Source organism: Dioscorea cayenensis, chromosome 5 (genome assembly GCF_009730915.1).
Source record: "Dioscorea cayenensis subsp. rotundata cultivar TDr96_F1 chromosome 5, TDr96_F1_v2_PseudoChromosome.rev07_lg8_w22 25.fasta, whole genome shotgun sequence".
Lineage (NCBI taxonomy): Eukaryota > Viridiplantae > Streptophyta > Magnoliopsida > Dioscoreales > Dioscoreaceae > Dioscorea > Dioscorea cayenensis.
Window position 1 is genome coordinate 3,523,794 of NC_052475.1, and position 72,089 is coordinate 3,595,882.

The window sequence follows — 72,089 nt, forward strand, 5'->3', positions numbered from 1 at the left end:
GTTGGTGGTTTAGTGACCGGTTGTTGGGGGCCGGAGGGTGACCGGACCACTAATGAACCGCCGGTGTGTCATCGGAGGCTAGCGGTAGGCCTTCAGACTGCCGGTGGAACGGTGGCCAGTAAGTGAAGACCGACCGAACCATTGGTGGACCGCCGGCGTGTCACCGGAGCAGGAACAAAATCAGGACTTATTGATAGGGGGGCTGAGGGTAATAGATTATGATCAAGGGGTATAATGGTCATTACAGGTATTTGAAAGTTCATTGTTGCAGTTGAAGGGAAAGTTTGAATGGCTGTGATCTTATCCATTAAAGGGGTTTAGTGTAAGTTCGAGGCAAATGGAGAGAGCTCGGATTATGTTTGTGAAGAACGGTTAGGATTTGAAAATCAAAGAGAGTGCATAAGTTCGAGGCAGAAGAGAAAGTCTAGCATTGGGGGTTGGATTATGATTGTGTGGCCCAGATCTGATTAATCAAAGAGGTGCGTTTAAGTTCGAGGCAAGATTGACAAGTGGTTTGATGCACCGGGTTGCTGCACGTGGCTAGCTTAGTCACCTAGTTAGTTTCATTTTTGATTACCAAAGTTTCAGTCTATTTTAATTTAGTCATGTTTTTAGTTCAATGTTTTTCATGTTTTTTTCAGTTTTTTTCTTTTGAAGTCTTCTCTCTTGTATGAATTTTCAAGACTTGTAAAAGAGTTTTCTCAGTTGGAGTTGAATAGAAAACTTGTTCCTTTTGATGTCTAATTGCTCCCAGTAGACCCCATTTGGTTCCAAAATCAGCATCTTTGGAGGCTGTCCCGGTGGACCAGGTGGTCGGTGGCTAAATAAAAAGAGAGGTTTTTACTGATGTAGTGGAATATTTTTTTATATCATAATAAATATATTAGGCTATAATTTTATATTTTTAAAAATAAGTACTCATCGATCAATATGACATAATTTTTCGGAAAATGTTAAATTATGATATATTGTAAGAAATATCTCATAATTTTTGAGTCTATCCAAACAAAGCCCTTAATAATATAATTTTCTATAATAATAATAATAATAATGATAATAATAATAATAGTATGAATGTGATTGAGTATTTGGGTATTCAAGAACTAAGCATATCTTTTGTATTAAAAGCATATATGTGACTGGGTATTAGCGAGTATTAGTTATATTACTAAATTTTGATATTAAATATGAGGGCTGCACAAAGTGGATTGTTAATAGGGAAAAAATGGTTAGTTTTGTTAGTGCATTGAAGCAAATAGAAATAAATCCCAATTCATAAATTTAAAATTACAATTTAAGAGTTGTTATTTTGAAGTCGGAAAGCTAATATAAACGAATTTACTATTTTATCTTATCAATTTCTGGGTTATTAAAACTATTATACTATTATGTTGTCCTTACGTATATTTATTTATACATCGTCACAAAAACATGACATGCAATATGCAAATATCATATTTATTAATAAAGATTTTAAAATTTAAATTTGGATCAATTGCAAATGACAATATATATATATATATATATACATCCCTTTTAGTTAAACGGTTCAAATTAATTCAAAGAAGAAGAAGAAGCCATTGGAAATATATATATATATATATATATATACTTTTCCTTTATTTTTTAAATTTTTTTACAAATTTAAAATGTATCCATTTATTACACGTGTAGAAATATTAACAAATATTTTATGTAAACATTTATTTAATAAAGTATAATTAAATAAAAGGTAATTTTCGTTAAACAAATGAAAACTTCAATTTTAAAATTTAGTTTAAATTACTTTATAATTAAGTAAGATTGAGATAAATAGAAATTACGTATATAGCTTTAAATTCATTAACTTTATAAAAACATTATTTTGCATACTTTTACTTCAATTTACATAAACATATTTAAATTTAATTAGATTCTTTATTACATGTTTAACTACAATTAATCATAATTTGGCATAGAAAAAGGACAGTTTTCTCCCAAGCCATGTCAATGCCAATTTTAAATTATAAAAGCATTTTTTATTAAATAATAATGATGTTCAATTAAATGTTTTTATTAGAGTATACTCCTACTTTATTTTTCAAAATAAACTCATTAAAAATAAATTAAAAAATTTGTTCTTTCTCGCAAATATATAAATAAAAATAATAATAAAATTTCAAAAACATATATAATTATAAATAATATACGAAGAAATTATAACTCTGTCACATTTACCTCGTTAAAAAACATTAGAAGCAATAAATCAACATGAAACATTTAAATATTTTAAATTTAAATATAATAATAATAACAAATCTCTAATATGAATAAAAATTTGTTGTTTTAAATATAATAATAATATCTGATGTGAATACAAATTAAAAAAGCAAGTCTGAGAACCTGGGGGCCTATGCGTGAGGAAGCAATCTCGCTGAGCGAACTGGCCTCATATTCGACGAGATGGAGATCGAGCTCGGGGAGCCCAGCTCACCAGCTCAGACGGATGCACTCATGTAAAAAGCCCGATCTTACATGGGACCAAATGGTCATTATCATGTGAATACAAATTTGTACAACAAATTCTTATGATTGAATAAAAATATATAAAGTAAAAATATATAAACTAAATGATCAATTTTTTAACATATATATATATATATATATATATGAGTTATCACTTTCATAGGAAAAAAAAAACAATGTATATATATACAATATTTTTATTTCATTGGATCATCTGATGAGAAGATTACAACACGTAGTCAAAAGGCAATGCACAACAAAGATCAACAAGCACAAACGGCCATGCACACAAACACATTCAAAAAGAGACAAAAAGAAAAGAAAAAGACTAAACTCCTCAAACTCAGAGCTCCACCTTCTTTGACTTCTCCTCATCTTGTCCTTCTAATTCAGCTGTACTAGTTTTTGCAGCAATATCAACAAGCCTTGGACCTTTGATCTTCTCTAGCGCCAACTTTTTCAGTGTGACATGGAGCACACCATCATCCAACTTTGCCGAAATGGAGTCCAAGTCCACGTTCTCCGGCAACCTGAACTGCCTCCAGAACCGGCCATGAAGCCTCTCCACACAGTGCCATTGATCTTCCTTCTTCTCTTCTTCCCTCTTTCTCTCCCCCACTGATTCTTAATACTCTGTTTTTCCATTATCTCTATTTTTCAGCTCATCCTTCTTCAACCCTGCATTTATTATATATACATACTTAATTTCTTTTATTTAGATTTCTATAAATTTGAATTATATATTTAATTAAAATTATATATTTCAAAATTATTATAAATATTAACAAATGGATAGATAGTTTTGGGATACCAGGAACGTCGATGGTGATGAGATGGGCATCGGGGGTTTCCTTCCAATCAGCGCGGGCCGGAGAGACGGTGAGGACGTCGTCGCGGTCAAGGCCAAACGGGATGTGCTCCAGAACGCGGAAAGGATCCGAGAAAGGGTCGGACAGAAGGGCATCATGCCGATTCAGGAAAGGTGCTATGAGTGAAGCCGACGCCGGCGCGGCGAGAAATGGAACCAGCGCGCTGATCGCGAGGACGATGCCTAATGCTTGCTTCATAGATGGATTACTCACTTGATTGCTTGGTTGATGAAGATCTTGTTGGAATTGGGAATTGATCACTCGGTGTTCGATGAAGATGAAGGCGGTGGAACTAGGGTTTTTATAGAGGGATGAGAGGGTTTGGTTTGGGGATCGTCGAGGAAGTTCGAAGGTGGACGAGAAAGTTCGAGTTCAGGATGGAGAATGTCTAGAGGTTTCTTCATCTATTTATTGCACGAATCACGAGGCGTGATATTAATTAAATTTTGGGGGGTGATGGCTTTTGATGTTTATAAATTAGAGTAAGTTGTTTTTCCAGAAAATAATAATAATAATAATAATGAGAGTGTTTATTAATTAATTTTTATTTTTTTTGGATTTTTTTACACTGCTTTTAATTGGGATTGACCGGTTAAAAATCATGAACCATAAATTAAAATTATTTTCTATATTTCAGATGATTGCGGGTTCATGACTCTTATTAGAGGTAAACCCCTAATATTAATTACTCTAGACAATGTCGAAACAAGTGTGAATAAAAAATGACTAAGCAAACATAAAATTAATTTTTTTATTAATTTTTAAAAGAGCATATAAGTACATAATCGAGAGAGAATACAAAAAGTATTAAGAGAACTATTTTTATCATACTCATCAAACTCTCTCCTTTTTTATTATGCATGACTTAGTCGACGCTCTCGACTCCTTTGCTAAAAAGCAAATTGAAAAGACTCTTTAACTCGGTGATTGTGGTCTTCTTGTTGTGTTTTGTATCTTGACACATTGCATAACTCTCAAACTGTGGGCACTCTACATTTATGAGTTGCCTACTTTGATACATCTTTGTTTTTAATTCTTTGAAAGACTTGAATTTTTGTACTCTGTGAAATCTTCAGGCCTTTGACTTGTGAAACTCCTTAGGTCTTTGACTTTCTCTGTGTCTCAAGACTTCAAAGTTGCATTCATCATTTGTATGAAATATTTGGTGCCTCGATCTTCAATGCTTTTTGAGCATCGACCATCAAATCTTCAAGTCATGGCCTTCAACATAATAAGGTCATTAACTTGACAATTCTGACTTGCTTTTAAAATGATCTCAAACTACTCATGAACTTGATTTCGTTAACTCAAGTCATCAATTGAGCTCTCAATTCATCTTTGCAAATGAGACCTCACAATGGATTTCATTTTTGTTAGCACCTTTTTTTTTATTTTGACTCCAATGAGTGTTAAGAGACCTCAAGGTGAGCTCAAAGAGAAATTTTCATAAAAAAACTTTATTTACTTTTCCTTTCACTCTGATAAGGGCGTCGCTCTTTGGTTCTGACTGGGAATGGAAAAAGAGTAGAGGAGTAATGAAAATGAGGAGTGGAGGAGGATTGAGAATGAATGATGTGTTTGGTTGGTGAAAGGTATAAGAAGGTAGTTTATTGGGAATGGAAAAAGTAGAAAAAGAAATATGGTAAAAATGACCTTTATACCCTTATAAGAATAAATAACATTGTATATAACATAATATATTAAAAATAAAATAATACATATTTTTAAATAATAAAAAAATTGAAAAATTTTTGTTTTTACTTCTATTAAATATTAAATATTCTACTTTTTCCAATTATTTATTATTGAAATTAATAATAAAATGTAGAAAAATAGAATGTTAATACTTTTTTAATTATATTATTATATATGATATAACCTATTAAAATAAAAATAATACATATTTTTAAATAATAAAAGTGTTTAAAATATTGTTTCACTTCTATTAAATATTAAATATTCCACTTTTCCAATTATTTATTATTGAAATTAATAATAAAATGTAAAAAATAGAATGCTAATACGTTTTAATTATATTATTTAAGTATTGTTATTTCCTTTTATCATAATTAAAATTTTTAAATTATATTTTTCCACTTTTTACAATTATTTATTATAATTAAAAATGTTAATACTATTTAATAAAAAAATTAAGTATTGTGTTATTTTTTTAAGATTAATCCTAGACTAATGGTACAATATTTGTTCACCTAATTTCGCCCCATATAAGCTCAATCACAACTAATTCATTTACACTCTCTTGCATGAGAGAGTGCTCATGTGATTGCTTCAAAGAACCTATATATAAAGAAAACACCAAGGAAATTCAACCATCAATCCAAAGACATATATACAATTTCCTGCGGTGGCAACAATTTCTCATTTTCTTGACTTACCCATCAATTCAAAGACATATATCTCAAATAATGCCAACAAATTTCCTTTTATTTGCACATCTATCAAATTGGCAACACTCACAAAAACATAAACAAACATAAACAAAACAAATATAACCCAACCTACTTGGCATAATACGAAAGTAAAAATAATACATTCCAAATTCATTAGTTTGTAAACTTGTGGACACAAATTTCAAACACACAAAGTTTCAGCTTTTGATCATAGGTACTTCCAAACAAAATAGTAAAAATAATGGCATAGCCTAATATGGATTACACACTGGGAGGGTAAATGATAATCTTGATAGAAGTATGCGACAAAAGCGTAGCCTCTTGTTATCTTTAGCCAAAAACATGTAGGAGGAACAACGCCTCATCAACAAAAACCCATCAATCTCAAAAAAATTACTTGATTCAGTAATCTTCTCCTTTCTCGCAACTTCCGCCCGAGTAGCTTCAATGGCTCCTTTACGAGCCGCTCACGATTTACTTCATGTGTAGCGTTTCAAACGAATTGCCTTAAATCTCGGGTCTAATTATCTCCACAAAAATTTTTAGATTTTCGATATTTTTATCAAGTTATGGGTTTGCAGGAAGATTTTTTTCCTCTTTCGACGCGATCTTGAGATACTAGTCTCAGACCCCATAGGTGATGGAGCAAGAATAGGTTCCTGAGTGGGAATAAAATACTCATCACTTGGCATTTGGAAAAATCCTGCATCATCAGTCATTGTAATATTCTCATGGAGATACTGCTTTGCATCATCGCCAATATCCCCTCTTGAGGTGCCATGTGCTCTATCTTTTGCAAATACTGGAGCAAGGTCATTGAAGAAAAGGAAAAGCTTTTTCCATATAGGCCAGCTACTTTTATGGATCTATATTGCATTGGCAATTAAACAAAAGTTAGTAAACATATATAACAATTAAATAAATCTATACAATTGCCAAATAAAAAGACTTTTATACCTTAACATACTCGTCGTATGCACTTTTTTCACATTCAATGGTACATCTCTCATAATTCCAAACAAATCCACTTTTCTGTAATATATCGGCAATAGCCATAGTTTTGCTTCTAAACAATTTCACACGAGACTCAAAATTGGGCTGGGCCTTTAGTGTCGTATGCGGGATTTTTTTTCTTTCACCATTCTTCCTAAATGAGTAAGATACCGATTTCTAAATCCATTTTCTACCCTCCACACTGGATTTGTAGATAACTCAACGAAGGCATCAATAAGAGCTTTATCTTCCTCTACAATCCAATAGTGTTTATTTTGACCCCTACCCCTTGATTGTGAACTTGAATCCATACTAGATAAAAGCAATGAAAGCAATAAAAATAAATGTCAAGTGAACATATAATGCATTTTGCAAAAATAAAATAAAAATTCAGCTATAGTCAAGAACATTAAAAATATAATTCTTAATAAATGTTTCCAATATCAAAACTGAAACACAAGATTATAAAAAGACAAGCATCAATAGCAAATAATAGTATGTAGAAGCATCTGACATAGTACATCAATAGTAAATAATAAAATCAACTCGATCGCCACTCATTAAACATTTCCACATGCCATGTTAAACCTAAATTGTGTCCACTCATCCATTGGATCAACAAATGTAATGTTCTCAAAATCATCTTGGTGATTTTCATCTAAGATTAGATTGTCCACTTCATCTCCTCAGAGGGTCTTCGTCATCTCCCTTCTAATATAGTTATGTAACAAGCAACATGCATTAATGATACGCTTGCGTTGTCATCCCATAGAAACTTGGGCTTGATAGAATTTTTCCAACGACATTTTAATAGACCAAATGTTCTCTCTATCACATTTCTTGCACTAGCATGTTTCTTGAGGTGTAATTGGTTGATGTCCATCAGCCCATGAACTTAAGTGATACCGTTGTCCTCGAAATGGCACAAGAAAACCAAGGCAATTTGAGTATCTTGCATCCACTAAGTAATAGAAACCTTATGGAAGGAGAAATTTTTTGTTAGCTAATGGGTTTGTAGACCATTTTACTATTAAAACTTTAAAAACAATTAAAAATTTTATTTACCATTTGGAACCCTTAAACCATTGGCCTTCGTTACTGCATCTGTAAGAACTCGGCCGTCATGAGCTGATCCTTCCCAGCCAGACAAGACATATGTAAATTGCATGTCTTGGCTATATACACCGAGTACATTGGTGGTTATTTCAGATTTTCTCGATTTGAATCTAGGTCGATCAGATTTAGGCACGTTTACACGAATGTGTGTTCCATCTAAAGCTCAAAGACAATTCTATGTTGATTTAAAAAAAAAATGTTACATATAAAATACGAGTTAGGATAAACAAAAAAAATACAAATAAGCTATTACCTTAAACCATTTCCATCTAAAGTCATTGAATTTTTCGAGTACTCGGCTCAGCTTTTTCAATAGAACACCATGGCAAAGAATAACCGACTCTCAAAAACAAAGATGAAAAATGTCGACTAACCTGCCTCCGGATCGGACAAAATCAAATTTAATTATCTTATTCTTAACATGGTGTCCTATAATGTTTAAGAACATCGCGGTCATTTCTCAACCTCGAACATTTATTGTAGCCTCGTGAGGCCCCTAGTGGTAGTTAGCAATTGGCACAAGTTATGAAAACAATGACGTTCCATACATAATTTATCAATACACTGAATGTCACTTTCATAAACCACTCGATGAAGATATTCGTGTTGTTTTGCGGGCGCCTAGTTGATGTTGATGCAATATCACGCTCAATCATTCTATTTCTATGGTTGTGTTGCCTTGTTGCATATGTTGTGATCATGACGCTCAATATATAAAATGTAGCATATAATCATTATGCAATATTGTTGTAGTTCTTTGATCTTCCTCATCTCTAAAAAAATGACAATTATATGTACATTATTTCATTGAGTTAATATTTTTTTTTAAAATAACTAAATACAATTGCGTGAAGGCTTCATGAGCTATTAACACAACATTTATTGAGGGAAAAATAACTCCTTACCTCAATTTGAAAAAAATGCAAACAACTTAATAAATAATGTTATAATAAATGCAAAAGATTTAGTTTTTCGGAGAGGTATCATAGATCTCTACATATACACATTACGATAGCATGCAACACATAAATGATAGTCATGCTAAACAACTAGATTGGTTATAATAAATATGGTTAAGACAAATATTTTCCAATATAGAAAATTCATAGCAATGACTACATAACCCATCACATCATCCTTTTTTATAGTTACAGTGACATCCGAGACAAAAAGGTTATTAAATTGTCTGCATCACCCTTAATCGCTTAGTACACCATGCCAATGAAACCAAAAGGTAAATCACAACTATAACTTCGATCTAATCACAACACACACAATCAATAACAAGAACCAACCAACCAAAGTGGATACATAACCACCACCGAAAGGAAAAGTGGTATACAATGGCACAAATAGAACAATACCACCATCTTAAGTGCATTTTAATTATTCCACAAAAACATGGGGGCACAAATAAAACTCTAGATCAAAGCATAGAAGAGCGTGCAAATAAGAACATACTACATGAAATCTGAAATCATTTGTCACAACAAAGAAGCTTAAACCATCAATGATAAAAAGAACTCAATAGTTTCTACAAATATGAACTCTTTGTGAATTTTTATGCATGCATTAATCAAATCAAGCAAACAAAATTAGATCTTTTTGCAATAGGTAGCATCAATTCAAAACAAATGATAGATTTGGATGAAAGTGCAAACCTTGGCTTTGGAAATAACCTTAACAACAACCTCTACAGATGATGCTTCAAAGCAAACAAATCTTGGTCTTTTCAAATATGAAAAGGGTATCTCCAAAATTTAGGTTGACAACTAACTATGGGATGGAGAAAATACACAACATTCAAACTAACATTCAAACCTAACATCATTGCTAAAAATAGATTTACACATGTTGAGGAGAATTTATGAAGAATCAACATATTCATATATATTTCCCAACCAGTAATTCCTTTTCTCCACTGTATCTTTTCTATGTTCTTAGAGAACTTGCCGTAATGCTTGAGATCCACGGTCACTGCGATTGCTTGAGATCACGCCGGAATGAGATCTCTGCCGGAGTTGATGATGGAGTTCACCATTCTTCTTTTGCTTATCTGGGTCAAGACCTGCAATTTTTGGTCAAAATGAAATGATATGGTTTTTTAATGGGCAGAGTAGTGGGCCATTCTCAAGTCCAAGGATTGCTCAATTCTCCCATTTTCTTAAGGCATCATCAATCCTGATCCGTCTAATGTCATTACAATGCCATGCCTATACCATCCCACTGATGCACACCCAAACAAGGGTGTGCATGGATTTAGGAAGGTATAATCACTCAAAAATAGTCCCCTCGATTTTTCTCTCTCTGGTCCCTCTACTCAGGGGATGCTCCCGACTAGTCCCTTTACTTTTGTAAATATGTCCACTTGTTAAAGACTCCCTCAACCAGTCCCTTTACTTTTAAAAATATGCTCACTTAGAGGGACTAAGTGGGCACATTTCTAAAAGTAGAGGGACTGGTTAGGAGCATTTTCAACTAAGTGGGCACATTTTCAAAAATAGAGAGACTAGTCGGGAGCATTTCTGAGTAGAGGGGCCAAAAAAGAAAAGAGAGAAAAGTAGAGGGACTAACTAGGGTATTATACCATTTAGGAATGAATACCATTCCAAGGCTGGCAAACAAACAGCCCCTAAGTGTCAAAAGACCTCAAAGTGAGTGGAGAGATTTTTTATAAAAAATTTTTATTTACTCTTCTCTTCTCTTTATGAGTGTCAAAACGATCTCAAAATGAATTCAAAGAGAGATTTTTATAAATACTACTCCAATGAGTGTCAAAAGACCTCAAAGTGAGTTTCAAAGAATTTTATAAATTTTGTCTCTACCCCCAAGAGTGTCAAGACCTCAAGGTGGGTTTTGAAAAATTTTATAAATTTTTTCTCTCTACCCCCCAAAAGTGTCAAAACCTCATGGATTTTGGAGAAATTTTTATAAAATTTTGTCTCTACCCCAAGAGTGTCAAGATCTCAAGGTGGGTCTTGAAAAAAAAAAGTTTATAAAATTTTCTTTCTAATACCAATAGTATCAAGACCACAAGGTGGGTTTTGGAGAAATTTTATAGAATTTTCTCTCTACTCCCGTGAGTGCTCGAGATCTCAAGGTGGGTTTTGGAGAAATTTAATTTATAGAATTTTTCTCTACCCCCAAAGAGTGTCAAGACCTCAAGGTGAGTTTTGAGAAAACTTTTATAAAAATCCCCAAGAGTATCAAGACCTCAAAGTGAGTTTTGGAGAAATTTTATAGAATTTTCTCTCACCCCAGCAGATGTCAAGACCTCAATGTGGGTTTTGGAAAAAACTTAATAAAATTTTCTCTCTACCCCCAATAGTGTCAAGACTTCAAGGTGAGTTTTGGAAAAACTTTATAAAATTTTTCACTCTACGCGAGTATCAAGACCCTCAGGTGGGTTTTGGAGAAATTTTATAGAATTATCTCTAACCCTAGAGTTTCAAAGACCTCGAGTAAGCTTCAAGGAAATACTCGTAAAATTTTTCAAGAGGAGGTCCGTGAAATTACAAAAATACCCTCACGCATCAAGTTATTATTTTTCTCCCAATTTCATATTATAGCATCCCATGTCATTTTTCTATCAGCTCGATCTTTTTGTTTAAGAAAGTTCAAGATTTATTCAATCGGATCCTTTAAAACTTCACTTTTTCTATATGTCTCCCTACAAACAAATCCATCTTTGATAACTTTTGCAAATGAACCCGGATTTCCTACGTTTTTTTTCACTTCAGCCCTCGAACTATATATATATATATATATATTCTTTCCTTCTTCTCTAAACTTTCAATCGCATATCGCCAATTAAATCGTCATGATTGTCGTGCATGAGGCTCGAAGATCCTAGGGTAAACCTATAGGCTATGTAAATGACCACTGATTGGAAAAAGAAAATAGACTCGATCTGTTATCATTATACCCCATCATTTTTGCTTAAATCCCATACATGAAAGAGTTGTGTAAAGTTAGATTTAGGTTTTGCGAATGCAAATCAAGCAAAGAGAGAAAGGATAAAGGCATCTGTATGCACATAGGAAAGAGAAATAAAATGTGCAGACACTGTACAAAAGCACAATTGTATCTGCAAACGAGATAGAGAGCAGAAAACATGGCATGGCATGAGTATGCATGCTAATGAGGGATCGAATAATGGCATTAATTGAATGTAAAAAGAAAGAAATGGGTCCACGAAGATTCATGAGCTCATTTCACATTCGGATGATGGCTATATGAAACATGGGCAAGGATCTTTCATACATTCATACTAACAATGTTTCATGAAGCAATAGCATGACATGGCATGGATAAAAAGAAAGAAGCAGGACCCACTCAAAGGTTGCACTCATAACCCCATGATGATCATCCATACATCAAGTTTTATAAAACCATGCAATAAACAATATCTTGCTATATTGCATACATAAAAGTGACACCTCTTTCATAATTTTACTCAAGACTGATCGAGTTGCTTTCCTCGTCTCCTCCACGGCGTGCTTTATCAACCACCTCTCTCTCTTTTGATCTTCTCTGTCTTTCTTGTCATCTCCTCCCCTCTCTGTTCTCCCTTTTTTTTTCTTCAATCTCCTTCTTAGTTCTCTTTTCCTCTTTTTCTTTCTCCCAAAAACTCTCTCTCCTGTTCCCTAACTTTTTCCTTTCACCTCTCTGAACCCTCTTCTTCTTCTTCTCCTCAAAGCACTCTGTTCTTTCTTTTCCTTTCTTCTTCTTTTCCTATCTTTTTAATCTTCCACAATATCAAAACTCCTCCTTGGGAGTTTTTTAAAATTTCAATTCAATTTTTTTTAAATTTTAAACATTTTTTTAATTTTGAATTTTGGATTTCAAATTTTTTACTTTTATATAAAAAAATAATATATTCTCTTTTTCCTTGATATTTTCCCATGTGACAATTGGTGGCATGACATTTTATTTATTTATTTATTCATTTTGGCCCTCCCTATATCTTTTTATTTGATTCTTTTTTTCTTTTTTAAATTGATATTTTTTTATTAATATATTTTTATTCAAAGTCTATACAAACATTTTTATTTATTAATGAGTTGAGTTTCTAATGTGACAATGAAATTATGGTTTGCCAATAGAACGGCCATCTATTAACACTAGCATTATACAATATTTTGAGAAGGGAAAGTTATTTATTAGTGCTTGAAATTTTTTTGTTTACTTCAATAAGTTTTTTGACAAAATATTATTATCTGTAATCTCTCCTTTTATAAGTAGTTCCATTTCATCACTTTCGTTTTCTTTGGAAGTTCGAATTTTGTTTGATAAAGCGGATACACCAAAAACTAAAGATCAAAACTAAAAACTAAAGGTGATCCAAAAATAATAAATCCGAAGTACCAAAACCAAAGAGCAAAACTAAAAATTGGAAGTGATGTAAAAATAGTTTAATCAAGGTTATCTAGCCGTAGGGTTTAAAAGTAATTTTAGGAAAAAAGAGGGACTTCTAAAAGATTTGAAAAAATCAAAGGTCTTTTTGGACCAATAGTAAAGTTTTGACCTACGATAAATTAACTTTTAAAAAACAAAAAAATAGTTTTAAGTTAAATAAATAAAAATTATCCACTAACAAGTAAGGATCGTAGAAAAAAAAAATTGATAAAACTCTCAGTTTCATCCCTGTGACAGGTGGTCGTGAATTTGTCTTTTTTCTTTTTTTTGGACTTGAAAAAATTAAATTTTGGAGAGCTAATGTTTTGTAAAATAATTTGTGAAATTGTTCTTTGATTGGATTGTTAAGTATTTCATTTACAAGAGAGCTATTTTTTCATTGTATGGCAAACATTTTAATTTATTTCTTAGTATCTTTAAAACCAGAGTTCTATATCTTAAGTTAATTAAAGAAAGAATTATCATAATTAAACTCAATAACATTCACAAATTTGTTTGTACGTAGGGTGCTATATGAGAAAACATGATATATATATATATAATATATATAAATAATCATCTAATCACTGTAAATTTTCTCAGGTTGCCATAATGAATATGTAAAATTCTTGTTAATTCAATTTATTTTCATATTTAACAAAAGTCTGAAGTATGCAATAGATAGACACTTAGAAATTAAGGAAAAATCTACATACAAATGTTCTAGTAGATTAAGAAGGAAACAAAAAAGCAAAGTAGAACTAATTGTCCAACATAATAATGTCTGTTGGTCTAGTTTGAAGTAGAGATGAGTTCCACAGCCATGGGAGCGGTTGGGAATGCAGGGATAGCTCCTTTCTTTGTTGTAGCAATGGCTCCGCATGCATTTGCAAACTTAAGTACCTTTCTCAACTGCTCCTCATTCTGCATCAATTAATTGCATTATTATTTATGTTTTGTTTTGTTTCTTTTTTAAAATAAAAAATAAAAAATTATGATATGAAAATTGTACTAAAAATTAATACCTCGAAGAGAGATCCCTCGACAACAGAAGCAACAGCGAACAAGAAAGCTCCAACAAATGCATCACCAGCTCCAGTTGTATCCACTGTCTTCACTGAATACCCTCCAACCTTGCCTTTGAAATCCTGAAATAATCCAAAACAAATCAATTTATTTGAATAATTACCTTCTATATTATGTATATATTAATATATATGAGATATCCAAATGATAATTAATTAAGTTGATTATTAATTCATGAACCTTAGTGTAGTATCTGCAACCCTTCTCTCCATCAGTAACAAGAAGCAGCTTAAGACCTTCATACCAGAGTGAAAGAACCACATCTTCATTGTAAGGATCTCCTTGTGTTAAGAAAGCAACCTCATCATCACTCACCTGATCAATTTTAAAACGACAGTACCGTTAATATAAATATATCAAACAAAAGTGATGTCTATCTATCTATATATTGATCATGATACAAAATATATATATATATATACTTACTTTAATGAAATCAGCATGTTTCCAAATACTCATGATGCCTTTACGGGCAGCCTGTTCAGAAGGCCACAAAGGAAGCCTGACATTTGGATCATAAGAGAGAAGAGCTCCGGCATCCCTGGCGGCCTTCATCGCCGCTATGTGAGCTGATCGGCACGGCTCTGTGATCAAACTGATAGAACCATAATGGAAGATCTTGGCATTCTTGATCAGGCTCATGTTAAGCTCAGCCTCAGTCAACAGCATATCAGCACTTGGGTTTCTGTAAAACATGAACTCACGTTCACCATCACTGCGCAGCGTCACAAACGCAAGCGCTGTTCTTGCATGCTCATCAAACAATACTCCCTCCACGTTCACTGAGTTTTCCTTCAGTATGTCAACGAGCATGTGTCCAAACTCATCATCACCAAACTGAAATCAAGATTCATATATATATATGATTAAAAAATTAAAATAAGATATCATAAAATTTAATTAATTAATGTGCTTAAAAAAGTAGAAGATATTTAAAAGATTAAAAAATAAATAAATAGTTAATGTTATATATTTATTACCTTGCCAATGAAAGCAGAGTTTCCTCCATGCTTAGTGATGGCAACAGCCACATTGGCCGGAGCTCCTCCGGGGGCTTTGATGAACCCCTGTGACTCTGCCAATGAAACTCCGGCGACGTCCGGCACGAAGTCAATGAGCATCTCACCGAAAGACACAACCAAGTCTGATGCCATTGCAAACCAAGAGTAAATTAACTACCAATGGGAGGAAAGAAGATAAAAATTAAGTGTTTGAGTGAAGAGCAGTGAAGGGGAGGGGGTGTGTATTTATGAGTTAGTTTAGTTGGACTTTGATGTTGATTAGGAATGAGATAATTAGTGGATTTGATTTTTATCTAATGGTAAGTTAAAAAGAAAAAAATATTAGCGTTATCTTTGAATTGTTAGTATTAGGGATCATAAACTTATATTTTTGTATTAAAAGTATGTCTTTTTGTATTAAAATGCATATATCTGACTGGGTATTAGCGAATATTAGTTATATTAATAAATTTTTGATATTAAAACATGAGGGCTGAACTACAAAAAAGTGGATTGTTAATATGGGAAAAATGGTTAATTTTTGTTAGTGCATTGAAGCAAATAGAAATAAATCCCACTCAGAACTTTAAAATTATAATTTAAGAAATTTTTGTTATTTTTAAAAGTCGGAAAGCTAATATCGGTAATTTACTATTGTTATAACCAGCTTATAATGTAGCTTTTTTAGCCCAGCACTATAGTAGCCTGATACTATAGCAGCCCGAGTTTTACATTATTTATTTCTTCTTTCCTTCTTCTTCTTGCTTTAGCTCATTCAACTGAACCTTACCTTTTTCTTAGAAATTTTTATCCCTACGATTTTTTTCGGGACTAACCAAACTAGAAACTTCTTTCTCCATGCTAGTAAGTACCCTAAGAGTTTTTAATCCAAGTTTTTATTTTGTATTTTACTCAGTATTTCAGAGTTTTTTAATTCTTTTGAAAACCTTGTATTAGAGCATTGTGTGGTGATTTTTAGGCTTAAATCGAAAGCCGGTGATGTTGTGATTCTTTGTGATTGATGCTGTAATGAAATTTTTTATTGGATGTAATAAAAATCGGGAGAAAACCATTGCGTTAGGGTTGGTTTTACCATAGCAGTTCTTAGTTACTGTAGAATTGGTGAATTTTAGTTGTTTCCTTCCCTTCCTTAGTTTAGAATGAAGCTCAAACCCTTAGAAATTCTTTGATAACCTGAAAACCTAGTTTTGAGCAAACCTTAGGATCGATTTACGGTTGATTGTTAGAGAAACTTAGGGTATCACTGTTTGATTTATTTTGCCAATTCTTGTTGGTGTTTGTTGTGCTTTGGCAAGGAGTTGAAGTTTTGGCTCGAGACAAAGAACTATTAGAGGATTAACATTCAGGGAAGTGAAATCATCAAAGTTGTGAATAGGAATGTTAAACATAATTCTATTAGAAGAATACCGATATATATATATTATAATGCTTGAGTAATATTTTATTGGTTTTAATACTTGAATCAAGATTTTGATTGACTTGAAATGAGTTATTTATGTATGGTTCATACTTGAAAAGCATTATTGTTGGAAGGAAAGGATTTTGGATTGATGCTTGATTTGTAAGTTGTGAGTTGATTTGTGTGAAAAACTTTGAATATGCTTATGTGTTTATCATTTTCCTTGGGGAAATGACATTAATTCTTGGTTATTGAGTTTTTTTCTGACTAGTGGACTCTGTGTGGAGATATACTTGTATTACTTGGCTTAGATGGTGTTACCCCTACTACAGTAGGCATTTCTAGTGGTCAGCCTTTTGAGGTGACTTGAAAGACCAACTGATCCTTTTCGACCAATTCAGGAGGGGGCACAGGACTCTGATTGGACGGTCATCTTACTATACGGTGAACCGATGGGTTAATGTCAAGGACATGAGTACCTTGATGGCTCTGAGCCTAGCCTCAGCCACGGCGAAGGTTTAGAGATATTTCTAGACCACTACTTGCTGAGTGCATGAGTTGGGTATCTTAATGAGTTGGTGTTTTAATGCGATCGAGTTTTGAGAATTATCCTGTGGTGTTTCTTTTATAGTGACATCTTGAATTTGTGGTGAGGAGGCGAAGCCCAATTGTCGCTCTTAGAAGGGTAGTTCCCACAAATTTGATTTCGCAAGAGTATTATGTCTATTTATCTCAAAACTCATATTATATAGTTGTATGGATGTGGAACTATTTTAATCTTTATATTTTATTTTAAAAGCTTGGTTTTATGTTCAACTTATTTTATAGTTTGAACCTGTATTTTGTATTTCATGGAGTTGATGTTGTAAACCCTAGTTGGGGTAAAAAGAGTTTCTTGACACTATCTTTTGTTACTGTTTTTAAGGATCCCTATTATACATAACTATGTTCTAAACTGTTTATATTATTGGTAAAACATTATTTTGGTAATTTATGATTATTATTTTAGTATATTCTAGTAGAGTTGGCCACTCACTAAGTGACTGAGGTTGCTTACCCCTTATTCTTTTTCCCAGGTTTTAGCAAGTAGTAGTGTGGACTTCGTTGTATTTGTGATCAGTATAGTTCTTAAACCCTGCTATCAGATCATGTAGTTAATGCTTCCCTTGTGTACCTTTGAATTCACCTATTTTGCAAGGTTGTTGATTTCAGAAATTTTTACCAACCTTTGACGCAGACTGAGGTAGAGTGGTGGGGTATCCCTCTTCGGGTTGTCGTGGCGGTTGTCACGTCCCGTAAGTATACTGGTCAAGGCGTCCACAACTATTATGTTATTTTTATGTGTGTTTATTTATACATAGTTATAAAAAGATGGCATACAAATATGCAGATATCATATTTGTTCGTCGAGATTATAAGACTTAAATTTGGATCAATTATAAATAACTATATATATATATATATATGACTCTAAATGGTTCAAATTAATTCAAAGAAGAAGCCATTGGATATTTATACTTTTCCTTTATTTTTTTAAAAATTTTTGTTTGCAAATTTAAAATCTATCTATTTATTAGTCAACCGGTAGAAAAATTAACAAACATCTTATATAAACATTTATTTATTAAAACATAATTCAATAAAATTTAAATTTCGTTAAACAAATGAAATATTTAATTTTAAATTTTATTTTTAAACCTTAAATTACTCTATAATTAAGTTAGATTGAGATAAATAGAAATTAGGTATGTACCTAGGGGTGTATTCGATCAAGTCCGAGCCGAGTAGCAGCAAGCTCGAGCTCGAGCTCGACTGAAAATTCAGTATTTGATACTAAGTTTGAACTCGACCGAGTATTCATTTTATAGCTCGAGCTCGACTCGATACACAATTCGAGCTGCTCGAGCTCGCTCGATTAAACTCGAAATTGTTGAAATGACTATAAACATTATGCTCGAGCTCGAAAATTTATTCCCTTGATTTTAATAAAAAAAATCTATTTTTTCCATCCATTCTAAAATGACCACATGCTAAAATTTATTAAAGACAACAAACACAATTCAAACTTGACCAAATAAAAGAACTAAAAATAATAACATTCTTTAATTTTTCAAAGATAAACAAATACATTCATATTTAAATAAAACAAATAGAACTCATACTTAAACAAAATTCAACAAATAGAACAATTATAAAACAAGTAAGTCCATAGTTAATAAGTCCAAGTAAAACAAATAGAAAATAAACAAGTGCTAATACAATTCATTGACAACAGACAAATAAGTCCATAGATAATAAGAAAACAATCAATCCACCATCAACATCCACCATTTCAAGAATATATTTCTTGATTGTGAGGGTTTGACCCAATGTTTCCATCAAACCTATACAAAATTACGAATGAATAATTGGAAAACAAATCATTTTAATCATTGATGATAAAAAAAAATAAGGATGAACAAACTTAAATGTTACTTACATGCAAACATAATTCTTCATACCATTTTAAACTTGAGCTTCAAGGTATTTCAATTGAAATCTCAATTAGGTTCTTCTCTTTCTAATATATACAAAGTGAAAAAAGAATGGTCAAAAATTACATTAAAGCAAGGAAACCATGAAAAATAAAAAGTTATATTAAAGCAAGAACAATTATAAAACTCACTTTGTCACTCTATGAAGATTTCGACGCTAATCTCCTCCACAAAGCAATGCTTGCATTGTATCGGGAGGCAATGAAGCATGATAAGTGTCAATCACTCTATCGTCTGCACTAAAAGTACCCTCTGAAGCCATTGTAGTGATAGGAATAGCAAGTATGTCACGAGCCATCCTAGACAAGATGTGATATTTTAAAAGTACTTCCACTCACCATTCTAAAAAGTATTAAATTGATTGGGATCTCCTTCAAAAATAAAAACAACCTTCGACTAAGTATGCATCCAAATCATGTCATTGTGGTGAGGGCCTTTTCAATAGATTTCACATAACTTGAAAATTCGGACCAACCTGATGAGCATTTTGCCATTTTAACCAACATCATCATTATTATGCATTGTGGTTTCACCACTATGCTCATTGCCATGTTGATATTCACGAACATTTTCTTCATTAAATTCATGTAGAACTTCTCGAACTTTAGCAATATTTTCTCTTGCTTCTCTATCGGAATACATCCTTCAAAAAGTAAAATCAACAACCCTCATTTTGCATCTTGGATCCAAGACGGCAGCCACGGACATGAGCAAATTGCATTCCCCCAATATTTATCAAATTTAGCCTTCATTTTGCCAATCATTGTTCCTAATAAACTCATCTTCATCATTCGCCCTTTTTGTTTACTACCAACATTTTTCATATGATAGACTTCATTGAGAAACAAGTTGGAAGTTGGATAATCACTACCGGAAATAATTTTTTGTGATGGCATTAAACACTTCTAAAATCTTATATATTTTCTCCACCTTTGCCCAATCTTCAAGGAATGGGAAACATTGATAAAGGATTTCCCGATCTTTGAACATTGGAAAAACATCTTTAAATTTCATTGCAACTGATAGCATTTTCAAAGCGTTGAATTCAAGCGTGTCTTGCAATCAAGAATAAGTTTTCGCTTCGCAATTGTAGTTGATGCACAATATCGGAAAAATGACTTCAATGTTGCTTCACTTTGATTAATAAACTTCACACTTTCATGAATATCTTCAATTATTTCTTCAATTTCGAAAATGCCATCTTGCACCATGACATTAAGAATGTGTGCACAACAATGAATATGAAATAACTTTTCCACCACAAAAGAAACCTTTTAGCTCTTTGAAAAATATGTCTTTAAGAATCCTAATTGCCACATCATTGCTTGAAGCAATATCAACAGAGATAGTAAAAACCTTGTTCTCAATCCCCCACTCTTTCAAACACTTGAAGTTACAATCGGCAATCTAACACCACGACGAGGAGGTGGAAGACGAACAAAATTGATAACACGCTTATGCAATCTCCAATTATGATCAATAAAATGAGCTGTTAAGACCATATACTCGATCTTTTGATTGCTAGACTTCCATAAATCTGTTGTCAAGCTTTATCTTGCTAACATTCTTAAGCAATGTTTTCAATTTTTTTCAGTTTCATAAACTTGCATACAATCTTTCTTGATACTAACCAGCGATACTTTTTCCCATTCAGGCATTTCACATATTTGCATCATATTAAAATCTTCCTCTTCCATTACTGAATAAGGATGCTCATGCATCAATATCCAATGTGTAGCTGTTTCTCTCATTTTTGCCATGTCAAACTTGCCATTTTGTGAGAGCAGGTTGTATTTCAACATCACCATTACCTCTTTGTATAAGTTGGATCCTTTCTTGTTGATTTTTGATAAATTTTTTCTCTTCGTCCAAGTTGACAAGTGCTTTTTGAAATGAGTTGTACTCTTGCAAGCATTTATAGCCAACTTCCTCTTGCAATGAATGCATTCTCTTTTTAGAACCATCGGGAAGATCAATTTCTTTAAACTCCAACCGTACACTTGAAGTCTTGGCCCTTTTTTTCTCATGACCTTCCTCTTTTTCCCCTCACCAAGGTCAACAACATCACAATCCTTTTTCAATTGGATTCGTGCTTTTATTCGCATTTCCATCATCATCACCATCAAAACTTTTGCTCATTGAAAAATCACCTTCTAAAATAGCCCGACTGGTTGATGAATTTGTTCCGGACTGAAATGGTGTAGATGAGAAATTTGGTGTGCTTGACGACATATTGCCTATCATAATAAACAACCAAATAAATAAATAAATCAACCTTTCTGTATTAGACATGTAAAGTAAAATAAGCATGGTTAAGATGTACAACTTTGATGCCATTGTACAATGAGCTCTCAAATATATATATATATATATATATATATATTTATATAATGAAAGTCTACAATTGGTCAACTAAGTATTAGAAAAATGGAAATTTTAAACCATATGCAAAAAAAAAAACTCTATTACATGAATTAAATAAATGTCACTTTGTTATAATTATTTTGAATTTTAATTCAGTTGAAGGATCACATAATGATTAAAAATAAATATATAAATAGTTCAACAAGCAAAATGAATATATAAATATACCATAAAAAAATAAAAAAACAAATGCATCTAAACTAAGCTACATAATTAAAAAAGAAAATTGATTTTTTTAATATAATTAAAAACTTAGTGACTGACCAATAGAATGGTGACACATGTACATCTATGTTCATTTTCATTATTAGGTTAATATTAATTTCATTGAGATGTTGTGAGACTCACACTGCATGCAAAACATACGCAAATATGAACAATTACTGAGAGAAATTTCACTTGACCTAAATAAACAAACACAGACATGAATATTAAAACAAAGTGACTAAATTAAGTGTAAAGTTATTGGTAGAATAATTGAATTGATATATAACTTGATCAGAGTTTTCAAACATTAATTCAGAGGAACCGAGGACTTGTGTTTGCTCTAGTTTGACAAAAGATACATGGCTGATACATGGCTAATACATGGAAGACTAGATTCATTCTCGGTATTCAAGCATCTCCGGGCAATACCTTTGCGAAAGAACATCCACTTGTTAATTGAAAGATTTCTCCTGGTGACCACTGATTTACTGGATCATTTGCTTCCAGCGTTTCCGGCAAATATCACTAGGCCTGAGAATGGGAAACATTCTTTAATCATGATCTAATCTAATGGTTATAATCAAAAGAGTCAACAGCATACAATGCCAAAAAAAAAAGGGCCATTTTTCAACTTGATTCATTGTGCTTTCATTCCCATTTGATCGTCGATAATTTTCACACACAAATAGAACTATATCAAGTTCTTTCGGAAAGAAATTAAAGATGGGTTTAGAGGGATTTAAATACAAAGTGATGTTTTATCTTAGTATTGAAGATGACACTTAATTTGGCATAAGTTCAACAAATGTTGAAGCACAAAAACAAAGAAAATGAAGAATCATCGAGGGCTATTCCAATCGGGTTTTCAAAAAGCGGATGAATGGATACTGTCCAAAGACGATAATAGAGATAGATTTTAGAAATATATGCCATTCATCCTAATGTTTTGATCAGAGGTTGTAACCAATTTAGCTCCATAGCTCCAAACCTCATATCTGATCTTCTGAGCTTTATTCTAAAGTTGCTCCCTAAGTTCTACTTGGAATAATAATTGCAATCTATATGACATACAAGTTACCTATGCTCCAAAAAGGTTGTCCCGATCAACAACCTCCTGCTAAAAAAGCATCTTCATTTTGAAGCCTGCATCAACAATGATATTAGCATCAAAAAACTTTCTCACAGTTACACCTGAATCTCAAAAAAATGCTATGAAAATCTAAAGATAAGCATCAGATCAAGAGAATTATAAACAGAGGAAACAACAGACAGTGAAACATAGTGGATGAGATGAGGGTGTGGCAGCATCTAAGTATAACGAACTGGCGATGAAGAAAGAGAGACGAAGATCACAAGCGAACAAAAGATCTCACCTTTGATATCGCTGACGAACTCGGTCATGAACCGGAGACGAAGAAAGAGAAACAAAAAGAGAGCGCGAGAAGAAAGAGAAAGGAACTAAAAAGCCATCGTCGGCGCAAGCTCACTACTTGGCACCTCACCGGCATTTATCGAGTCATCCACTGGGATTAGAGAATCAGAGAAAGTGGCCCGACTAGGTTGAAGGATGGTGATAAATCCGGCGATTAGGATTTAGGGTTAGGTTTTTTGTGAAAGCCTCAAAGGGGAGGCTCAGTTGACATGGCAGTTCTATTTCTCAATATGTTATGAAAATCCATATGCATATTAATTAGTGAGAATGAGAGATTTTTTTGGTTAAAAAATATTAATATGTTTAACTTTTAAAAAGATATAATGGTAATTATATAATAAATATTATATTATATATATGTTACTACTCGATTAGGCTCGCAAGCACTCGACCCAAGTATCTAGATACTCGAACTCGGCTCGCTTAACTACTCGAGCTACTCGAGCTCGAGCTCGGCTCGACCATGACCGAGCCGAGTTCGAGTTTTCACCGAGTCGAGCCCGAGTAGCTTGCGAGGAGAGGTGTATCATTTACACCCCTAAATTGTACCTATGCACCTTTGATATCATAAACATTATAAAAACCTTATTTTGCATACTTTAACTTCAACTAAGTCTCCAATTTACATAACTTAGTTAAGATTAATTAGATTCTTTATTACATATTTAACTACAATTAATCATAATTTGATAGAAAAAGAGGGCAGTTTCCTCCCAAGGCATGTCAATGCCAATTTTTATTTATAAAAGCAGTTTTATTAAATAATAATGATATTCAATTAAATGTTTTTATTAGAGTATACTCCTTTATTTTTATAAAGAAACTCATTAAAAATAAATTAAAAAATTTCTTCTTTCTTGCAAATATATAAATAAAAATAAAAAAAATTCAAATATATATATATATACACAATATACTAGAAATCATAACTCTGCTATATCTAACTTGTTGGTTAGTTACAAAACATTTTAGAAAGTTAAATCTCTACTTTATGTCTCATTGGAAGTAATAAATCAACATAAAATATTTAAATATCTTAAATTTTAAACACAATAATAATAGTAAATTTTAAAATATCAACATAAAATATTTATATATCTTAAATTCAAACACAATAATGATAACAAATCTTAAATTATGAGTACAAATTTGTAGTCCAAATTTTATATCATTGCATGAAAATACATGGAATAAAAATATTTAGACTAAATGATCAATTGTCACCCATGTACATGCTCTTATTAAATATATATATGATTTATCACTTTCGTAAGAAATATATATATATATATATACAATAATTTAGAAAAAAATTATTTATAAGCCCATGAAAAGTTTCAAACATTCACTACTTTAATTTCAAAATTCCATTACATCACTCCTTTTTTAGTCCCTACCGAGGTCCGTTAGTTTAATGACATGCGAAAAGTCTGAAATGACCATTACTTTTAAGTGAAAAAATTAGTGGAGTTTTTCCCCGTCAAATCATGTCACATTAAATATTGTCAGACTTTTTCTTAATTTTTCCCCATGAAAAAAGTCTGCTATGCAGAAGATGGTTGAGACTACTTCTCAAACATTACCAGATGGCTCACAACCTTCACCACTTGATATGGATGCTATGTACTTGGAGACTTCTGGTGGAGAAAAGAAAAAGAGAGTTTATGGGCTTGGTTCTCATGCATCAAGCATGTATCAAGAGTCATTGTGTAGTGGTGCTACATCAGCTCCCCCACCACCTTCAACATCTACGGTCCCCCAGAGATTGTGTCTGAGATGGAGGGCATGAAAAAAAATGACAAATTTGGAAGAACAAAACCAAAGTTTTCTACAGCAGAACCAGAAGATGATGAGACAGATGCGCTGTGAGTGGAAGCGTATGCGAATGATGATGCAATCTGGACCAGGCCAAACATTACAACCTCAGGAGGATGAGGAGGATCAGGATGAGGATGATGATGATTATGAGAATGAGGATGATGATGACCTATAGTTATGCCATGAGTATTTTCATTTGTCTTTATGGATATTACTAGTACTATATATATTTTTTACTTGTCTTCGTGCACATTAACTACTACTATTTGTACGTTTTTTTTTATTTTATGCATGGTACTATGACTACTTTTTATTACTATATTATATTTTATCAAATACAGTAGAATTTGTGTGTTATATTTTATTAAGATGATAATGTTAGAATTCATTAATGTACATGATAGCATGGTATCAGTGAATTTGTATTGGATTGGTGGTTGATCCAAAAATGTTATTACAAATCTATTACAAATTTGCAAACCGATTTGCAAGGGACTTGTTCGGATCCATTGCAAAGTCTGCTTTCAAATTTGTAACCAATCTGCAAAGGGAAATGTTTATGGATCTGTTGCAAATCTATTATATATTCTGCAACCACTTTGCAAGGGACTTGTTATGGATCCATTGCAAAGTTGTTGCAAATTTGCAATCTTTGTAAAAAAATTGGCACATATCTGGAAAAAGCCGTTGCAAAGCTATTGTCAATTTGTAACACATTTGCAATGGATTTGTTTGGGATCAAAAGATCTGTTGCAAATCCCTTACAAATTTGCAACCTAGTTGTATCAGACTTTTGCAATGAAAATTGTTGCAAGTCCATTACAATTTCATTACCAATTTATAATATATTTGTAACCGATCTAATGCTAATCCGTTGCAAAAGTGTTGCCAATCCGTTCCAAACATTTTGCAATGGATTAGTTCTCATTGCAAAAATTTGCTACGAGCAAAATAGCAATGGCATTAATCCGTTGCAAAACCGTTACAAAAGTTATATCTGCAACGGAATGGCAATAGATTCGACAGTTGCAAAACTGTAAATTTCTTGTAGTGAGAGACTTTTTCTTATTCTCCTCCTTCTCATATTTCTAATCTTTCTTGTGTATTATTAATTTTTCTTATGTATTATTTAATGGTTCATGTATATTTTGTGTTATGCATTACCCCACAGAAAGTCTTTCTCAGACAACATGAATGCTAATGTCTAGACTTTTTTATCCTAACATCCTTCTACTAAAACGCTCAATATTGCTGAGTGTTCAAAGAAAAAGATAATCAAGTCACATAGTATCGATATCTGTAATTTACATTGTAATCGGCACCATCAGTTAGACATAATTATCGACCATATAATGCAGTCATAGCGGACTGAGCATAATGCAAATGAAATTTATTTATATTTTTTTTCTCACAACGAAAAGTTTCTATGTAATATTATTCTGAATTAAATATATTTTGATGTTGTTATGTATTACCTACATTCCATATTTATTACATAAGTTTCATGTGTAATATCTATTTTTCTTGTGTATTACTATTATCTACATTTTATGTATACTATCCATGTAATATCTATTTTTCTTATGTATTATCTACACTTCATATGTATATTATGTACATTTTATATGTAATACCTATATTTCATGTATATTATCTACGTTTCCAACAGCTTTCTCATCCCGACAACATCTTTTCTCATCTACAAGGGGAATAATTTTTCTCCGCATACGATTATTATTATTATTATTATTATTATTATTATTATTGAAATAGTAGTTTTGAAATACCGGAAACGTCGATGGTGACAAGATGGGCATCGGGGGTCTTCTTCCAATCAGCGCGCCGGCGAGACGGCGAGGACGTGACGGTCAAGACCAAACGGGATGTGCTCCAGAACCCAGAAAGAATCCGAGGAGGGGTCGGACAAAGGGCATCATGCCGATTCAGAAAAGGTGCTATGAGTTAAGCCGACGCCCAATGCTCGCGAGGACGATGCCCAATGCTTGCTACATCGATGGATTACTTGCTTGATTGATGGGATATATGAAGATCTCGTCGGAGTTGGGAATTGATTGCTCGGTGTTCGTCGGAGATGAAGGCAGTGGAGGGTTTTTATAGAGGGTCTGGTTTGGGAATCGTAAAGAAAGTTCGAACGAGGACGACAAGGTTCGAGTTCACTTCAGGATGGATCATGTCCAGAGATTTCTTCATCTATCCCGTGCACGAATCACGAGGCGGAGTATTAATTAAATATTGGGGGATGGCGTTTAATGTCTATAAATTAAAGTAAATTGTTTTTCCAGGAAAAAAAAAATAATGAGAGGGTTTATTAATTATTAATTATTTTTTATTTATTAATGAGTTGTGTTTCTTGATATGACAGTGAAATTGTGGTTTGCCAATGGAAAGACCAACTATTAACAGTAGCATTATACCATATTTCTAGAATAGTATGGCATAATTAGTTTTAGTTAACTATGATGCCACCACAAATTAAATTTTTAAAAATAAAATAAAATTTGTTTTAAGTTAAATAGATAAAAATTATTCACTAAGAGTGTTTTTTTTTTTTTTTTTGGACTTGGAAAAATTAAATTTTGGAGAGCTATTGTTTTGTAAAATAATTTGGGGAATTGTTCTTTGATTGGATTGTTAATTATTTCATTTACAAAAAGACCTATTTTTTTAATTGTATGCAGAACATTTAATTTATTTCTTAGTTTTCATAAAAGCCAAAGTCCTATATCTTAAGTTAATTGAAGAAAGAAGTATCATACACTCATAACATTCACAAGTTTGTTTGTACAAATTGTTGAGTATTTCATTTACAAGAGAGCTATTTTTTTCATTGTATGCGAAACATTTAATTTATTTCTTAGTATCTTTAAAAGCTAAAATCTTATATCTTAAATTAATTGAAGAAAGAAGTATCATAAACTCATAACATTCACAAGTTTGTTTTTACGTCCATGCTATATGAAAACATGATATATATATATATATATATATATATATATAATCATCTCATCACTGTAAATTTTCTCAGGTTGGCATAATGAATATGTAAAATTCTTGTTAATTCAATTTATTTTCATATTTAACAAAAGTCTGAAGTATGCAATAGATAGACACTTAGAAATTAAGGAAAAATCTACATACAAATGTTCTAGCAAATTAAGAAGGAAAAATAAAAAATAAAAAAAGCAAAGTAGAACTAATTGTCCAACATAATAATGTCTGTTGGTCTAGTTTGAAGTAGAGATGAGATCCACAGCCATGGAAGCGGTTGGGAGTGCAGGGATAGCTCCTTTCTTTGTTGTAGCAATGGCTCCGCATGCATTTGCAAACTTGAGTGCCTCTTTTAACTCCCCCTCGTCCTGCATCAATTAATTGCATTATTATTTATGTTTTGTTTTGTTTCTTCTTGTATAAAAAAATTATGATGTGAAAATTGTACTAAAAATTAATACCTCGAAGAGATCCCTCACTAACAGCAGCAACAATAAACAGAAAGCTCCAACAAAAAGCATCACCAGCTCCAGTTGTATCCACTGTCTTCACTGAATACCCTCCAACCTTGCCTTTGAAATCCTAAAATAATCCAAAACAAATCAATTTATTTGAATAATTACCTTCTATATTATGTATATATATATATTGATATATATGAGATATCCAAATGATAATTAATTAAGTAGATTATTAATTCATGAACCTTAGTGAAGTATCTGCAACCCTTCTCTCCATCAGTAACAAGAAGCAGCTTAAGACCTTCATACCAGAGTGAAAGAACCACATCCTCATTGTAAGGATCTCCTTGTGTTAAGAAAGCAACCTCATCATCACTCACCTGATCAATTTCAAAAAAACAGTACCATTAATATAAATATATCAAACAAAAGTGATATATCTATCTATCTATATATTGATCATGATAACAAAATATATATATATATACTTACTTTAATGAAATCAGCATGTTTCCAAATACTCATGATGCCTTCACGGGCAGCCTGTTCAGAAGGCCACAAAGGAAGCCTGACATTTGGATCATAAGAGAGAAGAGCTCCGGCATCCCTGGCGGCCTTCATCGCCGCCATGTGAGCTGATCGGCACGGCTCTGTGATCAAACTGATAGAACCATAATGGAAGATTTTGGCATTCTTGATCAGGCTCATGTTAAGCTCAGCCTCAGTCAATAGCATATCAGCACTTGGGTTTCTGTAAAACATGAATTCACGTTCACCATCACTGCGCAGTGTCACAAACGCAAGCGCTGTTCTTGCATGCTCATCAAACAATACTCCATCCACGTTCACTGAGTTTTTCTTCAGTATGTCAACGAGCATGTGTCCAAACTCATCATCACCAAACTGAAATCAAGATTCATATATATATATATATATATATATGATTAATTAAACAAGATATCATAAAAATTTAATTAATTAATATGCATAAAAAAAAAAAAGTAGTAGAAGATATTTAAAAGATTAAAAATAAATAAATAAATAGTTAATGTTATATATTTATTACCTTGCCAATGAAAGCAGAGTTTCCTCCATGCTTAGTGATGGCAACAGCCACATTGGCCGGAGCTCCTCCGGGGGCATTGATGAACCCCTGTGACTCTGCCAATGAAACTCCGGCGACATCTGGCACGAAGTCGATGAGCATCTCACCGAAAGACACAACCAAGTCTGAAAACATTGCAAACCAAGAGTTGATTAACTACCACTGGGAGGAAAGAAGAAGAAGAACAAATGTTTGAGTGAAGTGTCGTGAAGGGGGGGGTGTCTATTTATAAGTTGGTTTAGTTGGACTTTGATGTTGATTAGGAATGAGATAATTAGTGGATTTGATCTTTATCTATCGGCAAGTTGGAGAAAAAAATATTAGTGTTATCTTTGAATTGTTATAGGAATTAAAAATTGAATCCGGTTGATATTTGGATCATATACTCATATTTTTGTTTCTAATTTGGAAGGATTTTGTAGGGATAATTTTTTTCCCCTGATGATTAACTGAATTAATTTTATAATTTATTTAAGTTATATGAAAAAAATATCTTTCAATATCCGGAATGTATTATTAAAAATTTCTGGATTAATATTACTTTTTATATTTGGAATTGGGTTGTTCCGAGTCTATTTGGATTTTTAAATTGTTTCTTTATTTTGAAATTTATTTTTATGGCATCCACCACAAAACCCCAAACCCAAACACAAAACAAATTATACCCATTAAATAATTAAATTATAACTATTTAAAAAAATAAACCAGATTTTTAAAAACTAAAATACCGTTAAAGGTATTATGATAACACGCATTCGATAAGGATCATGAATATGATGTTCTTACGCCTTTGGATATACTCTCTCGTTCTTTTTATCTATCGTCAGTAGTTAACCGAATCTTTACATACCAATAAATTATTTCACTAAAAATTTTTATAAAAAAATTAGTTATCTTTCTAAAATTATCCTTAATTTATATCTTCAAATTTTTCTCTCATATTTAATTATAAGAAGAAAGTTGAATAAAGTCCTATAGGTAACTTTGAAAAAAATAATAATAAATGCTTTTTGACGTTAGAAAATGACAAATAGCGTGGATTTGTGATACGTAAAAAGAGGCAGGGAAAGAGAAACATGGAGACACTGTGAGACTAAAAATAGGGGATAGTTTCCCTGACATCTCCCCTATACTGCATGACCCTACTATCTCTCCCCTTCCACCCTACTTTCGTCTCCGCCGTGAGCTCGGTAGTGTCGAGTTCGGCATCACCCGCCTCTGCTCTAATCCAAACACCAGCAAGACCCCGGCATACAAATCCATCTCGAAATGCAACCTTGCACTACCATCAACATTGAAGATGTCCACGTCAAGGTCTCCATCATGCGCACCCTTATCATCAAGCAAGCATCTCTTAACAGCATAATAGATCTAAATCAAATAAAAAGAAGAAATTTCAAGCTCTAACAAACAAAAACACGTCACAACACGAACTTCATCTTGAAGGCAATCAAATTTCTAAAACCTCTCATCTTTTTTTAAGTCAATCTCCACCCACGAAACAAAATGACAAAAAACATCTCTATGCATTCATCGAAAACAACAAGCTTAATGATCTAAATAGCCTTTCAAACCGATCGCGAGGAAACCAAAGCACTTCACAACTTCAAATCACAACTACAAACTTCAAGCTCATCACAAACAACAACAACAACAACAACACAACGTCAACTCCTCCACTGCAACTATGTCAAGCATCTCAAGGTTGAAGAAACCATCCGTCTTCATCTCAAGCTCGGATTTGCTATGTGTTGAGTTGATGAAGACCGGGTGGATAAGAACACCGCCGGCGAGCTTCATCGGTGATAAGTACTCCTCGGGTTGTTTGCCGATAAAAGAGGATACTTCATGGATAATGTTACCGCCCTGATCTGTCAGCGACGAGGAACACATGAGAGGAGTCAATGATGGATTCCAGGCTTAGAGAGAGGACCAGAGACGAAAAAAAGTGGCTTTGATGCTCTATTCTAGGGTTTCAATGAGCTTAGGTGAAGAGAAGAATCGCCATATCAAGGCTGACAGGCTCAACTCTAAAAAGAGGATGAGTTAGACTGCCAGCTCACACAAGTTATGAATTTAATGTCTCATTGGCTTTCACATTAGCAAAGTCAATGGAAACAGCCACGAAACCGACCATTGTGGCCACCAGTGAAACTATCCCTTAAGAACAGCGACCTGCAAACAACAATTTAAAATTTTGCCAGCCAACATGAAATATTACATACCCGCATAACCAAGTAATATTTGACAATGTAATCAGAAAAAGAGTAACATCACATTGAAACACAGCGATATAGATCCTCTCAGAACAGGTCCAGTTAGGGAGAACAGAAGAGTATATACTTTTTAAAGAGCACTATTCATTCATGTTCTGCATCTTTTTCATGCTGAGAACAATGCCAAATTATATGCACAAGAACAATAGCATCACGTGTATAATTGATGTATTTTATGTGCCAAAGTGTTGATTAGTTAAGCCTAAGATTTCCGATAAGCTAGCTGCCAGAACATCATTCCGAAAAATATGATCAAGTACAGGGCTTTCCATTTGTGAAGACCTGCACAAAACTTTTGTTATTGAACTCACACAATTACGGCAATAACCAAGCTGTGAAAAACCGAGCACACGTTTAACTCCCAAGAACCAAATTCTTGAACTGCATTATGCATTTTCAGTGCCTTTTTCGAACTCTGAACTTTCTAAAGCAATGCTGAATCGGCAGTAGCCAGGTATGCCTGTCCATGAACCACTGTTAATGCACAAACCTGTGGCACGGAAAATGGCTTCCCTGAAATTGAAGTCATCAAGCTTGGCCTCAAAGCCTTCTATTTTAAGAATATTTCCAAGATAAGCTGTTGGTTTTGCCACCATTGACACACCTCCATTGCAAGCAATAGTATCCCATCCACAGCTCTCGAGTACCTAAGATATTGTAAACATACAGAAGTGGTTGTAAAAATTAGGAACAGCAAAAGCATTTTTGTCTGACTCATAAGTTTAGAACAAGTGGGCGCATTTCATCAAAGAGTCTCATTTCGCAATCCTGCCATGAAAATTGCAGCTCATGCTTGGAAAAACAGAAATTTGAAAGATCATTGGATTTAATATTTCTGCTTATGAAATCCCAGTATATTTTAATGCATCAGTTTCTTTAATATTGGCAATTAAAGAAACTGATGCTTTGCCTGCGCCTTTGTCTGAGGCTCAAGGCAGAATAAATAAATAAATAATGAGTTTCATTGATGAGTCTATTGGGTTTGCCATTTCTTTGTTAAAAAAAAATTATTACGCTTTAAAAGTCAAAACCTTGTTTAAAACTTAATAAATGACTTAAAAAGTAGTGATTCGCTTATAAATAGAGTCCGTTACTATTTTTGTAGGTAATTTTTCAAAGCTAGCTAGATATTATCTATGAAAACAAGTCCGCTAGAACAATCTTCCTTCACTTTGAAGTTGTCAAATGAAGAAGAGTAGCATCTGAGATAGCTATAACTATGAAGAAAATAGGAGTGCACATGGAACATAGATAGCTACAATTATGGAGAAAATGGGAGTAAATATGGAAACATAGCTTCAAATTTGAATCAGATGATGATTTTTAAATTAATTATATTTGGAATAGATTTTTAGGAAGAATAGGTCAAACTTTGAAATCATTGGTCTTAAAAATAATCTTTTGCTGTAATAAATATCATTATTATCTCACATTTTAAGTTAAATCTAAAATATATATATATATATAATTGTGTGTGCATGCGCCTTCACTAAGGTGAGCACTTTTTATTTTGCCTTTCACTCGGGCAATATAAAGAGGCCCTAGCGCCTAGAGTGCGCCTTGCACCCTTATACACATTGAATATTGCTACAATAGACTATTAACTGCTCAGGACCTGAGTAGCAAAACAGAAACATTCTAGGAGTTGATCAGTCAATGGTTAGGTTGTGCTTAGAGAAAACTTCCAATTTACTCATGAGCACAGAGAGGCTTGATTGCAGAAATTTCATGAGATCTGTATGCACTATTAATCTTAAAACTCAATTATGTCATATTAGGATTGGCCTATAAGGAGGGTTTAATAAAAACCATTGAATGCCGAAAGATTACCACAATGTTAGAACTAACTTAGTAGAACCTCAGGCACCCAAAGAGAAAATCCTGGATTTCATCAGCCCACCCTGAGTGATGGGTGCCAATCCGTTACCTATGAATATAGGGTCAATGACTCAATCATGCTATCACTATTCTACATATATTGTCAGTGGTGCTCGCATTTTTAATAATTATTGAGCAGGAAGTTAAAACCTATAAACTATAAAGCTTTAAAATGAAATGACACATAAAATAAAGAATCAAGAAGTCAAACCTTGATCAACTGCTCAGATTGAGTTCTTAGAATCTCCTTCTGTTGGCTGATAGCCTCAGAGAAGCATTGATCGTTTTTCTCCCTGAGACCAAGCAACTTCTTTATGGCATATCTGATTGTGCTGTGTGCCTGCTCAAGCTTGGGGAGGCATAAAATAAATCAACCAATGATGGGTGGTTCAGTATTAAAATCAAACTCAAGCCCTCCAGTCAACAACTTAGATGATAGTCCTCCAATCAAAGACATGCAAAAGGATGAGTTTGCACACTTGATATAGAGACAAACTTTGTTGCAGGTCCCATCCACCCCAGCCTTCTCGGAATTCCAGTCCTGAAAAAGATGTATCGATCACCACTCTAACTCCCATGTCAGCACAAATGAAAAGTATTTGTTGGATCTCTTTGTTGCTGTAGAGCATGCCAGTAGGAGGTTCACAGTAGGGCCAGAAATATACAGCCAGGGCTTTTTCACTGTCCCCAGCAAGCTAACAAGTGCCTTTGGTGCAATTTTAAACCCTTCTTCTGCCTGGGTTTGTATAGTAACAACATTTGCTTTCATGAACTTCGCTGCAGATACATGATTACCATTTTGCACCTGAGGGGAAAAGAAAGGTGCCACCTTCTTGAACACAACAAAGGACAAGCCTGTTGAAAAGAGCCAAAGGAGAATTTCCATATATGACTTCAGAAGAACTATCAGACAGGAACCCATACTTATTCTTGACTAGCTCTTGGATTCCAGGCGAACATCAGTTTCAGACTCGATCATATTCTGCCGCAAAGCTCTCAAAAATTGAAGCCTTCACAGGTGAAGGTAATGGTAGGAAGCTTTGACCAACATCCATGTGAATAATTGGAGATTCCTTCTCTCCATTTATAGATAGCTCAGCACTATTCAGGGTGGAATTTGCAGAACTTGCAAAATCTATCATTTTCACAGGCTTTTTATCTGAAGATTCCCTCTGCAAACACAGAATTCCCTTTGCTTAAAACATAAAATTGTGGGAGGGCAATACAGGAGAAAGTTCTAGCCGAAACATATCAGTGCTTCTTATAATTTAATAATTGTGGAAAAATACATATTAGGTTTTCCTTGGTAGCATTTGGTCCTTAAATAGTTCAAACATCAATTTTGTATCTGTCATCCACTCAAAACCATTCTAAACACCGAACAGAAGTAAAATGGTTTCACCCTATGCCGAAACCAGTCATTTTTGCCTGCAACTCAGTAAATTAATGCAAGTGAAAGGCCCAAAAATTGTGGCATTGTTTAGCAAGCAGTATTAGTGTCATTGCAACCTGAAAAATAATGTGAAGAGCAAACTCAAAAAGCACATCATTAACAATCAACATTCATAGTGTAGACTTTTATATCTTAATCCATGACAACTCACTGTGTAAAAAGGAGATTTACCCTTGTAAGGCAGAGTTCAGGATGAGGTTGGTCAAAAAAGAATCAGCTGAGACAAATCAGTTGTGGTAGACTAGTAGAGAGCTGATTTAGTGGTTTGGTTTTACACCATCTAAGGAGGAAAGATAGGTAAAAATTGCTCTCGAAGACATCCCGCAGATACAGAAGGTTTACTATTGTGAGCAACCTATAATATAGTGATGATACAGCAACAACAATTTGGAGTTGCCTACATGAATCATTCCTTTCAATGTTGCTCTATCAAAGAACCAAAACCGAGCTTAGACATATCATTTTGAATAATCCACAGTTCCTCTAATTATTTTTCTAAAAATAACAAATTTTGAGTAATCTTAATTGAAAACAATGCAATTAAAACAAAACTGCAATTTAATGCCCTTCTTTGAAATTGACAGTGATACCAACATGTGCATGGCTTTTCCAACTTGAAATTAGTCCTATAATTTTTGGGTATGATTTGGTATGATTTAATTATGACTGTACCACCTAAATAAATAAATAAGTTTAATTATATAATAAACACACAAAGGATTTTCTAATGAATTCTTTGAATAAACTTAAAAGAAAGGCATCTCAAGTTTTCTGCACAAACAGGATTTTTCACACACAGGGAGAGAGAGAGAGAGAGAGGAGGGGGAAGGAAGAACCTGTTCTGGTGGATGCCGGTCAGAAATCTGAAATGCCAACAGCTCATGAAAGAGACAACCATAATAGTACTGGCTAATCAGAGGCGTATGGCCTTCTAGTAACTCCACAGTCTTTGATAATGCCTTGAAGATGGCTTCATCTTCAGAAATTATAAATGCTACTTCCAAATCAGAATAAACCTGCAAATGTAAATTCTCTTCAATTGTAGAAAGACTTGTGGGACAATAGCTTTCTGAAGAAATTTAAAAATTTCAACAATTTAGTTTGCCTGAAGCAACTGTGAAAGTTGCAAAAGAAATTCTCAAAGTCAAATTAAACTCAAACAATCAAGACGGCGTCCTGATGCGAAATGTCATGTTGATTTAATTGGATCTTTTCACTTTAATTTTTTAACAGATTCAATATTCGTTAAGCATCTGAGACTAACCCATCTCTAGATTGCTCCAAAACTAAATTTACCAGACCATCTATGAATTTGACTTAAAAGGTGATGCTGAAAGAATAAGACGTTCACCTGATTTTTCACCAAACCACATAAGATAGCCGCGTGGGAAGGGAGAACATTTCTAGCAAGATATTTCAAGACCCCATTAGACCCAGGCAGGCTAGACAGCTCAAGATGCTCAGATATGTCAAGGAAAAGTCGGGAACCAATATCTGCAGTAGTACTTAGTAGACTTTCAAAGGCAGCGCTAGTAATTGCTTCAAAATGAGCAATCCCAGTTATGACAACCTGTGGTTTTAGCTTCTTTATCAGCTCAATCATCAATTCTGATTGATTTGGGGCCTCAATTACAGTAATGCCATCTTCCGTATTTTTATCTTCCTTACCCTGAAAAAAACAATAATGACAAGACATGAACATTTACAGTCTTTCCAAGTAAATGTGATTTGGCTTTTCGAGCATTACAAAAGAATATATATATAACATGTTGAATGATCAAGCAAAATCATGAGCCAACACATGCACACATATGCAATTACATAAACAGAAAGATGGAGGAAAAGGAGGGTACAGCGCAAGTTCATACCTCCATCACCAGAGATGTCAACCATTTCTTGGGCAAATGTCTTGTCAAATGTTCATCAACGATGGCAAGCCGTGGACAGAACAGCCTGAGAGCATTTTCTATTGCTGTAACCCTTGACGGGAATACTATGACATTCTAGCACAGCAAAAAGATTTCTTTTAGAAAAGCATAGTCAGAAAACCATATTATGCAATCACATAGTGAAACAAAATATCTTGGTTTAAATTCTTCATTTGCAAAGCAAAACAATGTTTCATATACAAATATCTTTCTCAATCTCATATCCCCATATATTATTGATGGAAAATGGACATGGAAAAGGAATTGTCAAAAGAAGCTCCTGAACTAACCTTTTAAAGTCTGGTATATGATAAACTCTCTTGATTGATTCGATAACAAATGAAGAGATGAAAAACTTTTGGATTGTATGTATACAGCTAACCAATATTTAAAATTTGATCAAAACATTCTTGAAATAACACTATTACTCGCATAAAGAAATAATTGACACAGCACTTAAAAAACTCAAATATTTGCATTCAATAGAATAAACATTCACATGCTACATCTGAGAAGACATAGTTCACAGAAATGTGATCATAAAAGGATAATTACAATGGCTGTAAGTGATGGAAGCTGATTGTGAAGCATCGATAAGAAAAACAAGTTCCTACCAAAAGACTAAGAATTTAGCTAAGAAAAATAAATTCTCCAAAATGAAGAAAAGAAACGATTTATTTTATGCCATAGGATTAGTTGCATGATTTACCAGCATATTGTAAACAAAATTTTAAGACAAACAGAAACTTAACACATAAGAATGAAAAACAAAGCAACATAGATGGACTGAAATTTCACTTACATCAGTAGTCAATGGAATATGATGATAACTCTTCATAAACCTGGAGATAAGGTTACGAAAATATATACTTCCAGCAGGAGGCTCATAAGGAAGAAATGAATTCTCCTTCAAGACACTAGCAAGATAAGCTAGAAATGGTATCTTTTCATCAGCCACAGAATCATCATTAAATGACAAGTCCAAGGAGCTGCCAACCTCTTCGAAGCCATTTTTCAGAAAATCAAATATTACTTTCACCTGCCAATTACACCAGAGAAGTCAACCATCTACATCAGTGCCTCGGTTTTATGTAAGTCTCTCTAACAGAGAAAAGAGTGGAAAGAAAGAGCTCACATGGTTTGGTTGCCGAAGTTGGCAACTATACACACACAAAGAATGTGAAATTCGTCCACCAGAATTAACATAAGCCCAAGCAGTCCGGGCACAAATAGGCTGATCACTAACAAGCCCCATAAAGAACTCAAATCGATGGTGACTGTTTCTCTCGATTTCAACTAAAGCAGAAATGTCAGTATCTGCGGCCTACAAAAATTTTCAAATGATGTTCAGAATAAGATCTATGACGAATAGGAAAGGTACAAAATAAAGCAGAGCAAAAGAACACAACTGATAACGGCAATCAAATAACCAAATGGTTTTACAATAAGAGCTCATTAACTCTAAAGTACCATGACAACCCGTTAGTCACACACACATTTACCCAAAATATACTTTTATATCAACCAAAATTCATAGTGGCTATCCACTTTTGCTCACCTGCATGACTTTTGTTTGCCAGAGCTTTGTTATATGGAAACCACGGCGCTCAAACAGTCGCTTGCAGACACCTTGTCCTGGACGCCCTCCAATATTAAAGATCATGATACCCATGGGTTTTATGACGGCAATTCCCTCCTCTACAGCCCTAGCAATTAGACCTAAGCCAAACTGGTCTTCAACGAAACCCTGAACCAAAACATAGAATCAGATACACAGGGTTATATCCTACACCTGAAGAAAGAGAATATACAAAGGGACAAATAACAAAATAAGAGATAAAATATAATGGTACTTGAATTTAACTTTGTTATCAATCTGAAAGGCTTGGTCATAGCACTTACTTGGATTCAGTTATGATCTCAAGTTTCTAACAAATATGCTCAAAAGAAAAGAAATGGACACTTCAAATTCAAAATTGACAATAATCTTCAGCTTAGGCAAAGTTCAAGGTTACCTGCCCAGGCCTTTTGGCATATTTTTCAAAACTTTTATGTAAACTTTGAGAATATTCAAGTCAATAGTAGTTATAGAAAATGAATAAAAGAGGGCATCTGAAGACCAGACTATCACACGTGAGTCAAGTCTGACCTGCATACTCCTCCCTTTTACTTATTTACCATCCCCACAAGGGTTAGAAACTTCTTTACTTTATCCTCAAATACAAAATGTCACTTGAAACTGGGCAAATTTTCACCATAAAATTGACCAGCCTCCACTAAGGAATTGTTAACTACACTTTGAATATCCCACATCTGCTCTATGTAAACTTTGCTCTCGTAGCTTCACATAAACAAGGCCATAAATATGGATCAGACAGTGAATAAAATTTTTACATGCTGTGCAGGATGAAATACATTTTTCTTGCCTGCCTAAAGTGCAGAGAACCACTTGTTTTTCACTTTCCTATTGAAAGCAATCTATACTGTGAATTTTTAAGTTTAGCACATCTTAACATCCTTTAACTTGAAAAACAAACATGATAGCCATCGACAACTCCATTTTTCTACCCTTTTAACCAAGAAGTGCTAAAAGGCCTATGGCACCCCTCTTGCTCTTTCTTGACTCAGTTCAAAACATATAACCAATAGAAACTTTGCACCCCAAAAAAAAAGGCGCTAACCAAGAAGTCAGCCTGACACTCTTACATAAATTTGAAAAGTTTTTTTCAATTTATTCAAATAAGTCCAAAATATAAGACTTATATTATAACCTGAAGAGCGCAATAGTTACTCAAGGAATACAAGAATTCCTCGCTTGCATTTTCAGTAATCATCTTTGACATGGCCTCCGGATTTGGATTGAGAATCTGCAAGAATTGAGTTAAGTTATAGAATTATTGAAGAAGAATAGCTTAAATCATTTACCACTAAATATTCCAAAGTAATGGCCCTGACATGGTGGACTATTTCAGGAAAATATAATGATAATGCCTTGGTGCATCAATGCAGACAAAAGCGTGTTAATTAGTTTAAATAAATATTTACTTCACATATAAGATCATTTACTCCGTACCTGAGGTATACATCCAACAATTCGATCAAGTTCTATTTTTTTATCTCTGCAATAGGCGAGAAGGTCTGATTCATGAAATTCCACTCTGTCAAGCAAAGTTTTGCCCTCTCCATCATATATGGGAAGCCCATTTTCATCCAATGCATTTAGGTACAAGTTAATCCATGCAGCTTTGATAGCCCTCGGGTTTATATCAAGACCATAAACCTGTCATAATTATGTTAGTAGATACTATGAATCAGTGAGACATAAAAGAAACTAACTCACTATCCATAAAATTATCAATACAATATAATATGTTATAAGTAAACAAGTGTCATCTAAATAGATGCACACTGATCAAGATGCTCCAGCTGAAATCATAGACAATAACCAAGTGCCTTTCATGAAAATTCTATAACAGAGATGCCATAGCGCAACATACAAAGTATCACTCAAAACACACCTTTGAAGGTGACCATTTTTCAGCAATGGCGATGGATATCCATCCATTGCCACAGCCTAACTCAGTAATCGTCTTGTCTTTAAAAATGGAGTCCGGGTGCCGATTTATCCCTTCATAAAATGTGAAGGACCAGTCTTCTGGGATAAATATACTCGGGATTTCTATCATCGTGAGCTTTTTCCTTTTCTGGTAGCCTATTGGCAATAGAAACAATGCAAAATCAACGCAAACTCCAACACTAGCAATTCAGCGCCAATAAAACCAAGAAAAACAGACAAATCCAACACCCATCTTATAGTAAGCAAATCAAAAACAAATGACGAGCTAAACCATCACCAAAATCAATCCTAGCATCCACCAAATCCGCAAAGACCCATCAAAGAAACCGATGATAAACCAGAACCAGCTCAAGATACAGAGAAAGAGAAGGAGACCTTCAAAGTCATTAAGCACAACGTCGTGGATGCGAAAGTGATAGTCCTGGAAGCATCGATCAGCATCCTCCTTGGAGTGAAACCGTCGTTGAACGTCGGCGAGAAAGACTCTGGCCTCGGTTCGGCCGTCCGAGTTCTCAAGCCTCTCAAGCAAGGACTTGAGGGCGGCATAGGCAGCGTCGCCCGATCGCGAGCATTCCTCCAAGAAGGCATCCATCTGGGAGGCCATTGACGCGCTCCAAGGTCTTCAAGAAGCTCCAAGAAGCTTGGCAATGGTGGGAGGAGGAGCAGTGAAGAAGCAGGATGGAGCTCCGAAACGAGTCACACGAGCCTCGCGAATCGTGGGATTGCAAAAGATATAATTAAATAGATTCAAAGGTTTGAAGGCCTGCCCAGTCGCGTCACCGCCACTGACTCATGTGCCTGGGCCTTTTTAATTATTTTTTTATTAAAAAAATAAGTAGAATATCCTAAATGAACCTCTACTTGAAGTCACTCTGCTTTTTTAATCCCTCTTCGAAATACTCTTAGTGGTTCCCTCTACTCTTAAAAATCAGCCCACTTAGCCCAATTATAAATCTTTGGAGTATTTGAAATTTTCCACTTTTGGTTTGTTAAATTCTTCAATTTTTTTAAAGCCATTTATTTTTTAAAAGCAAACAATGGTTACATGCTTATTGAATTTTATAAAATCTCAATGGGTGATGTATGTTATTAACTTATTAAAAAAATAGTGTGTTGAATTTGTAAAGGATTACAGTTAAAAAATTATCGTATATCTTCAGAAGTTATTTTTTAAAATTATCACAAAAATTAATTCTATACAGTACTTAATTTTAAGTTTCTCCCACTATTGCGGAACTGGTGGTTGTTTGAAAATCTTAAAAATTTTGCATCTCAAAATAAATAAAAAATTTATATTCTTAAAAGTGAAATCATAAAAATAAAAAAAATACTCTCTCCGGTCTTTTTTATATGTCATAAACTCATGTTCTTTTTTATCTGTCATTTTTTTAACATCAATAAGCATTTATTATTTTTTTCTAAAGTTGCCCTAATACTTTATTCAATTCTATACTTAAAATTTAATATAAGAGAGAAATGTGAAGATATAAATTAGGGGTAATTTTGTAAAGATAACTAATTTTTTATTAAATTATGTGAAATAATTAACTTTCTTGTATGTGAGATTCAGTTATTCAGGACAGATAAAAAGGAATTGAGGGAGTAATTGTTACATAAATATATCATTTTTTTTAAACCAAAACCCCAAAATCATTTGACTAATTAAAAAAACTAATTTGCACTAATCTTTTCTTAAAAATATCACCAAAATTAAAGTCAAGCATACTTATTATACCAGGTAAGTGAGGTTACCGGTACTTCCACCAGGAGGTGAGTGTAGCCACGATTGAACAGTTGGGCGGGTACCACGACCCAAAGATGTGAAAACCGCACGTGGGTGAGAATCTCGAGGAGGATAATGAGATGATCCAACGGTAATCTAAGACTTAATATTATAAAATTAAAACATTTTATTAATGCTAAATATGGTAAATAAAAAAAAGGCGCGATTTTTAGGGACTAAAAAATTAAGTTGGTGATAGGGATATAATGATGAAAGAGTTGAACTTTATCGTTAATTTTTATTATTTATTTTATTTTATTTTTATTTGATTTTAAAATTAATGAAAAGTTGATGATATTGGAGGGAATGCACCGACTTTTTCGGTGCCCATTTGAGTTTTCAATTCCTTCTTGAAGCTATAATTGTGTCAAAAGTTGTTTTGGGTTGTTAAAACATGAACGGTTCAACTTCGCACAACTTTTATTTCAAATGCGGGCATTAAAGTGCATGTTTTGTTAAAAAGTCTATCTAATATATATATAAATAAACATAAATTATTATGCAAAATTACACATATCCCTGAGACAGTAAGCATATATTTATATATCTCATAAAAATCATATTTGTAATAGATACTCATGGTTGAATATACAACGCTTTAAATGGGAATTGATATTGTAAACAATGTGATTTTTTATTGGGGGATTAGGTAGGATTAAACACTATTGATGATGATATAATATTTTTACTCTTGATTAAAATTTAATTAACATGAATTAATATAAATATTTAATTATAATAATTAAAGTAGATTTTAATTAAATAAAATAATTAATTTGATTGGGATAACTAAAGTGACTTGACACTTTTAATTATGGTAGTCATTTTTTTTTTTGAATAATAGACGACAAGCGCCCTTTTTATATGAATATAAAGGGTACTGAACAGTATTGGAATCCGGATGTACAATGTATGTACAGTATAAGAATAGTATAAGAATCCCGGGTAAACAGTGTATAAACAGTACATTAAACAGTACTATTGGGGGAGGGATTTGAACCCATGACCTCCCCCTTATACTTTGGTGTCATACCATTGGGCTATCCAGTGGTTGACTAGTCATTTAATTAAATAAAACTTATTAATTTAGATTGTTAATCAAGATAACTAAAGCAAATAAGGATTAAGGTGAGATATTTAATTTAAATATTTAATTATAATAATTATGTTGAATAATAATATTTAAAATATTTAATAAATAAAATGATCATATCATTAAATGTTTGAATATCATTTATTTGTATTAAAAGTATAAAAAAATATTTTACCACATGACCCCTTGTCTTTAGCATCCCAATGAAATATTTTTTACAATTAAAAACAGTTTTCATTTCTATTCCAATGACTCATGCTTATTCTTGTATCAATTCTCATTCTATAAACCAAAACACCCGGTACACCATGTTTTCAATGATACAAAATATTAATCTAAAAACCAGGAGTGGTCTTTTCTTCATTCTCCATTTATGAAATACCAAGTGATTTGAGGTTATATCAATAAATAACAGGTTTTGTGAGAGTATAATCTCAAAGATGATTCTTTTTAAGGGTATATAAGTAAATACCTATTTCTCACAAGTATATATATATATATACACGTTATAACATATCTTTCATTTTATTGAGATATTTGTATAATATATAGGGAAAATTACTTTTTAGTCCCTGTAACTTTTTTGGTTTACTAATTAGTCCTTCTGACAAATTCTGTCGCCAAGATATCCCCTTTTTTGAAACATTTACTTCTTTGTCCCTGCTGTTAAGAGCTCACGTTAAGTTTTTTTCAAAATACCAGAAGTGCCCTTCAACGTCGAGGGAAAGTTGGCGCCATATAACATCATTCTTTCGGGCAATCAAGGTGTATATGTACGGGAACGTGTAGGAGAAGCAAGTACCATTTATTTATTTTTTGTCTCTTCTCATGCTTTTCTCCTTGTTGTTGTCCACCTTGTTTGTCTAGCTTGAAGGAGAGAGTTCAGTTAAGGAGTTTATTTGAAGGCGAAGGAGAAGCTCTATTAGAGTTGATCGTCGTTCGTCTTCTCAGGTTTGCAACCTTTGCTTGGCATATTTAGGTTTCATGTTGTTTGTGTCGATGAGTGACTTATGCATGCAAACGGCATAGTTATCTAAATGAGTTTAAATGCATGACTGACTCAAGTTTACATGTGCTGAAATGTATCACCTATTTTGCAGGGTGTGGATGGATTCTCTTCACTGCATTGTGAGGTATAAAGAAGAGGATTGTGTGTTGGACTTTTCTGTGTTGCAGGGGTGGGAAGCAGTGATAGATGAGGTATGCAAGCGTTGGGGTCTTGAAGCCAATAATTTGATTTTAAAATATTTAATTCCGGATGGGCATAAGACGATTTCTTGTATTGGATCACTAGATGATTTAAAACGAATGTGTAATATACACCAGATTTTCAAGAAAAATGTCGTCACGATGATAGTGAAGGTCACTACTGACATGGTAAAGGCAGAGGGTCCATTTGATTCTTCCATTGGCTCGTATGTAACTTATGTGCTTATTTTGCCATTTGTTGTCAGTTGTGACCTATATTCGAGTTTCATGTTTAATATCTTGCATTTGTTATTGTTATACATAGTTAATAATTAATGAGCAGTATTACCGTTTAATATTTAGCTTTTCTATTCAAATTTCGGAATAACTCTTTATTTCTTTCCCCATATGCAGGGATTCATTATCGCAAATAGTTTCCTTTGACCCGTATCCCATACTACCTTCAGGGTTATCTTGGGGCGTCTTAGCAATATCAAGCTCTTCAACAAATGTTGATGCAGAAATCACCGCAATTGGTCGACGTTATGATAGTGCACAACACTTTAAAAAAGCATTACGTGATTTGGCGATCAAATGCAACTTTGATTTTCATTTCATTAAAAATGATACACAAAGGGTTACTGATAGATGCGTTGAATCTAGTTGTCAGTGGCGTGTTCATGCTTCAAGAGAAGGTAATCTTCCCACTTTCAGAATCAAAACTACTAATGGAACACACACTTGCGGTGGTGGTATTGGCACTGTTAGGTAATATCGCAAAAATCAAATAACATTAAAAGGGCATGAGGAAGCAATAATATATTTGTGATATATATTCTAATTGTTTTAATGAGCACCGCAATTTAATTAAAAGGTCTAGAAAATTAACTCTTAATGATTTTCTTTTCTTTGATGCATCGAATTTATCTCTCAGATTGTCGTAGATCTCCTAGCACCGAACGAAAGTCCCACGCCTCTAGATCACACGCCGGAATTAAGAGACAATCTCCTCTACTTCTCCAAATAGCGGCTAGGGTTAGAGAGGAAGAGAGAGCTTGGGGATTTTCTCACTAGAGAATTAATTGAGTTGAGTCTATAGTTGGAGAGGAGTCATATATATAGAAACTTCATAAAACATGATAAACATTATTCAATTATGAGTTTTATTCAAAATATGAACTTTCATAATATGATAAACATTACCATAAAAGTTCTATTAGAAATATAAGTCCTAATGTAACTAAAACCACTTTTATCTTTGAGCCCTCATAATTTTGATTATCTATTCGACTCCATCGAATTTAAATCAAAATTTAAACTTAAGACAAAAACCCTAGACCAATTTACAATTTCACTCATGCCATGAAGTAAAATTGTAAATTGACAATTTTACCCATGTACTCAAAATGAGACTGATTCTTTATCCCTTTAAGCGTGACTCCCTAGGTTCATTCCGATTGGCAATGGGAAGATACCAAAGGACGTGGTGACACCTAGCTAGCCCCGTGGCCCCACGTCATAACCCAATTGAACACGAATGAGTAGATCATTAGGAACCTTTCAGATTATGATTACCATATGTGTATAAACCTTTCGTTCTTGTATCTCAACCGAGTGAGAGCCATGATAATTGTCAAACTCACTGAACTCGATCATATGCAAATAACTATAGTGGGGTGAGATTACCAAACTATCCTTCGTGTCCCACACGATTAGTTTGATTGCCTTGGCCAAGTTCTTCTAATCTCATATACTTATAATCGCATAGGATACTGACTCGTTTACTTCCGAGAGAACGAATTCCTTCTTGGTGATCACTCACAACTGTTACTTGCCCGACATAGTTGCACTTCGAGGTCGGCCCTACCAAAAGTTAAACTGAGCCTAACAACTCTAGTAACAGACTAGACATCACAAGTATATTGTGATCATGATACCTCAGGTCTAAGGTCCACTCATATGATCATAACAAATTATCCCAATCATTGACTGTCAAAAAGTAAAACCCATGTGATTGGATTGTTGCGAGTCATGTTTGAATACACCAATTCCCAATGATGCATTTATGACATATGCTGCCACTATTCCATAGTGTTCAACTAGCACTCTTTGTCAAAGTATATATCATACAAATCCTTACGAACCTTTAATGCCCAATTAAAGGTTTTTTGATTTGCGAACTATTTAAGTATATAAGTACCAAACCCTTCTAGTGCTCTCCTCTTTATCCTACAAAAAGTAGAAGGTTTAACTTAATACACATGGACTATGATATTCAAAACTAATTATAATGCCATCACAAGATTTATATGAACATCAAAATAAATGTCTATTTAATAAGAATAAGAATGTATAATACAAATGAAATGCCCTAATACAAGTATCCTCGTTGGCATTCAAGGGCATAATCCTAACAGGCACAACATCTCATCCAAAGGCTTCAAAGAAATGGGTCAGTAGACAAGTAATTCAAAAACTCCATGATCGTCCTTTATACCGTGCAGTTGATATACAACGAGATATATTACGTGATTATGGTGTTCATTTGCCCTACAAACAAGCTTGGGTGGGCAAAGAGTACACAAGAGAGATTCTTCATGGTGTGATGTGGCAAGCTATGACTTACTTATATGGTACACCAATGCCTATAACCAACCCTGGTAGCATTGTCATTATCGACAGAGATGGCGAGCATTTTAGGCGTGGGTTTTTTTTTGTTTTCATGCATCTCTTGAAGGGTTTAAGAGGGATTGCAGACCTTTACTATTCCTTGATGGGACTCATTTATTAGGGAAATATGGTGGGATTTTATTATGTGCAACTGGAAAGGATGGTAATGAAGGTTTCTTTCATTTAGCTTTTGCAATTGTCAACAATGAGACCGAGGAAAATTGGACTTGGTTCGTGTCGACATTAGGTGATGCACTGTATGGCAAAGATGACTATGACAAGATTATAACATTCATTTCAGATAGATCCAATGGGCTTGTAAACGTTGTTATGAAGGTTTTTCCTTCATCACCACATGCGTATTCCTTATGGCATCTGCGGGCAAACTTCTACAAAACTGGTAGCGGCCCAGGGAAAGCACTGAAAGATAAATGTTGGTCTTTGATTGTCAAGGTTGCATATGCTTACACAACCACAGAGTATGAAGATGTTGTGCATGCACTTTCACTTGCATCTGTTCAGGCACATAACTGGTTATTTAATAAATCAGACATGGCTCACTGGTGCAATTATTTATTTAAAGGACCAAGATGGGGTGAGATGTATTCTAACGTTGCCGAGGCATTCAATGCTTGGGTGAAGGATGCATGCCATCTTCCAGGTGTCTAACATGGTATACTCCATTAGGTACAAGATTTTGGAATGAAACATTATATTTCATAACTAATTCTTTATTTTTTAGTACACCTGTTCAATTAACACTTTACGTGATGTTGATAAGGTCTACCAACTTAGGTTCCTTCTTTCATGTTCTAGATTCTTAGTTCACGTTTAACATTCATGTCAATTGTTTAGGATTGTTATTTACTAGTGTTATTTCTTAATAATCAATTACTTTCTTCTACTTGTGCTCAACATTAATCATTTAAGTTTAAAATATTACATTACCACCTAATATTTATGGTTTGTACTTATGTTCGAACACATATTTGTATCAGGTTCAAATTGATGAATATGATGTATGATCGACGTGAACATTGTAAAAAGTGAGAAACACATCTATGTCCCGAGATCCACAAAGTCCTCGAGGAAACAGTAGAGGAGAGCAGGTCTTTAGTTGTCGGCCGCTCAGACGGGGAATGGTTCGAAGTGCTTGACCATCAAAGTTATTCTGTCAACCTATCTAGGAGAACATGTTCCTGCAGGCGCTGGGAGGTATCCGGCCTCCCATGCAAACATGTGTGTGCAACAATTATGCAAAATGATACCAATGTCCATCGATACGTCGATAATTACCACACTGTTAATTTTTAAAGAGCAACTTATGCATCCTATATTTCCCATCCCTGATGATGATAAGCCGATGGACACTTCTTGCGTTCTTTGTATACAACCGCCCATTATAAAGAAAAGACCAGGTCGGCCTAGGCGAACACGAATTGAGTCATAAGCATTTGGTGTGCGAGATATTCATTATTATCGTTGTTATAACATTGGACACAATCGAGCAACTTGTAATACCGTGATTGAGGATTGATTTGGATGTTATCTATACAAAAAATAGTTTTTGAATGAAGTTGTTCTTGAAAAGTTTTGCAGTTTATTAAGATGCAAATATGTTTTATTTAGATCACAAACTGCTAAGGGAAATACTGAACCGGAAGTAGTAAACATAGAATGGAAATTGAAATTATATGTATATACGTTCACTCAATACTTTGCTTAATTGCATCCTAACTCGAAAACATTGTTTTTAAACATTGAACATTGGATATAAATAGTATTATATGAAATGGCAGATATATGGTAGATGTTAATACGCAAACATGTTCTTGAAGATCAAGTTTGGTAAGTTTCTTGAAGACGTACAAAGACTGAGCCCCTTGCGAGGGGACAACGTGGCGAGGAACTGAGAAGGTAGGTTAATTGCCGGCAATTGGGATCGCGAGATTGGGCTGTACTAATGTGTTCTCTACAAGTATAAGGGTAAGGTTGTCGAACCTCAGAGACTAGACTGAAAATACTAACCTAACACTGATCTCTAGTGGCAATTTAAAAGATAATGGAGTTGAGCACAAGAAATGACAATTAGATGAAAGTAAGAAAAAGGAAGGATGGAGGTAAAGGTGATTAGATTAAGTGATGACAAAGAAGAACAATACCCCGGGATGTTCACCTTGCACTAAAGGAATGCTCATCTACTCTTAGGTCCTACCAGGTACATTCTCGGGTTCTAGTGTGTGCTCAGAAGCAATGTGGCATCTATGGTTCTCAATTGCACCAAGTTTTATTATGGTAACTATGATCTCATGCACATCAAGTTTTGCAACCACACAAGGAAATCACAACTATGACAATCCACACATCAAGTTTTGCAACCACACAAGGAAATCACAACTATGACAATCCACACATCAAGTTTTACCAAAGCAACTGTGCAAATCAAACACATCAAGTTATACCAACACACGATTAAACACAAGAACCAAGAGAACTCTGTAGAATTAAAGAGTAAAAATGTCAATAGTATCCAAAGTACAAAGCTCCCACCCCGGGGCACCGTGGCCGGTCAGCCCTCATGAGTGGGTACAACATGGAGGAGTAAAGACTAGATCTAGAGAAAGAAGACATAACTCCCTTCACTCTTAGATATGCCTCCAATATTGAGCTCCTTGTGCTAACACCACTTCTCTTGTGCCTCCAACTTAATCCTTTACGCTCTATAAGGTGTAGATAAGCTCAATCTTCATCCTCATCCAAGTCCTCCCAGTAGAGAAAAAGATCCCAGAACAAAGATGATCATGAAACCCTAGAAAATATCCTCATCCAAGGCCTGGGTTATTCGGGGGTATTGACACGACCATGTCCTAACCGTGTCGGTCTTGCAAATATCCTTTAGCACCAAAATCTTAATGAATTACAAATGGCTGAGAACTTCGGGGGGTATGACACGACCGTGTCCCGCCCGTGTCAGACTTGAACACTTGACTCCTTGGGAGTACTTTCATCTCGAATTTGCTCCAAAACATACTGAGCCCCTAATTTATGCACATATGACAAAAATAGCAATAATAGCATTGCTCATGCATAAAAGTGCACTTGAGAACAAGAAAAATAGTGAAATTGGAGTATGCAAACATTTATACAAAGTGCACTCATTATGCACCGTCTTGGACTAAGCATGACGGGGAGGCTGATGGGTCTTGAGGTCATTTGCAACGTAAGCAGAACTCAGTCAGGTCAGCAATCAGGGTCATGTTGCAATTTATGTTACAACAGTAGATACAACAAGAGATGCAACAGTTAATTCATGTTACAACAGGAGATGCAATAGCTAATTTTAAATTAGTAGCTATATTTTAGATGTTGAGGCGTTTATATAAACTACCTTGCTCTGAGATTTTATATGTCACTTGTGGAGGAGAGTGTGTGAGAATTAGACAATCTAGAGAGAGTAGTGATATTTATTATTGGGAGAGTGAGTGACAAGTATTTGTACTCAACAATTTTCACCTTTTTTAGTGGATTATTTATCTCTGGGCTTGGCCCCCCAGACGTAGGCTAGTGGACACCGAACTGGATTACCAATCTTGTGTGTCTTCTTCTTGCTTAGTTTGTGTGAGCTTTCTTTGAGTGTTTGAGTGTTCTCTAAATCACAAACCACATCGGCAGAACTAACACATGTGTTTGTCTCTCTCCTTGATGTTTACTGTGCTCAACTACGAACATCTACAGTTATATACACACGTTAGCTTTATATATGTTTGAAAAACATTTATAGTTAAAAAAAGAAAAAGATTATATTTTTTTTTCAGAAAAAGCAATACTACCTACAATTTACAGAAGCCAAACTCTTTCAAACTAGTCAACCATGGGATAGCCCAATGGTATGACACCAAAGTGTAAGGGGAGGTCATGGGTTCAAATCCCTTCTCCGGTAATACTGTTCCTCTGTACTGTTCATACACTGTTTACTCGGGATTCTTATACTGTACATACACTGTACATCTGGGTTCCAGTACTGTTCGGTACTTTTTATATTCATAAAAAAAGTGGTGTTTATCGCCTATTATTCACTCTTTCAAACCATCCAAAATACTAAAAGGGTGAAAAACTAAAAACCCGAAAAACTGAAACAATATTTTAGTTAACTTGCTTTGTTTTCATATAAAATTTGCTCGAAAGTATTTTTATTTTTATTTTTATTGTTGTTATTGATGTTTTAATTTTGTAGTCAATTTACTTTATTAGATTATAAATTTCATTTCATATTTCTAATGGGGGAATATTGTTTTTTAAATGAATTTTCAAAAATTTAGTCTCTAAATATGTATTTTATGGAGAGGAAATGTTTTATGTTTTTTATATAATTAATTATTCCAAAAATTTTTAAAAATAGAAAAAATTGACTGGCGCATATGATTCCGGTTAGATAAATTTGAGAAAGTCTCTCGCATAGGAGGTCATTTATTCAAATTCTATCTATGAACGGTAATTATATAAATAATGTGATTAGTCTATTTTATCAAAATAAATAAATAAATTTGGATTATTTATAGGGACTTATGAATTTGGGTCAAATACCCAACACACCATGATATATATATATATATATGCATATAATTTTATTTCATTTTTTTAAATTATTTGAATACATTAATTACAAAAAATTATTTTATCATAATATTGAAGAATCGTAGTAGTTCGAGGGAAATAAGCTTCAAGAAAAATAAAGTTTTCAAATAAATCATGCATTGATCTATTATATGTTTACATGGAGAAATTTTAAATTGAATATATAATCTCATATGCACATGGAAAAAATCTATTTTATGTATATCACGAATGAATCATGAATAATTTTTTTACAAGAGATTCATGATAATTATTTTTAGTATAAATATTTATTTTGTTCATCTGAGCCATGCTGACAGAATGTTTCTATTTAATTTATTTGGAGAAAATTTCAGATAACACCCCAACAATAAGTTAATAACTATTTTATTTAATTTCTTTAATTTAAATATTGAATGTGAAATCCTACCCAAGTACCACAAAATGAAGAGTCACACATAAGTTTCGCATAATACTGTTTAATTTAAAAACTCATGGTATGCATCACATAAATTGATGAACAAATCAAATTCAATCTATTTAAAAAAACAAAAAAATCGACAAATTTCAAAATTTGAATATAAACTTTGAAATTTGTACGAATATGCACGTAACAATCTAAAATCCTCACGCATAGACATGAAATCAAGGGGATTCTCTAACTCCATTTATTAATGAGTTTATCTTTGAGATATTAGAATAAACACTGGTGGTTGATGATTGTTGTTGTGATGGTGTTTGTTTTGTAGTAGTGGTGGTTGCGATGGTGGTAATTATTGCCGTCAGTTTTTTTTTCATGTTAAGAATGGCAAAATGGCAATGGTGACAGCAATAACAATGTTTGAGTTTGACATAATTCTACTTGTATGGAGCGAAAAATAGCATTATATCATTATTATATATTAATTTGACCTTTATTTAATTGATTTCTAATGAAATTAATTTAATTTTAATCTACATTAAATAAAGCAATCCATGACTTTATAATTAGTCCTATTCCTATATTAATTTTAATTGGACAGGTTGAAATTTTTTTGAAATGAGTCACAAAAAAATTTAAAATTTAATATTATTTTAAAAAAAGCCTACCATACCCATCAATAAATTGGCTATTATGGTGCTTGCCTATATATAATCTTTCCTATCAAAAATATACAAAGCTTACATCATTATCAAGTTTAGATTATTATTCATATTTACCATTAGAATAAACATAAAATTTTAATGATGAACTCTAAACCACATTATTCAATTTGATCCAAAATTTACTCAAAAAAAAAAAAAATTGATCCAAAATTGAAGTGCGATACTTGGTCTCTTTAGTAATCCATTACTATTTTACAAACGAATTATGAATCCGTTGGTAATATACAAACTGAATTTTACTCCGTTGCTAATATTTACAAACCGATATGTAACCCGTTACTATTTTACAAACAAAAACTTAATCCATTGCTAATTTTAGAAACCGATGTATAATCCGTTACTATTTTACAAATGGATTACAAATCCGTTGGTAATTTACCAATGGATTATCGTATCCGTTTGTAATCGTTATTTTTAAAATTATGTATATTTTATCTTTTTAACATTCATTTTCTCTTGAAATAATCAATACATTTACAAAATCTAAATATTCTAATTTTGTTTGAAAAACTTATTATGGCTATTTTTATATTTAAGTTATTGTCATATATATTTTTAAGAAAATTATTGGTCTTGAGTAATTAAAAAAGTCCCTAATATTTTTTGTCCTTTGTATCCTAAAAAGTATATTCATAAAAAAAAATTAATAATCTGTAACAGTAATCATATCTAAAAGGAGTTAATATATATTCATAAAAATTATTTAAAAATTATTATTCTTTCATGATTACAATTAAAAAAATTATTTATACATATGGATAAATTTATTCAAATCATCTAGAACTGAAATTTTATTTAATAAAATATAACTTCACAAACGGAAGTTCGGGGCCATTGCTAATTTACCAACGGAAACAAACTCTGTTGCTAACTTTTACAAACGGATAACCAATCCGTTGGTCATTTACAAACCGAATCTGAATCTGTTACTAGATTTTAGAAACCGATATGTGGTCCGTTACTATTTTACAAACGGATTATGAATCCGTTGGTAAATACAAACCGAATTTTAATCCGTCGCTAATATCTAGAAACCGATAAGTAATCCGTTACTATTTATAAATGGATTAATTAGCCATTTGTAATATACAAACTGAATATTAATCCGTTGCTAATATTTAGAAACCGATATTTAATCCGTTACTATTCTACAAAGCGGATTAGAAATCGGTTAGTACTTTAAATGGAATCTTAATCGGTTGCTAATGTTTAGAGCCCGATATATAATCCGTTACTATTTTACAAAGCGGACTGAAATACATTGGTACTTTACAAAGCGAAGATTTTATCCATTTCTAAAATAAAGCGGATTAGCCACCGATAGCATTACGTTTTAAATTTAAAGCGGTCCTAAAAATTTGTTTTGTAACATTTATAGCAGACGGTCTAATCCGTTCTAATTAGTTAGTAAATAGCAATAGAAGCGATCCGTTTACTAAATTCTATGTTTCTAATTCAACAGTTTCTTGTAGTGTTCATCTTCCACTTGCTTTTTAGTTTCTTTGATCTTTGTATTAATTTTCATATTTTATTAATCTCCAACTTTATTTTAGTGTTAGAAAATGGAAAATATGATAACGATGAGGTTGTTTTTGTGAATTTTTTACTCAATATGATAATGATAATGACGGTCACGGTGGTCGTCCCGATAAAATCTGAGGTAATCCATTAATTTTTTTTAAAATTTTCAAGATACTAGTTTTTAAAATATTAATAATAAAGTCATATTTGTAAGGTTTATTTTATGTTTTTTTATTGACAACAGTAATTTCAGTATTTTCAATGATTATATATAATTTAGAAAATTACATAAATCAAAAAATATTTTGAAAACTCTCTTATCAGTAATTGAAGATTGACGAAGAGAGTAACCAGTGATAAAATGGGTTTAACTCTAATAATATTATTTTATACAAGATAATATTATTATTTAATAAATAATATTGTTTTTAAATGAACAATGTATGGTGTACAAGTGTTTTTTTTTTTAAAGAGTGTTGAATGAGATTGATGATGACATTAATTCAAATTTGAATCAAATTATATAAGGTGGTTTATGACTTTCATCATTAAAATTCTATGTTTATCTTAATAGTTAATCTAAGTAATGATGTAACATTAAGTTCTCATAATTTTTAATATTTATTGTCACCAAAGCATAGTGAGTTGAGGTTCAAACCGCTTGGATCATAAAAAAAATTGATGGCACCAATAGTGTTCACCACTCTTCATGTTGTTCTTTAATGATCATGATTGTAAATTTCATCCAAAAATAATAATCAACTTACAATCCAAGCTCCCAGGAAGCCTGAGGCATTTTTATATACATTAACAAAATTGCATATATACCACTTTAAAATGCTCATATATATATAAATATATATATTTCATTTTTTTACTGTAAAATATTTTGCTGGGTGTTATTAGGTAATAGGGGGCGGGGCGGGCAGGGCCTCTACCATCCCGCCAGCTAGAAGCATGGTTTGCCACTTTTTCGCCCCTCCCCAAGCGAGTGGCCCCGCCCCACCTAAAGTATAATGCACGCACCTGCCCAAACAGTCACCCCGCCTTGCCCTTGTTTTTTTCTTCATGCCCCGCTCCGCCTTGTTTTTTCATAAACCGCCCCACCGCCCATGAAACATCTAAAAATTGCAATGTAGTGTTTTTGTCTTATCTATATTTCTAAAAAGCTAAATGGAATAAAAAGCTTATACATTCCAATTAAAAAATATTAACTTTGAGGGTGAATTAAGTCAGGAGAAAACTCAATCATGAGAAAATAAAAAATTAAGATAATGAAAAATAGTAAAGAGACATTTTGCAGAAAACACATCAAAGCATCAAGTTGAAGTTCATCACAAGGAGCCCAACAAGCTATGCCAACAACAATCAAAAGCACCTAAAAATTACCCAATCATGGAAAACTACCAAGATATAGTTAGCTACTGCACAGCACATTTGAACTCAATGCATAAGGTAAATCATCACAAACAGTCAAGCAAACAAACTAAGCTCACAAGGCAAACACACACAAAAAAAAAAAATTCAGTTTCTTTAGTGAAGCCACAGCTAAAAAACATCAAACAAAGATCAGAAAGCTGTTTAGAATCCTCTTATACAATGAAGCTCCAAGGACCAAGTCTCCAATTTTCTCCTTTAAATGTGAATGCTCATCACTAATGATCAATCCTATGAGAACATCATAAAAAAAATGATACTAAAAAAATACTATAAGAATTTTATGATGGCTAGAGAGAAGATAAATAAATTATAATACACTATACCAAATCAAGAATAATGGAATCAATATCTCCTTCCTCTTCACAACTTGAAGCAATACTTGATGAAGTTGAACATGGATCTAAGTAATTTTTTTTTTAAAAAAAAAGCTATGTTATTGATCAAGTTTACAATAGAAAGTTAAAATTGTTAAATTTACCTTCTAATTGATTTGATAACCAATTTTGGGCACAAGTCAATGCTTCCACCATGGTTGGATGAAGTCTACTCCGACATGGACTTAACAACCGACCACCCGGTACTCATCACGGACTTTTGAAGCCACTGTGAACCTTTGGTGTAGCAATTATATCTTTACCTATCCTTTGCATTGTGGGATAATTTATATCAGCCGTCTTCCACCATTATAATATGTCAAAATCAGAAGATCTCGGGATAACATCTTCTTCCAAATATAAGTCAAACTTCGACCTCACATGTGTAATTTACTCTTCTTCTTCTTCATGACAAATTCTTCATATCCATCTGGGACACATTTTTTCTGAACCAAAACGAAAGCAATGGTTTTCTCAACTCTAAGGTTTGAAAACTTATTTTCATACTCAACAATAAGTTTACTGCAAATCTTCTCTATTTTGTCTATTTCCATATCATAATCATCTACATATATATTGGAGAAGTGATATTCCAACATATATTTCTTGTACCTTGGATCAAACATTGTGGCTATCCCCATTAATCCATGAACTATAGTCCAATATTTACCAAATTTTCAAGCATCCTTGTAGCAATTAATGCAATAATCACATTAGAATCAGACAACCATTCATACAAAGCCAATTTATCTCACAAATCTTCGGAAAATAAGTATTTATAGTTAGGTATTTAGAACCAAAAAATATCTCAGTCACCTCATAAAATAATCGTAGCTTTCTGACAAGTAATTTTGTCATTTCCCAATCTTCCGCTGTTGGACAAATCTTGCACATTGGATCTCTTAACTTCGCATTGGTGAATACATCTTTGTAGAATAAAGCTATCTCAATTATCAAGTATGTCGAGTTCCATCTTGTTTTGCAATCATGGCACAACTTTTTCATAGTTGGAACACTCAATTGTCGAGCAGACTCTTCAAACTTTTCCATTCGTTTTGGAGTAGCTGTCCAAAACTGAACACTTTCATGAATTCTATTAATACCATCACCAATAACATTCAACCCATCATTTACAATCAAATTTAATATCTGTGTACAACAACGCATATGGAAAAAACCACCTCAAGAATGAGTGAATTTGGATGAAGTCTATCAAGCAAAAGGTTCACAACTCCATCATTGACTGAATAATTGTCCAAATTAATACTGGATAACCTTTTGTCAAGCCCCCAATCCAAAAAAATTGTCATCAACTCATTTGCAATGACTTCTTTTGTGTGTGGTGCATGAACATAACAATACCTACATATACATATCACCGAATAACAATTTATAAGAATGAAAGTGTTGGAAAATGATAATATATATATATATATATACATATATATATATATATATATATATAATTATACCTCAAGGTACGTTTTTGCAAAGTCCAAGAGCTATCAATGAAGTGAGTAATGAGTGCCATGTACTCTTTCTTTTGGTGATCCACTGTCCACATATCAGTTGTAATTGCAATTCTACTATCATTCATCTCTATCATCTTCATTGTTTTTAACTTATGCTCCTTGTAAATTTTGAGGATATCATTTTTTATTGTGTTTTGGCTAGGAACATTAAACAATAGTTGGAGAAGAGATGAATACTTCCTAATTAAACCCACATGATCAACCATTGCTAAAAGATATTCATGAAATATTATCATTTGAGCAAGCTCTTTCCTTACCAAGGCAATTTCAAAGGCATAATTGACAAGCTTTGTTCCATCTTCTATAGTTTGCTTTACCAATAGAAGTTGTTGTTTAAGATATTTGTGTGATAGCTTTGGACATCTCTTCACATGGTCATGCAAATGAGTGGTTCCATTCTTTGATTTTCCACCAAACATCCTTTTACAATAATTATATATTGCTTTCCATTCTCCATTAATTTGTTGTCTTGTGAAATGTTCCCACACAACTAATTTATTTTTTTGGGGTTGTACATGGAAATATCATCCACTAAAGGTGTTGAAATTAGAGTTTGATTATCACTCGAAATTGGAGTTGCAGATGCACTAGGCACATCCATTGATGAAGGAGTGAAAGTTGATTTTTCATTGATTTTTCAATTGGTGTTAAAGATTGAGATTCACCTTCTATGACAAATAGTTCTGGGAAACAAACAGTAAGTTTGTCATAAAAGTAAAACCAATATCAGATCATGTTTGTCATGAAAGTGAAAACCAAAATGAAAGCAAAGAAAATAGGAAAAGAAAACAAAGAACCACATTCTAAATGCATCAAAACCAAAAAAAGCATAGAATATTCCTCAATCCATCTAATCTTTCTTCTAATTGAGCATCTCATAATTAATTTCGCCAAATAAATTCGTCTTTCTAACATTTTTACAAGCAAATTAAAATTCCATCAGATAGTTAGCATATAAATTTTTCTCAAAATGATCAAAATCAAATTTTTTAGACACAATAGTCCCAAACAACAACAATTCATCAGATCTGAAAAATATTCATCAGATCACAGGTCAGGGCATAAGATTGAATAGATACCTGAGAGTAGTAGACCACCAACGATGAAGCGAGATCGGGGAATGGTGGCGATCTGCAGGCGGCGAAGCTTAGAGCGAGTGACGGTCCAGCGACCGATCGTTGCTAATAGAGTCTTGAGGAGATTTCTTTGAATCGATGAAGGTCTTGAGGAGATCGGCGGGAGGAATCACTTTGTTGGTCAAGGGATAGATGGCTAAGGGCGCAAAAACCTCTGCTAATGTAAGTGTTGAGGAAAGTGAGGAGATCAGGCGTCTTTGCGGCGACCCTCCAAGCTCGTCCGCTGAGAATCAGCTACTTTGGTGTTTAACGCTCCGTTCTTTGTAGGGGTGTAAATGAGCCAAGCTACTCGTGAGCTACTCGAGATCGGCTCGGTCAATGCTCGAATTCGATTCGATTTTTCATGAGCGAGCCGAGCTCATTGCTCGTTTATGTTGACAGGCGAGCTCGAGGCCCAAAAATACTTCATTTCAGTGAGGGCTCATGAGCCTAAGCGAGCTTTATATATAAAATATTAAATTATTTATATATAAATTACAAAAATACATAATTATATAAACTATATAAAATTACAATACTTATGTATACAAGCTAATCGAGCTAAGCGAGGCAGTGGAGCTACTTGAGCTTTTCGGTGAGCGAGCTCGAGCACAAAATAGCTCGAGCCCAGGAGCTCGAGGCACAGTGACGTCTCGGCTTGGCTCGGCTCGTTTACAACCCTAGTTCTTTGCCCAGCCTGCACATGAGTCCACGACCGCAATAGAGAAACAAAAGTTTTACTTTTATTTTTTTAAGGATTTGTTTTAGTTTTTTAAATTTTAAAGAAAATTTTCATTAACTATTTAGCGATTTAACCCTTGTAATATATGATATTTATAAATCAATTGAATTATTAACGAGGCGAGGTGGCATGGAAAAACCAAATCGTCAGAGTCTGTGGTTCACGATTTTCAACTCCCGTTCTCGGTGGATAGGGGCGAAAACCGTGGATAGGTTTGGTTTTAGCCTTTGAGAGATTTAAAAAATTATTTTTTTTTAAAAAGACTGCAAACAAAGTTGACATTGGTCTGGTTGCATATGATCTAGGCCCAGCCCAACTTTATCTATGGGCTTGGGCCAACTCAATTCCAACATATTTTACATGCATCATGCTTTAATAATAAATTATTGATGAGAAAATATTGGCCTTGTGAAGTATATGTTGAGTTTACCACAACAAATTCTTCTTGATGTAAATAGAATAGTTTTGGGTACTAAATTGAACAATTTATGAAATCAATCAAGTAGACACAAAATTTACGTGGAAAACCCTCCTGTTCAAAGGAAAAAACCACGGGCCAAACTCCGAAACAAATCCACTATCAAAATCAATAAGTAGAAAAATCCTCAAGCAAATACACACTTGAGATCACCACCATTAATGGAGAAATACAAATAGTAACTCTAGAAAAACCCCTTTTTTGGAATGATCACACTAAGAAAAAACTAGAGAAATTACCCTCCAAGATTGCTCCAAACAAACTTGTCAATTTAATTAGGATTTAATAGAAGAAGAGATGCTTTCTTCGCCTTCCTCCTTCCAATGCATGTAGAGAATAGAACCACACTTCTTTTTCTTTTTTCTCAGTATAGATGCCTTCTCAATACCCACATATTTATGTTTAGAGCTTCTTTTGCATTTGCCCCTGTCTTTGTTACTATTAATAAATGGGTAGGATCGAAGTTGCCACCAAACCAACAATCTCCTCCCTCCATCCTATGGGGAGACGTGCGGACTTCAACTCTCGGTTTTGCAACTCAATCCCACCACCTTAGTGCAAAAATGATGTTTATCATGAGTCACGCCTTATCAACTAGATTTTTTTATCGGGGTGGGAATCTTCTTGAGACATATTTCTTTCTTATTTATGGCATCACGAGATCAATGGTACCTCACGTGATCAATATGCTTGGTGCGACAATGATATGTGGCATTCATGCTTAATTCCAATACACTCTTGCTATCATAATTAACCATATATTCATCATGTTTTAAGCCCAGTTCTTGAAGAAATCTTTTCATCCAAAGAATTTTTGCTTGCTTCGTCGAAAGAAATATACTCTAAATGCGAGTGGTGGATAAAAGCTATGCAATTTTGCAATTCAAATCGCCATGAAAAAGCGACTTCCCAAGCAAAAATAAACACAAACTTGAAGTTGATTTTCTATCATCAAGGTCACCTGCCGTATCCACATTTGCATATCCTTATAAAATTGGTTCTAAAGCTCAAAAACCCAAACACATCTTGGGAAGTACCTCTCGTATACCTAAGATCCACTTCACGGCCTCCTAGTGAACTCTACCTAGATTAGAGAGAAATCTGTTGACTAAACCAACTGCATGAGCAATATCTGCCCGGGTACATACCATAGCATACACGAGACTCCTAACTGCAGAAAAGTACGAAATTCTTTGCCCATAGCTTCCTTTTCTTCTTAAGTAGTGGTACAAGATTTCTTGCTAAATCTCAAGTGATTAGCAAGAGGTGTGCTAGCGGTTTAGCACTCTTCATAATAAATCTACTTAAAAACACCTCAACATACTTCTTTAGTGATAATCCACGACTTCTTAGCTTTTCCTATCACGAAGAATTGCATGCCTACAATTTATTATCTTTGGACCCTAAATCTTTCATGTCAAAAGAGCCAAACAACTTCTTTTACAAAACATTAATCATGGCAATATCTTGTCCTACTATTAGCATATCATCCTCATATAATAGAAGGATGATAAATTTATCATCTAGAATCACTTTAAAGTATACACAATGATCTGCATCCATTCTAATATAGCCATGACTTATCACGAAATAGTCAAATTTTTTATAACATTGTCTTGGTGACTGTTTCACCCATATAATCTCTTCTTTAACACTGCAAACCACGTGCTCTTTCCCTTTTACTTTAAAACCATATGGTTTACATCCGCGTAAATTTCTTGTTCCAAATCACGCATGAAGAAATGTCGTCTTCACATCCCTAAGCTGCTCAAGCTCAAGGTCCAAGCTGCGGTTAATCCAGAATAACCAGAATAAAGCTCATCTTCACGATAGGAGAGAAAATCTCATCAAAGTTAATTCCTTCCTTCTGATTAAAACCTTTGACCACCAAGTGAGCTTAACATTTTACTATCTTCTCACCATCCATCTTCAACTTGAACACCCACTTGTTCTTCAAGGCTTTTCTACCTCTTGGAAGTTTGATAAGCTCATAAATATTATTCTTCATCAAAGAATTCATCATGTATATAGCTTTTATCAATGAGCTTTTTTATTTGTGATTTTGAACTTCTTGAGAGCTTTCCGGCTCCCTCTCTTGATAGATTGTAATATACTATAAGCTGGATATCTAGTAGATGGATGATTCTTTTGTGATCTCGGAGTTGGGGTTCTTCTCTAATTTTTAGGTGGAAGAGATAACTCCCTTTGCTCAACTTACTACCATCAACATCAACTTTGTTCAAAATATATTATAAGATCCATGCTCTTCATGTAGTTCCTCATCATTTTGTGACATTCTACTGTTGGAGTAATCGGCCTTTGAGAAAGGAAATGTCACCCATACTTGAAGTATTTTTCTACGATGTTTCAAAATTAACCAAGGTCATCTACGGATCTATAGATCTTCTTCTTCCATTGGATCCCATAACTTGTAACCAAACTTTGCATCTCCATAACCCAAAAAAATGCATGAAATAGCCTATCATCAAGTTTTTATCTTTGTTCCTTTGGTACGCGTGTAGCTTTGCACCCAAATACCTTCAAATGAGGTAAGTGACATATTTCCCTAGACCATACTTTCTTAGGAATATCAAAATCTAAAGTTCTTTGATGGAGATCGATTTATTAAGTGGCAAAGAGTGTATTAAAGGCTTCACCCCAAAATGGCTTATCTGAGTTAGACATTTTTAACATGCATTTGACCTTCTATAGGATGGTTGTATTTGTTCTTTTCAGCTACACCATTGTGTTGTGGAGTTACGAGGGAATAGTCTTCTTATGTACGATGCCATGACTTCAAGCGGTAATTTTTCAAACTCTTTTGAAGTGTGTTCACCTCCATTGTCGCTGCCCGAGAGACACTTCAAGGATGCCTCCTTCTCTTTTTCCACCATGACATGAAACTACTTGAAGTCATGAAACACTTGCTCTTTTGATCTAAAACACCCAAACCTTTAGTGAAGCATCATCAATAAAAAGTAACAAAATATCTACTACCTCCTAGAGTTTCCACATCAATGGGACCACATACATCAGAATAAACTAACTCAAAAATATTATTTTTCCTTTCAGAGTACTTACTAAATTAAACATTTTGTAGCATGCCAAATAAACAATAATCACAAGGGTTTTAAACTCATACCTATAGCATGAGAGAGACTTCTTTACCAAAAATTTTGCAAAGCCTTTTTTCACTCATATGTTGCCAACCTCTTGTGCCACAAATCTAGGGAATTAAAAAGCTTCATCTTCAATTGTATTCAAGTCACCTTTAATCATTCTCGAGTTGAGTCTTGTATAATGTATGACTACAAAAGTACCTTTGGCAACCACCATTGAACCTCTAGTAAGTTTCCAATTCTTGTCACCAAAAGATATTGAAAATAACCTTCTAGGGTCCAAAACATGAGTAGAAATCAAATTCAAGCACAACTTTGGAACATGTTGCACATTTTTAGAATCAATGTACAACCGGCATTTGTCTCCACACAAACATTACCGGTACCCACTATATTTGCATAACTACTGTTACCCATCTTTACTCTGCCAAAGTTTCCTGATTTGTATGTATTAAAGACATCCTTCTTTTATGTAGCATGGTATGATGCCGTTGAATTAATAACCCACTCAACACAAGAATCAGTAACTTGGCTTTCATCCTCATTAAAGAAAAGTACAACCAACTCTTTCTTTTCAATAGATATAGCTGTAGTAGTATTACGATCATACATCTTCTTTGAATTCTTCTCATCATTATGCTCTTTTTCCGGATCCTATAGTTTCTTCGAAAATGCCCTTCTTTGCCACAATGATAGCAAGTAAATTTACCTTTTGGATATGACTTACCCCTTGACTTAGATCACCCTTTAGGACTTCGGCTCTTACTCATGTCTCTATTCTCTATAACTATAACAAGAACCTGTGAAGTATCAATGCTCGTATCTTTCCTTCTAGTATCCTCATTGTAAAGGTGGTGAGTCCGCAAGCGCACGGGTCATCAAGTAATACCTTTCGTGCATGCGAGAGGCTTACATTCTGGGGTCCCCAAAGAGGCATTACTTTCCCCTAGATGACCTTTGTCTAATCTACCAAATCTGAGGATTAAAAACAAGATAAGAAAAAAATAACAAAGAAAACTATAAACACATGGACTAAGGCTCACCACATAAGCATGTCAAGGGAGCAAGTAGCAATGAAAGTCGAGGTCCTCGGGGCTAGGATCCTGAGACTACTAAAGCTAGACGGATGTTAGAATTATAAAAGCAATGGTGGTTAGACCAAGAGACATCCTAAACTAGATTACCCCGATGGTCACGGCAATAACCCCTAATCCCATACAAGTATTAGGTCGGAATCGTTTTCGCCCAAATCCTCCTATGATTGCATTACACACAGGAAACTTTAGTAGGGGCCAAAACTCAACCTAGGTCCAACTCTAATGGTTGGAAGGGTATGAAATACCCGATGGTCGCGGCGTGTTCATACATGAATCCCATCAAACTTGGTGTGTCTAGTACAAGAGGCGATGGTCACGCACCAAATTCAACCTAGAAGTTGAATCACAGAGTTCTCATGTAAAACAACACATCAAAGAGAACCAAGCAAGGATCACAAACCACACAAATGCCATAAATGTAAATCAAAGCATCCATACAAGCAAGTTTATCCCAAGCTTCACCGGATGCCCGGTGACCTTGGGAGTCTAGTTCATCATCACAAAGGAGAAAGCATAGAAACAAGAAATACAAGATAAAGCTCATAACAAACTCCCCTAAGATGAAGACTAGAAGGTGGTAATGAGAACTTGTGGGATCCAAGCTGGTAAGCTCCTAGATCTTCTCCTTGATAGCACTCCTCTTCTCCCCTTGGAATTGGCCCCTAGATCTGCCTTCTTCCGCAGCCTTAAAGCCCTAGATGATGAAGATGTAGAATGGTGGCCAAAGACCCCTTCCAAGATGCCTTAACCCTCTTTTTAAAGGTGGTCTCGGGATGGCTTACGGGTGGCCTCACGGTCATAATATTGGCCGTGAGGTTGCTAAAAAATTAACAAGCCGAAAAAATCATTAAGTTACTCTGACACTACTACGATAACCACCTTTCTGATGAAACTACTACATTGCTGTAGTTCTCTGAATTTCTTGCGGTTGACTTCACGGTCGTGAAGTTGCCGTAGAGATTTCTGAGACTTAAATTTCTTCAAGTTCTTAGTGCTTCAAGCTTTGCTACGGTGTTGCTTTCGATTGCGGGGCCTAAAGCGCTATTTTCGGTGTCGATTTCTTCTCAAATTGCGTCGTTGAGCTCACCTAGGCTTTCTTAGTGCCTGAAACACAAAATTAAACAATTAAACCATAAAAGGGAATCAATTCATCAATAAAATACATAATTCATACAAAATAAATACATATAAAATACATACATTTAGGCGTTTATTAAAAGACTATCTATTACCATAGATAAAGATTGGACACCATTTGGAGCAAAGTTACTGAGAGACACTACCAAGCTTTCCCAACTGTCAGGCAAAGAACTCAAGAGTAATAATGCTTGCAATTCATCTAATGCTATTTTCATGGTGCTCAACTGATTTACCATATCTTGAAAATTACTCAAGCGTTCAGCAATTGAACACCCATCTTTAAGCTTCAGATTCACAAGCTTTCATTTGAGCATTCTTCCTCTCATACATATTTTTCTAAATATTTTCATAACACCCTATGCATCAACTTCTTTTGCTTATATGATGATATACACTGATATCAACCCATTATTAAATAGTTCCTACAGTTTTCCTATGCATTTTCTCCCAATCATCATTAGATTTTCCCGTCTGCTTAGTAGCACCTAATTTTATAGAATCATATAAATCCTTTCAATAAAGAGGGTCCTCCATCTTTGACTTCCAAATTGAATAATTTGAAGCCGATAATTTTCATCATTGTCTTGGCAAAATCTTCCATTTTCAATTCACCAAGAAACCCCAAATCAACAAACCGCTCTCTAATACCACTTGTTGAGTTTTTCATAGCAAGTTTTTCTTGATGTAAATAGAATAGTTTTTGGGGTAATAAATTGAACAATTTATTCGAGGAGGAGACCATGGGCCAAACTCCGAATCAAATCCACTATCAAAATAAACAAATACAAAAAATCCTTAGCAAATGCACACTTGAGATCACCACTGCAATAATAAAGAAATACAAATAATAACTCTAGAAAACCCCTCTTTCCTAAATGATCACACCAAGAGAGAGAATTACCCTCAAGATTGCTCCAAACAAAACTTTGCCAAATTTGATTAGGATTTAATAGAAGAAGAGATGCTTTCTTCATCTTCCTCCTTCAATACACGCATAGAACAAACCCATGCATGGTTCTTTTCTTTTCTCACTATAGATGCCTTCTCAATACCCACATATTTATGTTAAGGGTTTCTTTTGCGTTTTGCCCCTGTCTTTATTAGTAATAATAAATGGGTTGGATCGAAGTTTGGTCACCAAACCAACAACATAAACACAAATATATTATTTACAACCCTATATATATATATATATAATTTAAAGGGAAAATTGGTTATAAACCCCTCAAAAGTTCTATAATTGTGTATTTATCCTCAGAAAAAACATAATTGTATATATACCCCTGCAAAAAAATATAGGTAATTACGGATATGCCCCTACTGTTAGATTTATTAATCAAACTTAATTAACTATGGTTATAACTTGGATTAAGATATACAAAAGGTCCAAAATAGCCATTGTACAACTTACAAAAACTTTTCAAGGGTATATATGCATAGGGTATAATAGTCATTTTATATATCTGTTGTTTGTTAACGGATGGTTTTTAAACTAATATGAACCCAGGGGTATATACGCAATTATATATATTATTCAAAGGTATTTATGCAATTTACTTTTATTCAGGGGTATATATGCAATTTCAAAATTATTCAGGGGTACACCTGCAAAAACCCCTAATATAAATTTTCTAAAAATATATATCAAACACATTGGAAAATAAAACTATGTTTTTAATTGACTCCAAAAGATTTTTAATGATATAAAGATGCAAAAATCATTAAAAAAAATATGTATAAGAAAAATGAAGAAAAAGGAAAAGTTATAGGAGAAAAAACTATATATATACATTTTCCACCCTCTTTCTCTTTTCATTTTTCTCCATAATTAAATTTACCTTCAATCACAACACCCTCATAAAAAAGTATTTATTATATTCTTGTAGACATTCACATGGAATGGCTCTTGATGCACCAAACTTATTATATGACTTCATATGCTACCAGTGGCGGACCCAGGAATTTAGTTCAGCCCGGGTTTAAATAAAAGTAAATGTTCTCATATTCACCACCCTTTAATTTCTTGGCGTTCTTAGCCCAACCATGGCCTCTCCTCAGTCTAACCATGACCACTGTTAGAACCATAACTCATCAATAAGGGGGTTGAAATCAACTACTATCATTGTGAGGGATGCTTTGAACAATTTCTCAAATTTTATTAAACCTTAAAATTTTAGTAAGTTTTAAATAAGAAAAAATTTTCATTACTAAAATTTTTTACATTTAATCATGCCACATTATCAATTTAATAATTATTAAAAATTATAAAGTTTAGAACATTGTTTTTATAATTTATAAAAATTTCCATAATTTTTGAAAAAGACTTGTTTTTAATTACTAAAATTATTAAAAAAACTTAGCATTGCAAACTTTTTGGATTAGAACCATGGTGGGCTCCTATCATCCAACTCCCCACAAATCACTAAATCACATGCCCATTATATATTGGTTAAAAGATAAACAAAATATTATTAAACATTAATATTCATATAAAAATCTTGCTTCTTCATTAGACACATTTCTTTTTAAGGTTTTGTACCTACCGGCCGCCACCTATGTGAGTCTCGCTCAGATGCTACCAAACAACAATATCAAATTATGTTGCTCATCCGATCAAACACTTCTGAAATAAATAAATATATATATATATGTAAATAAATAAATAAAACCATAAAATTTATAAAATTTGTATATTTGACCAGATATCTGACATAGTATAACTAAATTATTATATTTATATATTGACACAATATGAGTAAATTATAATATTTGTAATTTTGGCATGTCATTTGATGCGGTATTGCTAATATTATTATCTTTGACACAACATTTAGCATGGTCTTGTAAAATTATTAAATTTGTCCACAGTCTTGCAAACTTATTAAATTTCTATATTTGACACGGTATTTGGTACCGAATTAAAATACTATTATTTAAAAAATTTATATATTTGACTGTAATTTGTTAGTTCTATGTCAAAATGTTATAACAAATTTGGCACAAATGTTTTTTGCTAATTTTTCATTCCAATTTTAGCATTTTTTCTCTTGCGGTGTATTTGCTCTTAAAATTTATTCCTTATTTTTGAATGTAAAGACCCATATGCATTTTTATAGGCGAGAGGGTTCTATGGGGAAAACCTTAGTCACGTGAGAAACCAAAGAAAACCAGATGTCTTGGTTGCGGTGAATTGATTTTCAAAATTATCAATGATTTATACTTTATAAAATTACATATATTCAAAAATATTTTCAAAATTCTCTTATCAAAGATTAATGAAGAGAGTCACATGTAATAAAGTGTATTTAGCTGTAATAATATTATTTTGTATTCAATGTGATTTTTTTTTAAAAAAATTAAATTGGTGATGATATTAATCTAATTCTAGATCAAATTGAATAATGTGGTTTATAACTTTATTATTAGGATTCTATGTTTATCCTAATAATTAATATGGATAATGATTGGATGATTTATATATATCCTTGATAGAAAAATCATATATTGACCAACACCATACTCCACAATCTATAATACACAACCATTGGCGAGAGAGAACTTGATGTCTTAGTTTTTGTTGTTTTTTGGTCTAATAGCTCTAGCTGGAGGTAAAGTGTTATTGTTTCGCTAATTATCATGTATGGTTTACTAATTATTATGTAAGTATATGATATGCTTATACATTGTATGTTCTCACAATTTCAACATTCACTGCCACGAAAAGCCTTTGCGGGCATAGTTAACCATCTAAATCGATCACTGTGAATATACTAATACTATTATATGTATATATGAAAGGTGGATGTGTTGATCAATCGGGTAAATTTTTGATTGAAATCACTAAATCCTGCTACCATTTTTCTTTTGATCACCAAATTTCAATTCAATCAATTTAGCCACTCAACTTTAATTGATTTCACCTGAATAAATCGCCGATTTCAACCCCTAACCGATTACATTGTTGTTTGAAAAATTCAATTGGGCTTCTCCCATAACACATTATTAAAGTCTCATTGGATGTCTCACGCCATCGAAAAAGAGCGCACATCATTCATTCGGGATTTGAAATCCTCTGATTTATTACCTAACGAAATCAAATTAAAAATCGAGCGATCAAATCTGATATAAATCAAGTCGATGATTAAAGTTTGAAAACTGAAACTCAAAAGTTTAGATGACATACTAAAAATTTACCCGCTGACAATCTCGAGCCCATCTTTTGCCCTGCTCGTTAAGATTCGTGCTAGTATTGCGCGTACCAAGGATGTGCGCTTTTGTTCAACATGCATTCAAATAATTTTTTAAAATGAATGTTATATATATATGCTTTAGTAGATTAATTAGTATGGGTCGGGTTTTTGACACAATCCAAAAATTTCTAAATTTCTAAATTTCACTCTGAAGTCTGAACGTTCTCTTCTCTAAACCTTTAGTAGAAATGCAAGCTCCCATACTAATATATATTTGATACAGTGCTATTTACCTTTATACCGATAGAATCATGTCTAGCACAAACATTGTTATTGTAACCACCATCGATATTCTTAACATGACAGCAAGAAACATCGCTGCATCAATCGCCACACTCAACAACTAACACCGCAGCAACAACAAATACACTTAGGGGCGTTTGGTTCACAGTAATGATATATTACCATGTTATATGCCTGGAAATATTGTGGTAATGTGAGATTACCATGTTTAGTTGAGAATTTATATTACTGGTAATCTTTCATTACTATGTTTGGTTAGTCATTGTAATCACCTCAATAATATGTCAAATTTACCAAAATATCCTTACATATAAAATTTTGAAAAATATAATTTAAAGTATTTAGATAAATAAATAATTAAATTATAATATTAAAAATTATTTTTTTCACAATTTTTAAAATACCTTTGTATTTATCAAAATACCCCTATGTATAAAATTTTTAAAAATATAACTTAAGGTATTTAAATAAATAAATAATTTAAATTATAATATCAAAAATTATTTTTTTACAATTTTTAAATACCTTTGTATTTACCAAAATACCCCTATGTATAAAAATTTGAACAGCTTAATTTCAAGTATTTAGATAAATAAATAATTAAATTATAATATCAAAAATTATTTTTTTACAATTTTTTAAAATATCTTTGTATTTACCAAAATACCCCTACATATAAAAATTTGAAAAACTTAATTTAAAGTATTTAAATAAATAAATAATTAAATTATAATATAAAAGATAATTTTTTCACAATTTTTTAAAATATCTTTGTATTTATCAAAATATCCCTACGTATAAAAATTCGAAAAACTTAATTTAAAGTATTTAGATAAATAAATAATTAAATTATAATATTAAAAATAATAAAGGAAAATAAAAACTAGGGAGTGTAATAATGAATTAGATTAAATGAGTGTGGGTATAATTGGAAAAAAAATACATGCCAGATTACCACCAACTTGGTAATCCTGATGTGACACCTGCTTTTGCTAGAATGCGATTACCACCTTACTTGGTAATATTTCATTATTGGTAATCTTACATTACCATCAACATTATCTCTGCTACAGTAACCAAACACGGTAATTTGAACAGATTACCACCAGTTTCCCGGTAATGTTTGCACATTACCGCGAACCAAACGCCCCCTTAGAACAAGCATCACCGCCCATTGTCCCTCTCAGTATCTTAGAGATAAATTCATTCAGTGGAGTGAGAGAATCCCTTGACTTTATAACCATGCATGAAGGTTTTAGATTTGTTACAGTACATATTCATGCAACTTTCAGATATTATATTTTAATTTTGAAGCTTGTCTATTATTTTTTTGTTTTTATTCAAGATAGCTTGAATTGGACTTGTCATCTTATGAGTTTTTAAATTGAATACTATCATGCGAAACTTGTTACTCTTGAATTTACGGTACCTAGATAGGATTTGAACATGCATTTGAATTTAAAGAAAAAGATAAATACCAATTAAATAATTGTAGAGATGGTATCTGAAATTTTTTCTAAATAAATTAAATAGAAAACATTCTATCAAGGATGAACAAAAATAATTATTTATACTAAAAATAATTCTTTTTAAAAAATCATCTATGATTTATTCATAATATAAATATATATATATTTCATATGC

General features: G+C 33.2%; 3 protein-coding genes and 1 pseudogene across 3 annotated transcripts; all 4 read right to left on the minus strand.

Moving 5' to 3' along the window:
• Window positions 1-2,688: 2,688 nt before the first annotated feature.
• On the minus strand, window positions 2,689-3,797 carry LOC120261787 (annotated as a pseudogene).
• Window positions 3,798-14,083: 10,286 nt separating this feature from the next.
• LOC120262119 (fructokinase-2-like) lies at window positions 14,084-15,579 on the minus strand. Its single transcript, XM_039270177.1, has 5 exons — window positions 15,358-15,579; window positions 14,804-15,214; window positions 14,558-14,692; window positions 14,317-14,439; window positions 14,084-14,215 (listed from the first exon to the last, which is right to left on the minus strand). The coding sequence occupies exons 1-5, from the start codon at window positions 15,529-15,531 to the stop codon at window positions 14,084-14,086; spliced, it is 975 nt and encodes a 324-aa protein (XP_039126111.1). The 5' UTR covers window positions 15,532-15,579.
• A 12,879-nt stretch (window positions 15,580-28,458) lies between these two features.
• LOC120262109 (fructokinase-2-like) lies at window positions 28,459-29,935 on the minus strand. The gene is made up of 5 exons (XM_039270167.1): window positions 29,750-29,935; window positions 29,176-29,586; window positions 28,929-29,063; window positions 28,706-28,804; window positions 28,459-28,590 (listed from the first exon to the last, which is right to left on the minus strand). Exons 1-5 carry the CDS (start codon window positions 29,921-29,923, stop codon window positions 28,459-28,461), a joined length of 951 nt encoding a protein of 316 aa, XP_039126101.1. The 5' UTR covers window positions 29,924-29,935.
• A 2,483-nt stretch (window positions 29,936-32,418) lies between these two features.
• On the minus strand, window positions 32,419-41,607 carry LOC120262335 (methionine S-methyltransferase-like). The gene is given in 20 exon segments (XM_039270426.1): window positions 32,419-32,460; window positions 32,463-32,711; window positions 34,154-34,281; window positions 34,284-34,339; window positions 34,341-34,426; window positions 34,428-34,580; window positions 34,583-34,741; window positions 34,743-34,894; window positions 34,897-34,931; window positions 34,933-35,114; window positions 36,232-36,411; window positions 36,747-37,064; window positions 37,264-37,398; window positions 38,126-38,362; window positions 38,459-38,647; window positions 38,882-39,070; window positions 40,095-40,190; window positions 40,397-40,603; window positions 40,842-41,035; window positions 41,276-41,607. Coding segments are annotated over 20 exon segments (3,216 nt in total). The 5' UTR covers window positions 41,505-41,607.
• Window positions 41,608-72,089: the final 30,482 nt, after the last annotated feature.

Bases quoted from the DNA above. Each gene is read 5' to 3' on its own strand.
- LOC120262119 (XM_039270177.1), bottom strand. From the start codon at position 15,531: ATGGCATCAGACTTGGTTGTGTCTTTCGGTGAGATGCTCATTGACTTC. The intron at 14,693-14,803 runs GTAAGTATATAT...AAAATTGATCAG, and splicing joins AACATGCTGATTTCATTAAA to GTGAGTGATGATGAGGTTGC. The intron at 14,440-14,557 runs GTTCATGAATTA...GGATTATTTCAG, and splicing joins GTTGCAGATACTACACTAAG to GATTTCAAAGGCAAGGTTGG.
- LOC120262109 (XM_039270167.1), bottom strand. From the start codon at position 29,923: ATGTTTTCAGACTTGGTTGTGTCTTTCGGTGAGATGCTCATCGACTTC. The intron at 29,587-29,749 runs GTAATAAATATA...TCTTGATTTCAG, and splicing joins ACTCTGCTTTCATTGGCAAG to TTTGGTGATGATGAGTTTGG. The intron at 29,064-29,175 runs GTAAGTATATAT...GAAATTGATCAG, and splicing joins AACATGCTGATTTCATTAAA to GTGAGTGATGATGAGGTTGC.